The 72089-nt window shown below is 43.2% G+C and overlaps 1 protein-coding gene across 2 annotated transcripts; it reads left to right on the forward strand.

The window, feature by feature from the left end:
* The first annotated feature begins 5689 nt into the window (after positions 1 to 5689).
* Sqor (sulfide quinone oxidoreductase) lies at positions 5690 to 46886 on the forward strand. 2 transcript variants are annotated; one of them, XM_041679107.1, is made up of 10 exons: positions 5690 to 5833; positions 21557 to 21807; positions 24056 to 24226; positions 28608 to 28661; positions 31502 to 31696; positions 32736 to 32945; positions 38599 to 38782; positions 41823 to 41890; positions 42174 to 42352; positions 43452 to 46886. In XM_041679107.1, the coding sequence occupies exons 2-10, from the start codon at positions 21574 to 21576 to the stop codon at positions 43507 to 43509; spliced, it is 1353 nt and encodes a 450-aa protein (XP_041535041.1). In that variant the 5' UTR covers positions 5690 to 5833; positions 21557 to 21573; the 3' UTR covers positions 43510 to 46886. The 2 variants fall into 2 exon arrangements, with proteins under 2 accessions (XP_041535041.1, XP_041535042.1); XM_041679108.1 differs by lacking the exon at positions 43452 to 46886 and having other exon boundaries at positions 41823 to 41889; positions 42172 to 42303.
* Positions 46887 to 72089: the final 25203 nt, after the last annotated feature.

The following is a 72089-nucleotide window of genomic DNA, read 5'->3' on the forward strand; positions in this document are numbered from 1 at the left end:
AATCTGCCTGCTTCTGCCTCCCGAGTGCTGGGATTAAAGGCATGCACCACCACCACCCCGCCAAGAAGGCAAGAGTGAACAGAAGTTTCCGTGACCATCTATCTATCTATCTATCTATCTATCTATCTATCTATCTATCTACATATCTATCGTATTTAATTATATATATATATATATATATATATATATATATATATATATATTTACCGTGGTAATTTGAGTGTTCGTTCTATTGGGAAGGTCATTATGTTGCTCAGGCTACCCTCAAAATTTCTGTTTTTCCTCAGTTTCTCAAGTAATTTGCATCACAGTTATGTGTCATAGTGTGGGCTGTGTTCTCTTTACACATAGTTAAAGATTTTTCAATTTTAGAACTTTTCTATTTTTTATTTTATCATTTTTCTGTATTTCTGTTAAATTGCCTGTTTTTATTTTTTAACTGCTAATTTAGGGTTTAGTTTGTTATTTTTTTTTTAATTACTTGAGTTATGAAGGTGAGTTGTTGATTTTAGTCATTGGTGCTGAAAGGGAGAAGCCATTCAGGGAAGAGCCACACAAACAGAACAGTGTTGCAGAGTTCTTTGGGTATTTAGATATTGGAGCAGACACTAAGGCTAAGCAGGCCAGTGTCAACCATATCTCTCCAGGACCTTTGAATGCCAGTTTTGATGGACACAGGACTCTTGGTGGACTCATTGAATGTATTGGCTAACTGCCTTTGATTTCTACTTAATGGTGAGAAGCCTAGTAACCTTACTGTGGCCCCCTGTATAAGGTGAACCATTCCAGCCTTGCTGATGAGCTCAGGCGGCCAGGCCTGTGCTTGCAACATGAACTTTTACCTGTTGTGCTTAGAGCTTAGTCTCATAAGATGCCATTAGCTACACTGATGGATGTGTAACCCTCATAACGCAATCGCCTCAGAGGTCCCACCTCTTAATACTGCTATAATAGCAATAAAATTCCAGCATGAGCTTTGGAGGGGGCAAACATTCACATCACAGTAATAGCATAATGACACAGTAACAATAAAACCACGCAAACAGCCATCATCAACGGAATACCTTTTCTCTGCCAGAGACAGGGTCAGTCAGTTTTAAATATTAACTAGTTTTATTTTACAAGGATCATATGAGGCAGGAACTTAAAAATGACCTGTCTGCTAATACAGTTAATTGAGGTCAGTTAGTACATTGCCCATTGAGAAAGGTGATATGCCTGAGCCACACCCTCACTCAAAAATGTGGGTCCTCGGCAGAACCCTTTGCGGCTGAAGGGCTCGGGATCTTACTATATCACCTTGCCTGGGTAGATGGTAAATAACGTGTGAACAAAGACCCTGTACTACAAAGCCTTTAGCAGTCATTGTTCTTGAATTCCACTGTCCAGTACTCACCCCTTCCCCATTTGGGGCAGAACACCCATCGTGGTAGTTCTGGGACAAGCAGCAAAACCAAACATGTCCTCTTCCTGCTCGGGTAGCTGTGATGTTAGTGGTTTCTGTACAGTCTGTCAGGTGGACATTTCCTTTGAAGACTAGGCTTCTTGGCTTCTTTTATATTTGTGGCACTCACTTTTAAATCATTTGTGGTGATGTTGGGAGTATTCCAGCCTGTTTCCTGTTGAAATACGGAGCAGCGGACTGTGTCCCGCCACCCGGCTAGCTTTACCCGAAATAATTACACGGAAACTATATTCTTTTAAACACTGCCTGACCCATTAGTTTCAGTTTCTTATTGGCTAGCTTTTACATATGGATCTAACCCATTTCTATTAATCTGTGTAGCCCACGAGCTGGCTTACCAGGAATGATCTTAACCTGTGTCTGTCTGGAGTGGGAGAACCATGGCGACTCCCTGACTCAGCTTCTTTCTCCCAGCATTCCGTTCTGTTTACTCCACCTACCTAAGGGTTGGCCTATCAAATGGGTCTAGGCAGTTTCTTTATTAATAAGAAATCACTCCCACATCAGTTTCCCACAATGATCAATATGGCAAAATGTACCCAAGGGTGCAATAGTGGCACCTATATCTTAGGGTTAACCAATAGCTGTCAATAAGACTTAATGATTACTCAACTGGAAGGAATTTGTGATTGATGTTAGTATTCAGGCATCTGTACTGGCCGGTCCTTGGGGTTCTGATAGACTATGTCCTCAGCTGTAGCCACTCAGAGCACCTCCTGTGCAATCCACTATGTTTCTTTTCAAAAGGGCACCTTCCATCTCTCTTTCTCTTGCTTTCTCTCTGTCTTATGTCCCCTTTCCCTTAATAAAACCCCCTCCACGTGAATTCTATCGCATGGCATCTTTCTCTTGTACACCACTTTTTTTTTTTTTAAATTACAACAATTGGTTCTGTGGACCTAGCCAACTAACAATGACTGACTGGTGAGGTTATGAGCCCTAGAGGAAGACCTGTTACTGATACTTTCCTAAAACGGTAAAATTCCCAGCGCAATTTCAAATATTTATCCTTATATTCACAGATAAGTGTAGCTCTCACTGTTCACCAAAAGGTCTTTTTTAATTTTTTTTTCTTTCAGTAGATGGAGACCATCACAGAATGCCACCACTGGTTAAAAGGCCCCAAACAATTCATCAGGGGATCTGCATTCCCAATAGATACAACTGCAACACAACTCCATACATCTAAGGCTCAGGACACATTGTGACGGGCGGGGGGGGGGAGATTGTGAGTCTGAGGATCAGGATGTCTGCTGTGAGATAGTGTGCTCCACATGTGAAAGGGAGCTGCACCGAAGAAATTTCAACAATATGGTCACCTAAACAAGACTCACACAATGCCAACACCAGTGACATCCCAGTGTGGATGAAGGGAATCTCACAGGCTTTAGCCTAGATGAAGAGCTACAGGCAATGGTTGCTAAGAAAGGGGGAATCAGTATTTTCTGGGCCTGAGTGCCCTGGGATCCCAAGAGGTCAGTCCTAAACACAAATACACATGAGCAACCCTAAGTGAACTCAGCAGATGTGTGTGTATGTGTGTGTGTGTGTGTGTGTATCAATAATAAAGAAGAGAGGTCATGAATTTGAGGGCGACATATGATGAACTGGAGTGGGGAGAAGGTAGAGTGGAATGATGTAAATATGATGCCAATGTATGACAATCTGAAAAAGAAAATAAATTTTATTTTTTAAGGAGAAAAAAAAAGTAACACCGCCAACAAAAAGAAGCTGTTCCGGCTCTGTGATTTTTTTGAATTTCCCCAAGTCAGGTTTCTCTTCCCTGGCCACCATCACTGCAGCATTTGGGAAAAGTTTTCTAACAGCCTCACCTCAACCCAAGGTGTCCATAGCTGATTTCTTGCTTGCTACCAAGGGTGCTGTTTGGGATGGAACACTTTGTATTTGAGATACCTGTGTAGACACTTGACAACCAAGAGTGCTGTTTGGGATGGGGCCCTTTGTCTTGGTGAGGTACCTGTGTAGACACTTGTGCTTTCTGCCTGGAAAACAACTCCATCTTCCTTGGCACAGGTGAGGAAATTGACTGCCCTGGAACTCGACAGCTGTTTTCGTTATTTTACAGGCAGTTTGGTTGTGAGGAAAGCAGCAGTCTGAGAGAGGCTAAAACTCCCTTTTAAAGGCGACATGTAAAAAAGGAATCACACTCTCTGTGTTTCTGTTCACTTCCCTTCTGGTTAGGGCACTTCCTGGTGGTCGGGCAGGACAGACGGCGTGTGCTGCTAGGTCTAGAAATCCCCGCCCCCAGTTCCCAATCAGTCTCGTAGCAGCTGGAGATGCGTCCCTTTGGATGGGTAACTATCACAGCTGGGAAGATTTGCTGGGGCGGAATAAGCCACTTCTCTAGCTATACATTCACCCGAGAAAGCTGTCGCTTCAGGGATGAGGGCGGGGCTTGCTTAATGAGCTGCAAGCAGGTGCATTTAAAGCAGCACACCCGCAGAATCGCTCTGCCTCACCTTTATTCCAGTGTCTTCACTTTTGACTTCCTTTCTCCCATTCTTTATTGCTGCTCATTCTTGCTGCCTGCCCTTCCCTAGCACAGGTCTGCATGGTTTCCCAGGGCCTGTGTATCTCCTTTTCCCTGAATCTTCTTGAATAGGGATTTGTTCCTCTGAGCCCCTGCCCCTCCCCCACGTAGTTCCAGCCTCCTGCCCGCCCTCGCCCGCCACCGTTTGCCCTCTTACCATCCTTTAATATTTCTCTTAGTTTTCCATCTCCCTCACTGCACACTCTTTACTCTGGGAACTTCGTATGGGCAGGAGACAGCAGCCATGGTGCTTGCTTGACACTCAGCAGGTAAAGATTAGAATGACTTGGCTGGTGCGATAGCTCATCAGGTAAAGGCGCCTGGTTTCTAAGTCTCATGACCTGTGATCCACCAGGAAGGACAGACAACTTCAGAAAGTGTCAGGGCACACATGGACACACCCACACATAAAAAGTGAATAAAATGCAATAAAAATTACAACAGAATGGCAGCGGAGTAAATTCTCGGCCCTCACTCTTGATGTCTGATAGGCCAGGCCCAACTCCTGCTCTCCCTGATGGAAAGAAGGGTCTTGGGTGAGATAATAGAATGATACACAGCCACCCCAGCGTGTGGGGACGGTTTAGGTCATACCTATTAGCGCCATTCTCCAGCCACCAACACCCTGCATGCAGATAGCCCCTTGCTTCCTTCCCTCCAGGGCTTCTTCATGGGGAAGGAGAAAGAGGAGTAATGAAGAGTAAGGTGAATCAATTTGGAAATGTGTGCGTGTAGAGTTTTATTTTTGTCAAAACTTTGGGCTAAATGTTGGCATTTAGAAGGTGGGAAGCGGAGATGGCAGCCTCTTGTAGTGTGTGCAGTACCATATCACAGTGATCTGTCTGTGCCCAGGCATGAACAATTTTACTGATGCCTTGTCCCTTGCCTAAACTTTCAAGTATGAGAAACATTTTATTGGTAAAATAAATTCAGTTTTAGATAAGATTATGGCAAGGGTTAAGACATTTTGCATAGACCGTTTCCAGCAGTAGATCTGTCAGTAAAATACAGATTACATTTTGTTTCGTTTCCAGGTTCTTCACCTGGAAATGGTCTTTGCAGATAGCCACGGAGGAGGCAATGCTGCAGGGGCAAGCAAGTGTCATGGGGTGACCATTAAGCCCACAGTCTGCTTTTATAGCCATGTCACCAGATGTGAAGGTAGAATGTTTGAAATAAGAGGCGCAAAAACTATTAAAATGCACAAAACCAAACAAGTGCAAAAGAAACATAGTTACACTTTTTTTAAGCTGGAGGGATTTGCATTTTCTTTGAAGTTTTTAAAGCTGAAATGGTAGCAACTTTGGGGACCACAGTTGCTTTTAACACATGGGACCATGGGCTCTGGCTTGTAAACCTTAAAGCAGTTCACACAAGAAGGGGCGGAGCCGTGACCAGTCCGGCCACAAAAGTACAACTCCCCAGGTCTAGCAGGTTCCTGGGGAAGGCGACCGCACGGCCTTGAGTGGTGGCGGCTTTATCTGCACCACCGGTGGGAAAGCGTCTGGGCTGCACCGGAACAGTCGCGAGGCGCGGGGTGAAACTGTGGCCAGGGAGCAAGAGCCACCCATGCCTCAGGTGAACTTGCCTGCTCCCCTGAGCGCGCTCCGGGTTCTGGACTGGGCAACGCCCGGGGCGGCCTTTCCTGGGCGTGAGTGCTTGTTCTGGGGGTGGCTGTCCGGGTTCCCGGCCTCCGCCCCCGCCCCGCCCCCCGGCCACCCCTTTGTAGCCGGGCGGGGCCCCAGCGAGGCCCGAGCTCCAGAGCCACTGAAGTTTCTGCTGCGCCAGCGCTGGGGCCCACGGTGTCGCTCAGCCCGGTAAGATGCACCCCACAGAGCTCAGGCCCTGGACTCTGGGACGCTGTCACCCCTTCCGTGCCGCTTGCTGTCTCCGCTCAATCCCAGCGCTTGGGGGGCCGCCTCTCTTCCTTTCCAAGTCCTGACTTCCACCGCTTGAATCGCCCTGGTCTGGGACTCAGTTCGTGGACTCTAGAGCTTTCTGGGCAGTGGCAGAGCCTCAGCAATGTGGAGAGGATGGCCATGACACCCTCCCCAGCACAAAGCCCGGACCTATGATCTCAGTGCGTGGGAATTTCAGGAGTGTTAGTCCCACTTGTTGCCTGTCACTCAACCCTCAGTACCGAGAGCAGCTTGCCTGCACGGGTTGAAGAGGGCAGAGAGGCAGGGGACGTGCCCCAGCGCTGGGGGTCAGAGGAGGAGCACAGGTCAGGGTGATTGGCAACTTGTGTAAAGTGGGGAAAGACTCTTTGGTAGAACCTTTTCATCTTTCTTTTACTTACCCGAGTTCCATCACAGCTTCTAGGACTCAGACTCAAGCAGAGCCCGCGACTTTGTACAGGGTTTTGTAAACCTAGGGTTCTGACTCATTATTGTGTCAGGGTACCTTGGGCAGTTTTGAGTCTGGGAAAAAACGAAGGGCTCTTTCTCAGAAAATTTTCCTTTTTTTCTTCAAACTTTATTATTTAATTTCATGTCTATGGTTGTTTTGCTCGCATGTATGGGTGTGTGCCCAGTACCCATCAGACTCCTGGAACTGGAGTCTGGATGGTTGCGAGCAGTCATCCGGGTGCTGGGAACAGAGCCCCAATCATTTGGAAGTAAGTTCTCTCTGTAAGAGCTCATAACCACTGTCCCACCTCTCCAGCCCCGTTCAAAATACTTTAAAAGCACAAAATTAAAAGTAGACCATGATGAAAGAAAACAGCTGCTAAAGAATGAAAAGAACCATGTAATGTATGTTTTTTAAAAGGCAATAGCCACTTCAAGTTTGAAATTCTAGAGAATATAGAATTCAAGATAATCACACCTCCTCTAATGTAAGAAGATACTTTTTTAAAAGGTCACAAATACTGCTAATATTGCTGTAGCTGACTGTCTACACAATACTGGAAAAATGTTCAAGTTCAAGTAGATGGCAGTGAAGGTAGAGATTTTTCTTTCATTCAAATGAATGGGCCCCAATTTAGATACCCTGTTAATAGAGAGGCAACTTGGCTTCTGGGGCTTAACGCTTCCTTGAACCTACCATTATGCCCTCGAATCTGGGTTTCTTTGGGCCTCTGCTTCACATAAGGAGGAGAAAAAGAAAAGACCACTGCCCCAACAAAACAAGCCAGACACCTCCCCGTACCCGAGAAGCACCCCAACTGAACTTGATGCAGAGGGATGGCGTCTCACCATTCCAGACCTCCTCTGTTTCTCTTCCCGGTGTTGGCCATCGCCCCTGTGTCCCCTACTCTGGTACATCAAGGTTTGCTGGATGATTTGGAGAGGGTAGCTTGTTATGCTGGAGGCTTGGGAAATGACTGTTTAAAATGAACGGCTTCTTTTGAACCTGGCAGAGCAACTCCATAAACACACTAGGAGTTGGGAGAGCCAAATGCAAGTGAGGGCTCTTGGGTCTGTTGTGGGTTGGTGCCCTCTTGACAGGAAAGTGGGATTCCAGGAGTTTCTTTTGCCCATGTGTAGGCTTGTTAATCAGATGCGTTGTCATATAGGAAATGTCTTGTAAGGAATGAAGACAGAACCCATGGCAAAGCATTTCTAGATACACATCTCTTCCCTCTTTGGTTTTTTTTTTTTTTTCATCCTGCTCCTCACCCATCACACAACTCTTTGGAGATTTGGTAACTAGGAGAAAGAATGGTAATTTACTAAAATTACCAAGACTAAGCCTACTAATGCCAATTGAACCTCTGTTATAGACCCTGAGAACTTTTCATAGAAGTGTTGGTTCTGTAATTGGTCTGTGTGTCTGTGCGCATGCGTATGACACTCGAGGTGGATGAAGGGCACCCCATTCTTCAGCTGTCTAAGTTTGGGTGATTATCATGTGATTTCTCCCAGGCCCTCAAATCTAAGCTTGCATTAAATAATAGAGAAAGGTCTTTAAGTTCAAGAGAATTCACCTTCTCTTATATTCAAACAAACTTCTGAGCTCAAAGTGACCTACCTCTGGCCCTATAGCCTCCATTTTCATACTCATAAAATGGAGTCAATAATTCCCTCTTCAGCGATTGTTATGAGAAATACATCAAGTATACTTTACACTATCCCACACTTATCAGATCTTCCACGAATGATCCCCCCATGCATTTCTTATGCCTTGAACCCTTCGTTTAGCCATAGCTGCTTCTCAGAGAATCAGGGTGCTTACTGGTGCAGAAAACGGGATGTCTGGCTTCCACCCTGATTATATTGCAGGCCAAGTATTTAACCTAGACATTCTTTGCCACAGAAATTCAATCTGAGGCTTCAGTAGACAAATATCCACACCCACCTCTTTCTCTTCCTCATTGAGACGTGAATGCAGTTTAGGAAGTAAAGGGGCCTTTAACCCGTCTATCCCAGCTCTTTGTCCCAGTGTAAGGGAAGCATGAGCTCTATCTGGTGCCATCTGAAATGTGGACCTGGGTGTTCTGACTCAGGGTATGCCCGCAGAGAAAGCTTCCTAGTGCATGGGTAACTGTGCCATCAGGTCCAGCTTAGAGAGATGTGAGCTGTTGGGGAATCTGACAACCCGTGCCTGTGCGTATCTCATTGCGTCCTGACTACCAAAGGATCGATTTCAGCATCTAGGGTCAAACGACAGATATATAACTTGTAATTAAAGAGTCTTTTCTCATCAAGACTCTACAAACTCGATTCCAGGTAATGGTAAGTCAACGTCATTGGCCAGTCTGTTTACAGTGACACTCCACCCCTCTTCACTTTCTTGCGTGTACGTTTGAATTCCAGTGTACTTTGGCTTGATGAGTAATTTTATTGTGATCATTTTAATGATTCAGGAAGCCAGGTGTGGTGGCTTAAACACCTATAAAACCTCAACATTTGAGAGATGGAGGCAGAAGGATTAGGAGTCCAAGGTTATCCTTCTCTTGGAGGCTTTCCTGGACTACATGATAGTCTGCCTCCTCAACCATCCATCCATCCACCCATCCATCCATCCATCCATCCACCCATCCATCCATCCATCCACCCATACAAAGAAACAAATATCAGGTTCAGGAAGTCTGGTCCTCTGCTGACCCTTGCTGTGTGACCCAGTTAATTGACTGGAGACCTTCCTTTGCAGAGTGTCTGTGGCTCGGTCCACATGGGTGTGTACAGACCTTGGATAGGAAACCTGACTAGAGGCCTGCTGTGAAACATCCTGTAGAGGAGTAAGGAGTCATTTGTTTTTATTTGTCGTGCGTTAGACTGTGAGGACTCAAGCCCCCCTGGCAATTAGGAAATGTAAGCAAACAAAAAACAAGGCTTATTTATTTTTCGTATTCTCCAGTCAAAACTCTTAACTTTAAGTTAAAACAATGCAGTTCATTGATGCACAGTTTCCCTTTTTGAAGGCAAAATCTTTCCTTTATGTAAGTATTATCTTTGTGTTTTTGCTTTTTCCTTTGTGAAATAGTCAGCTTTATCATTATAATGCTTGTTGTGATTATAAAATATTACAAAAACATACAAAAATGTAACTAAGTACTTAAGCGTGGAGGGAATTTCTCAGCAGCAAAAGGAATAACCTTTTCATTATGAAATCTTCATCAAGAATTTTTCATTTCCCTTTTTATTTTAGAGATTATAATTACATTATTACCCCCTTCCTTTGCATCCCTCAAGCCCATCCATATATTCCCAAGACTCTATTGTTACGTGTGTGTGTGTGTGTGTGTGTGTGGTGTGTGTGTGTATGTGTATACTCAGTATGTACAATGTATGTATGTTTTCAGGGCTGACCATTTAGTGTTGGATACAAGTTGGGTAGGCAACTTGTATGATCTTCCCTGGGAAACACTGTTTCTTCCACCCATAGTGTTCCTTAGCTGCCTAAAGTCCTTTGTGTAGGGTTGAGGCTTTGTGGGCTTTCCCCCACCCACTTACGTCTATTGTTGTTGTCTTGTTCAGTTCATGTTTAGGCAGTCAGGTTGGTGAGACTTTAGAGGGGCAGTTTCTGACATTCCTAGGAGATGCAATCTCACAGCAAACTCCTTGATCCTCTGGATTTTACAGTCTTTCCACCCCCTCTTCTGATATGTTTTCTGAGCCTTATGTGCAGGAGTGTTTTGTAGATGTAGTCATTGGGACTGGGCTCCATAACTCTGCATTTTGATTGGTTGGGATTTTCTTTAGTGGTCTCCATCTGTTGCAAAGAAAAGATTCTTTGATGAGGGCTGCGGACTACACTTATCTGTGGGTATAAGGACACATGTTTAGATTATTAGGGAGTATGTTGGTTTAGTAAAGTAGTGGTTGTAGGTTCTCCTTGGAGCTCCATGACTTCACCACCCCAGGGTAGCTGGCTAAGTCTCCAGTACCAGGTACAGTATCCTTCTTCTTGTGTGGATCTTCAATGCATTTAGAGAGCTGATGATTATCACACACCAAGCTATGTGTGCTGCTACTGCACCCTTATGGACATGGTTTCATGTGGCTGGTTGTTGTTCTGGTTCATAGCTGGGTAGGACTGTTGCTAGCTCTTAAAAGACAGCTCTAACAGTGCTCGTTGGAGAGTGGCTGCAGGCCTTACAAAGTGGTGCGTGCAACTGTTTCTTTTTCTTGGACAAGTTAGTTCTGGCCCATAACGAGCTCTTGCTTCACAGCTAAATAGTTAAGCAAATGCCTGGATTGATTGGAGCCCCCATAAGGTCCTAGCATGCAGGGCTTAGTGGAGATTGCTTCATTTCCTTTATTTGTTAACAATACAGTAATCCAGTTCCTGTATATGCAGGCAGGGCCAGCCCAGCATTACTCAAGAGGAGGCGAGCCAAAAGCAGGGGCGAGGCCCATGTGATCCCTTCTGTCTCCAAGGAGCATAGTTTCCACCTCACATCATGCTTCAGACCTTTGCTTCTCTCTGAGTAATCCCATAGGGTTACTTTTGTCTTTTTTCATCACACCCAACCCAACAAGTAGGTCTAATGTCGTGGTTCAAATCCTTCCTCCTTTAACCCTCATAACTAGCTGTTTTCCTTCATCATGTCTCACGTTCAATTTAATTCTTTCCTGTTGCTGAGACTCAACCTTTGCTGGTGCCCAGAGTTCTGAAACAGGCACTCAATGGATCATTACATTCCTGGGCTTTGCTGTGAAAGTAGACAGACTCTCACCGCTTCTTGTCTGTGCCTAGCACAACGCCTGGCAGGGAGTAAACACCTGGGAATGCTGACGTTAACTAAAGTTCTCTAATTCATTCTCCCAGTTTCTCCGTCTAAATTCCATTCCATTAAGAACTTCCAAGGCTTTCACTGCCATTAGCAGGGCACAGAAGCTGAAATCCAAGCTACGCAGAGCAGGTAACTTTCATGACTCACTCAGGCTGGGTGGGGCAGTAAACTGGAACCCTTTGTAGGGTGGAGATGGCCCCACTGACCATGTAGCTCCAACTAAGTGTTTCCCTGTGTGAATGTGGGCTTCTTGTTGTCAGTAAGACCATAGGGTCATGTTTTAGGAGATATTTCTAAAAATTTTCACATTGGCAAGTAATTCAGAATTTAGGAAAACATAAGCTGAATGAACAGCCTAGTCTACAGGCATGGACTTTGGTTGCTGCTTTATCAATGCTGGCTGGTTGACAGTGGTTGGTTCTAGATTAAGCTTTTGTTTTAGTCAGGGTTCTCTAGAGTAGCAGAACTATTCTATCTATCTATCTATCTATCTATCTATCTATCTATCTATCTATAATGTATATGGAAAGGGGATTTATTAGAATCACTTACACTCTATGGTCCAGCTAGTCTAAAAATGAATAGAAAGTCTAAGAATCCAGAAGTTGTTCAGTCTATGAGGCTGGATGTCTCGGCTGGTCTTCAGTATCTGCTAGAGTCCCAAAGATGTAAACTCTAATGCCAGTGAAGGAATGGACTTGCCAGCAAGACATGAGCAAACAGGCAAAGAGCAAAAGCTTCCTTCTTCTATGTCCAGCAGAAGGTATGACCCAGATTCAAGGATGTCTTCTGGCTTCAAGGTCAGGATCAAAGGTATGGGTCTTCCTATCTCAAAGGTCCAGACTGGAAGTGGATCCACCCATTACAAACCAAGCAAAAAAAACTCCCACAGGTGTGTTCTCCATTTCTAGGCTGAAGTTCATTCCAGATGTTGATAACCAAGAACAGCCATCACGGCTTTCAATCCTAAATGTCAGGAACATAGACTCGTCCAGTTCCCCTCTCTTCACAGCTCCCATCTCCCTAGAGCTGCCCTCCTTTTCATCCACAGCTAGGTGGTTTCCATTCCAAGTGAGTCTCCTTTGTGAACCTCAACCTCAGCTGTGCAAAACTAGCTCAGCAGGCCCTTGACATAACCTCCCTGTTCTGCTTACAGGATTCCTTTCTTCTTGGTTTCCTCATTTACTCTCAGAGGCCCTTTCCATTTCTCATCTACTCATTTTGTTTTATCTGATTATTTATTTGAATTTCAGGCCCTTATCATGTACACTCATTAAATGCAGTAGACTAGCAACAGACTTACAGGACTGTAGCTAGGTTTATTGTTTCCTCTGATTAATTTATCCCCTTATTGTCTGATATAGAAATTTATTTCGTAAAAGTACTCACCAATGAACTTATTCCTTTTAGCAAATATTTCTGAGCTTGTTCATTGTAACAAGTGTGTTAGTTCCAGGGACTAAAAGCATCGGTATTCCACAGCAGGCCCAACAGAGCTGAAGTGGAACATAATATGTGTAAGCTTTCTGCTCTCTGCCCAAGACTGTGTCCTCCTGAAAAATGCGTGGTCCCTGTCTCACCTTCCTTCCGCTGGAGTCTTATTATCTACCCTATCCGTCTTGGGACTTGCTTGTGGGCAAGCTTCATTTCTTTTGACATTTTGATGCATCTCTTCTCTCCAGAGAGAGTGAACCTTCTTTGTGGTTTCAGACTCCAGCTTTATGGACCACTCTGTCACTCCTGAAATTATGGAGTATCTGGGCTCTTCTTGCCATTCCCTGGGGCGCTCTGGATGGTTAGGTAGACAGGCAGAAAATCTGTGCTTCCTACCAAGAGAGTATCATCAAGCTTTTCAGCTATGTCCTTAGGAATAGTTATCAGGAAATGCTTGTATCTTTACTTTCCAGTACATCTGCTCTAGACTAGAGGAAAGAGTAATGAGATTAGCTTCCCCCCAAAAATCTAGGATCATATACATCTTAGTCTTAACTGGAGTGCTATTTAACTTCTTTTGAAGGATAGCATCAGTATCTGTAATTGGAAATAATAGTACCCACCTCTTGTTGATTTGTTGTGGAGATGAGATGACATCTGTGTTAGTTTTCTGAAGCTGCTATAGCAAACCCCAGACTTTGCAGCTTAATGCTACATACCCGCTTGCCCCCTGCCCCCATTCTGTGGCACTGGCAGTGGAACCCCAGCATCTGTATGCTGGGCAGTTGTTGTACCAATCAGCTGAGGCTCAAACTCCAACAGCAGATTTTAGTATCTTACAATAGTCTACTTCACAGTTCCAGTACAGACCTCCATAGGCTAAAACCAAGTTTCTGGCAGGGCCTTGAACTTTCTGGAAATTCTGAAGGAGATTCTGTTTTCTTCTTCTTTTTTTTTTTTCTGGCTTCTTTAAGTTGTCCACATCCTTGGTTCATTATCTTCACCCTCTGTTTTCAAAGCTAGTGACCTTTTATCTTTATGGCCCATGATGATAGCTACCTCACTGCTGCGAAAGTCTCTCTGTTTTGAAAGGATTTAGAGGGTTAAAGTGTGCTCACCTGGCTAATTCAAGGTAGTCTCTTGGTGGAGATTTAGAAGCTTTTCCAAGGTGAACTGTGTTTTTCTCTGCTGCTTTCTGAGTCCTCACTAAATGGATTTTCAACACAGTGCATGACATTTCTATCACGCTTTCAACAGTGCAATGGCTATTCTTGGTTGTCAGTTTGACTATATCTGTAATGAACTATAATCCAGAACTGGAGGACACACTTGTGATCTGGATCTTGAGGCAAGAAGAAAACATGCCTTTGATTCAGACATTGAGGCTGGAGGGTACACCTTTAATCTGGGCCACGTGTTCTTCTGGGAGCTTATATAAGGACAAGGAAGGAGGAAGGGTTTGCTCTTCGCCTGCTTGCCCTCATCTTGCCAGCAAATCCATTCCCGTTGTGGGGTCCCAGCATATACAGAAGATGAGCTGAGACACCCGGCTTCCTGGGACTGAGCAGCTGCTAGAATCTGGGACTTTCCATTCACAACTAGCCATTGTTGCACTGAATCCTGTAAGTCATTCCAATAAGTTCCCATTTATTTTCTTTAATATCCTTTTAAAATCTCCCTCTAGCTGGACCCAACCAAAGTCAGAGAACAAGAGAGACTGATGGACAGGGCTTGGGATGGGAGGGTAAGAGGTGAATGCTTGGGAGGGGGTGTGGGTCTAAAGAAAAATGAACAAAAAGGTAAAAATGTTCTAGAATCATTGATATTTGATTTGACTCATGTTTATGGCATACTTTCAATACTTAGAAATTAAATTAAACTGTCTAACATTAACAAAAGAAAACCTTTCCCTAGGGATAGGTCCACCTTCTACCTGGCTTGTATTACCAGCAGCTGCCAAGCTCTTCTGTTCCCTCAGCATCTGAGGCTGATAAACTGGGAGTGGGGCCAGGAAACATCTTTTTTTCCATCAGCCCAGATCCTTCCTAGGTGCTCAGGGAGTCCTCTGGGAACATTCTTGAACAGCAGAGTGAGCGTGCCTGTGCATATTTCATCAATTCTATTTTTCATGAAGATCATCATAGACAATTAGCCAAGCAACACGTTACTTAGCGCATCTACTTGTATGCAGGGAATGGATCCTGTCAGTTAAAATATTGATTATATTTCCTGTTTCCCACTTTTGAAAATTCAGCCCCTGCATGATTGCAATGAGCTAAGGATAGGTCAGAGGCTGAATTTGCAGAGACCTCACGCCTTAACCAGCTTTAAGGAACACACCTGGCTGGCGTACCAAGGTCAAATGGGTCAAAGAGCTGTGAAGGTTTCCCTTGGTGGAGAAGACACGCCAGGTTAAGTTCCCTGGAGTAGATGGTGGAGTGTGACAGGGGAAAGCAGCACCAGGTGGCAGATCCTTCTAGATTAATTATTGCATTACAAAGTCAAACTGTAGCTATGTTATGGAGCTGCAAAAATTTGGCCCAATCACCCATGTAATTACAACATTTTTCAGTAGCATGTAATTAAATTGCTTTTTAAATGCCACCTGACAGCTCCACACACATCTAAGGAGGAGAAGCCTAACAAAATTCGGTTCAACATGTAAAGTCTTCCATCTGACTGAGCCGTTGGCACACACATCTTAATGGAGGTGTATTAGAATGCACCCAGAATTTGTTTTTATCGAGTGTGGCAAGCACCACAGATCATGAGGTGGCCGCCCTGAAGGAAGGCATTTTTGCCCGCAGTTCTCAGGAGACCAGAGGCACAGCAGGCCGTTCAGGAACCTGTGGGCAAGCAGCTTTGTCAGATGATAGACATGGGCGAGGAGGAACGTGAACAAAAGCCGGTGTCACGAGGCGAGGCAGGTAGAAAGGCTGAGCGGATCAGGACCGACAGCTGTGATCATGTCCCTGCACCCTGGCTGCAGAGGCTGCTTCTGAATGCCTTGTTTCTAGTGCCAATGTGATGATATGAGTACTGTTGTCTCATGGGATGTAAAAGCCAGGCAGACAAGGTGGCTTGGACTCTGTGTTCTTGATTAATGTCCTACAAGTTATGCTGGCAGGCCAGACCATCTCTGTCTCCAGAAGTTAGCTGGGCCTAGGACAGACAGCCTTTCTAGGAACTAGCCTGGTCTCAAAATGCCAAATGATCACAACCACAGAAAAAAATACTGTAGCTAATACAGTAGGACTCAGAATATCTTCAGGAAGGGGAAGCAGTCATCTCCCTTGTTTGTACCATGTCTTTCACGGTATGTGTTACCTGCAGTACTTCAGGAAAGATGGGGTTGGATGAGGGAGCCATCTGTGAGGCAATTCTGGGCATTTCCTTACAGGAAATACAAATACCGCTATTCAATAGACAGGTACTATTTTTTTTATAAGCATTTCTCTGTGTTTTCCTGTTTAATTCTGTCTTGAGTAAGTTATTTTTGTGGAGAGATGTCAATAGGTAATGGCAGCTTTAGGACTGATGTGATTATGGTCCAGGTCCTCCACACCTGGACATGACATCGAGCCTGGTTGCGTTGTGCAGTTAAGGACTGTGTGTCTCATGTGTCTTAGAACCTGGAACTCACGGGGATCTCAGCCACAAAGCGGTACAAGGTAGTTTAGTACAGGTTTGTGTGGGTAGTAAGAGCTGCCGGCTCTTGTTTTCATGTTCCATTTGGAAGTGTTCAGCCATGGTGGTCAGCTAAGGTTGGCCATGTGCTTTTTGAAGCTCCAGGAAGTGTGGGCCAGCCTGGGAAGGCTTGAGAAATTATCCCAAGCCACACAATGAATCATGTATTTTTTTTTCCTCAAAGGCTGAGAGAGCCAAGGGTTGACTCCAAGCTTGAAGAGTTGATGGATCTTACATCAAGAATTCTGTAGGTAATTCTTGCTGAGATGCTAGCTCTGTCTGAACTCAGCTAGGTGTTCTGGCTGCTCACAGCCCAGTGAGAAGCATGTCAAGTGACATGAGACTCAGGACCTTTGGACACAGGCAGTGGGTCCTGCTGATTTAGGAAGGGCCAACTGTGAGAAGGTTGACAGTAAGTGATGTAAGTAGAGATATCCAGGAAGCTGCTGACTCCTCAGCCAGCAGGGGTTTTTACTGTGTCCACGTGTCTATTTCCATCTTTTGAATGAGGCACTCAATTGATTTAGGACCAACTGGGGATTTTTTATCTAGCTTAAAAGCATGGTATCATTTAATTGTAAACGATATTGAATGTGCCACTTGCAAATGAAGGCACAGTTAGCCGTGTTTATTGATTTGTTAAAGTGTGCGTTTCACTTAATAAGAATGCAGAGGAAAAGTGGCTGCTTCATTCTGAAACCTGAGAGTTGAGACACTTATTAGATTAACAAGTGCATAGGTTCCAGACTGTTTTGTGGGGAGCCTGCAAAGTTGTGTTAGGTTTATGCTCCCTTCTTGCTTTGTTATCAAGGGCTTTCCATTTCTTCGCTGTTGACTTCAGGGATGAGTTTGGCCTTCCTTTCTCTTCTCTGTCTTCTGGTTAAAACTGTGTGGCTGTCACTCCTGTGACTTGTCTGATGTTCTAGTTCTTGCTTTAGATTTGGTTTAAGTCAATGTCAGACATGTATGTTGGCTTCTTAGTGTTTCCTGACCTGGTTTCTAACACCAAATATCTTTTTTGCTCATCAATACCATTTCATTCTTTGATACCAATAGAGTATTTAAAATATTCAATTAAATATTTATATTAACAGTAAGAGTTCCATGCTCAGCCACACGGACCGTCTTCACTTTGGACTCCCGCAACAAAAGATGGCCCGGGTGACTCACATGTTTGTCCAGTTGACACAAATTCAGAACTTCCTGTGATCACCCTGAAGGTTTGATAATTACCCAGAACTTCTCATGAAACTCAGGAAACCACTCACCTGGCATTTACTAGTTTATTATAAAGGATATAACACAAGAATTCCCGATTAGAAGGTATTGGGAACACAGCACTTCTATGCCTTCTCTGGATACAGCACTCTCCCAGAGCCTCTGAGTTTGTAACCCTGAGGAAGTTCTTAGAAGCTTATTCAGGATTTTTACCAGAACACACTCGCCAGCCCCACTGCTACTTCTTCCTTTTTTGTGGCTCAAAATCTCAACCCTGTAATTGTTATCATGTTTGACTTTTCTGGTAACAAGTCCCATGCTGAGTCTAGAGCTTTTACCCAGAATCACCCCAATAGCACAAAGGCAGAAATTATTAAGGTTACAGGAGCTTTGAGCTAAGTGTCACACATGCATGCATGCATTCACGCACACACACATACATGCATGCATGCATGTACACACATATTAGTGAACTATAGTTCTAAAGTGAGATCTTAAATATTATGCTTATGAATATTTCTGCTGGTTCAGGCTTTCTCTTCTTCACTCACAGAGCTGGGGGATGGCTCTGGATTCCCTGATCTGATGTTACATGGCTAGAATAAAAAGGATGTGAAGATTTCAAGTATGTTAGGGCATGAGCCATGCCCTTAGTAGATGTGTGGTTTTGGAACTGCGTGTTTGAAAGGAGACTATGGCTTTAACAGCTGGGGCACCCTGCTGTTCATTAATGAAGTTGAAACAGTGAGCTTGGAAGGCGTTTCCCTAGCTGTGCTGAGCCAGAAACAGACTCTGGGTAAACAGTGAAATTAAAGCAGAAATGGCTCTCTTGGCTGAGTGAGGGAAACGTTTGTGCAAGTTTCAAAAGAATTGAGGTCAGATAAGTCAGACTGGAGTGGCGCGAACCAGACACTTAGCTCTGCCTTCTTTTGGGTTGCCTGAAAAAAATGAAACAAATGAAATGAAACAAAACTCTTCCCACGGAGCTAGCTGCAGGGTGAGAACAACGGGAAACCTTTCCCCTCGCTGGGAATTCATGGACAGTAATCTTTTCTTCCCATTTAACATTATCATGCAGACACTGTTTTGTTGTTTCTGACTGTCAGTTTTCCATTCCTGTGACAAAAATCTGAGGTCATCTAATGGAGGAACAGTTCCCTTTGGTACTTGTTTCTAGGGATCTCTGTCCATTGTCACTTGGCCTCACTGCATTAGGCCCTTGCTGAGGCAGAGCACCAGTGTGTTGTGCAGGACTGTTCACCTCATGGTGGCTAGGAAGCAGAGAGACAGGGGTCTGTGTGGAGGACTTAGAGATCAGGGTTCCAAGGTCCTCTTTGGGGCCGTGCCTTCTGTTACCCAATTTCCTCCAACTCGGTTTCACTTCCTGGGCTACCACCACTTGCCAATAGTGCCAATAAGTTGAAGACCAAACTTTAACACCTGGGACTTGGGGGATAGTAAAGACCTAATGGGAATGTGCAACATGCATCCCAGAGGCCACACGTGTCCCAGGATACCTGTGAATGTGGCCCAACACATTTGTAGATGACAACCACACATCACAATGTCAAAAGGTTGGATACTCCTGAGCAGCCACGGTTGGTCAGTGTTGATATATGCTTGTCCTGAAGATCATAGATATAGAATAACGGAGAGATTTGAAGTAGAAGTCCTGGCGCTAGACCAGCCTGCCACCTTTGGGCTGTGTGACTGGAGAGATTCACAGATATGCTGCTGTCTGCCTCAATCTGGTCACCTAGAAGTTAGGGCGATAATGGTAGTTGATTTGCAAGTTCAATGCTGGCAGAAAAGATGTCACCAGTGTCGCTTATTATCATTGAAATGGATATTTTATTGCCAAATATGTATTTAGTAGAACATTTATAACATACAGAAAACCAGAAAAAAATCATAATCACCCAGTATTATAAAACCTGGAGAAAGAACTTATTCAATATAACCTTTTGGCTATTTTTTCCTTTTAAAATATATTTTCTCTTACTTTGTTGGGGTAACATATATATTTAATATGATATGATATAGTATGTTTATTTGTTTTCCAACCTTAAGCACTTGATATATTATTTGTACACATTAATATTTTAAAAGATCTCAGGACTCATTGTTGTAATTATGTAAACCCAACCTTTCCTCCATAGTTGTCATTTAGAACACTCTTTGTCTCCATATAAAACCGGAGAGATCAGAAATTAACTCAGTAGAAACAGTTGAGGGCCAGGACTGGCTCTGGACAGAGTGGAGTCTGCTGTTGTTTGTCCCAGGGTGTCATCAGTAGCCATCCACAGACTGTTCGAAGAGGGCTGGCTACGTTATGAAAAGTACGCTAGAGATGTCTTTGTAACACTTTTTTCTTCTTCCGTATTAGAAGCTACTTCCTTATGCTTGATCCCAAGAAACAGAAGGCAGGGTGGAGGGGTAGTTGCATTGCTTTTACCCTGGAGGCAATGGTGTGTGGGCCAGCTCTTCTTTCTGTGGGTCTCGAGTTTGGAAGTTTGAGGAATATTTGGCTTCACCAAAGGTCTGCAACTGAGTTAACACCAATTAAAACTGGCATCTGCTTCCACCCCATCCTTCTTTTCTCCAGGGTTTTCCTCCTTTCTTTCCATCTCTTGATTCAGTGTTCTATAGCCCCCCAACCTCTATGCCCCATTCAACCTCCCGTGTTTTCAGTCTGTGGATGTGGTACACTAGGTCATCTCCATTCAGATGTTGGTGGCTAGGAATATTACTCTTCAGGGAGTGTTTGGGTTTGAATAAAGGCTTCTTGGACCCTGGATTGAACTCACAGGGCTGAAACCAATAGGGACATTTGGGACACCGTGGTGACTCAAAGCCTAGACCTTTAACTCATACAAGTCATTGATGTCCTCCATGCGAGGCCAGTGCTTTGCATGGGGAGCATAAGGCCAGCTCTCTAGAAGCTTCACTGTTCTCTCTGCTGAGGAACTGACTGCCCAGGGTGGATGCTCATTTTCCTAACGGGAGGAGCGTCTCTGAGAGAATCTTAAGGAGGAGTTGTTTGTGAAGTTGATACAACAAAAGACCATTCAGCAGCAGGCTCAGATTCTTTACATAAATTACAGCTTTATGATCTTTATGATACCCGATAGGGCTCCTTTTATGGCTTGTATTAATCATCTGCTTGAAATTGCTCCAAATATTGAAGGGCTTTGTTTGTACAGCTAATGGGTTTGATTTGACTTTGTTTCCCTGGGTAAGCAGAGCCTGGGGACTGAAGCCCTGATTTCCATGATCAGAATGAACTCTGAGTGTCAGAAAGTCAGACTCTTATTTTACTGTTGCTCTTCAGGAAGGTCACACGTACCCTCGTGGCAAGGACCGTGACAGGTCTCTAGTTGCAGACCACTTTCGTGGGCTTAAAAGCCAAAGAAACATTTGAGTGTGCTGAGAGAATGGAAGAGAGCTGGAGAGAAACATACTGTGGCCTAGATGGACAAGGAGGCAGAGACAAATGATTAGTGAGATTCTAAAGGGGGAGCCAGACTGGAGAGATGGCTCAGGGCTTAAGCGCACTTTGGGCTTTTGTACAGGAGAGAGTTCATTTCCCATCGTCCGTCCGTATGAATAGCTTGTATCCACCCATAAAAGACTGACAAGATGGCTCAATAGGTAAAAGTGCTTGCTACTAAGACTGAGGACCGAGTCAATCCCCAGGACCCATGTGGCAGGAGGAGAGAATTGACCCCCACAAGTTGTTCTCTACCTCGCATGGGCACACATATGAGCACAAATAAAACATGAAAGGGCAGGGGTCCATCTCTCAAACAGTCCTAGATGGCCCTATCGGCAGAAAGGGAAGGGAATGCTGAGCCAATAGGTAGCCATCAACCCATAGTTTGCAAGAAGCCGGCTTCCCAGAAGGAAGGCAGACTTCAGCAAAGACAGGAGGTACCAGAACTGATCCGATGCCAGCCTCCCCTTCCTCAGGCCATAGAGTGATTTTTCCTTGGTGCTCATAGTCTTCTCTGCTTCCTTTTAGCCTGACCTAACCTGGTGATGGCCCCACTGGTTGCTGTTGTATCCAGTCCACGTGCCCGGCTCTTTGCCTGTTTCCTCAGGCTGGGCACTCAGCAGGCTGCACCCCTCCAACTGCATACAGGAGCCTGCTGCACAGCCAAGAACCACTATGAAGTGCTGGTGCTGGGCGGGGGCAGCGGGGGAATCACCATGGCCACTCGTATGAAGAGGAAAGTGGGAGCAGAGAATGTGGCCATTGTTGAACCCAGCGAGGTAAGTGTCCCTTGGCATGCATGACAGTGTGAATGTGTTAGTCTGTGTGGGTGCATGGTTTTTACATTTTATGGTTAATGCTTTTCCTGGGCATAAAAAACAAAAAACAAACAGACAAAAAAAAAAAAAAAACCCAACCCAAACCAGGAGGTGGTAGGGATCTGGGAGGAGTTTGGGGAGGGGAAAGAATATGTTCACAATATAGTGTATGAAAAATTCTTTTAAAATAATAACAAAATAGCACTGGGAGAGAGTGGAGGGTACTTGAGAATGAGGCAAGATGGCTAAGCCTTCTGGGTCCCTTCAGTTCCAGTCCATTAGGGCTGCCACAACAGATTACTACAGCATGCGTGGTTCAAACAGCAAACACGTGTGCCATCATGTTTTTTGAGGATACTAGTCCCAAACTATTGACTGGGTCACACTCGCTCTGAAGGTTGGATAGGAGAGAGCAAAGGTTTCGCTCTGCCTCCCCTCCTAGATTCTAACAATTAGGAGCAATCAGTGCCAACCCAGGTTTGCATCAACACTTGCATTCTTGGTACTGGTCTTGGTAGCCTCTGGGTGTTCTGTGCTGTGGGAATTTTCACCTTGGGGTAGGCCAAGGTTAAGAAAAGTATACCCTGTCCCCATAGGATAGTGGAGAGCAAGTCAAGCACTGTTCCCTGGAAATGGTTTAAGATTACAGAAGCTTCAGAAAAAGTAGTCAAGACTGTTGGTGGTTTGCCTGATGTTTCCCCAAGGAGAAGCTAGGTGTGAGCCAGCTGGGATCTGTACCTGTGCTAGAAGAAAGCCACGTGGGCCCAGTGCCTGTTTTGAGATAGGTGGGTAGGACAAGAAAGACATATTCCTGTTTTGTCAGGGAATGAGACTCCCCTAGGACATGCTACAGTCATTTCAACCCAGGAAGACCACCTCAAATGGCAGTGGTCTGAGAGCTGTATCAGATGGCTGTCTTTTCTGTCTTTTCTGGTGCTTACTGTATTGTGGCTGACCCACAGTGGGTCTCCCACGGGTGCTTTCTTTACAATGTGTTCTCTTCTGGGAACTGAGCGGTCATTTCTCCCACTAAAATTCTCACTGGGCTGACTCTGCTTAGCTTCGAAGATGAGACAGGATCAGGCACCTTGGGGGTGGACTGGCTGTAGGTTTGGGCAGTCATCTCTGTCCTGCCCTGTGAGAAAGCACTCGTGGGACCTTTCTTGACAGAGCCTGCCATACTCAGGCTCTGGATGCCTGCTGGGCCTGATTGCTGGCGCTGATGTTTGTAGACTGGGAAACCCTTGAGCTGCTGTTTTTCTTCCACTTTCTGCTCAAGATGGACTTGAAATTGATGAGCTCTCACAGCTGGAGAGCTCTGCCCTCCTCTTTCGGGATCACAACCACTATTGACCTTAGGGAGATTTCAAACTAGTCTTCTGTCTCCTTTACCACCCTCTGAGTTCCAGGCTGCTCTGGCCAGCCAGACTGGCCAAAATGCCGAATGCATTGTCACAATATGGAGAGTTTTTGGTTTCTTAATCCGCCCAAATGAATGAACTCATTAAATTAACCTGCCCTTTTCCCTGAGACTAGGACTCTCACGATTAATGAAGTTTAAGAATAGGTGACCGGAAGCAAGAGTACTTCAGAAGACCATGAGAACTTATTTATGTTTTGCTTTATGGATAAGAGTATGGTACCTATTGGATTTGTGTGTAGAACCCTAGAGAAAGGAAAAGACAAATGGACCAGAAGCATCTATAGTCCTTTGTGGGAACATAGTTTGAAGTTAGCGAGGTTTTGATGACCCCCCAGAAATGCCAGTGAGCTTTCTAGACTTGTTATAATCTCCACATTCTTTGAAGGAATCATGCATTGCTTCTGGACCTAATTTTTCTTTCCATCTGTACACATAAGTTATGTGCATAGATAGATAAATATGATCTATATATATTTTATATATGTAACACATACATAATAAACACCAAGTCAGTTTTTAGCAGTGAGAAATTGTGACTAACCCAGTGGTCATTAAAGACAACTTGTCATTTTTTTTGTTGGTCTTGGAAGTATTCTTGGTTGGTGATCTTTTAGAGTTAATATATGAGAAAACGCAACAGTAGGAATTAACCCTCTATGGACTTCTCTGTGTGATGCTCTAAGGGTCAGGAGGGACTAATTGGGAGTCTAGTTGAGATAATTCAAGCTAAGACTCTTTAGATGAGGCTCAAATGGAAACAAATCTCCTCAACACTTTGTTTCTCAGAGACATTTCTATCAGCCAATATGGACATTAGTGGGTGCTGGTGCCAAACAGTTGTCCTTGTCCGGCCGTTCCACAGCAAGTGTGATTCCATCTGGTGTGGAGTGGATTCAAGACAGAGTGGCCGAGCTGAACCCAGACAAGAACTGTATCCGCACAGACAATGGCAAGGAGGTAACTGTCATGGCTGTTGGGCTTTCTTGTCACCAAGGGGGGCATGATCATTCTCAAGCTGCAGCACTCTCATGGTAGAAGATGGCATAGGTACCCATGTGTGTATTTATATCTGTGTTAAAGATACAGAAATGACAGTGTGCAGTAACTGGAAGATAGACAGAAAGCTGAGTGGCTTTGAATTAATAAACTGAAAGAAGTATTTGTTGAACACCTACTATGTGATATGGCGGGCCTCATTGGTTAGTATAGAGTCTTATGACTGAAGTTTTGTTGAACAAATGCTATTTCTACACATTAAAATAGCAGGTGCATTTTTTCCCTTTCCTTTGAAGTAAGCTAATATTTCTGACTGACATCCGGTTTTCCACGGGAGTTGAGTATTGCAAAATACCCACACCAGCACAGTAGGGGCACAGTTAGGGGAGTCCTGTGACTAAGGTTTATCTCAGCCCTCAGGGGGAAGTGATTTTGCCAAAGATGAGGTTCAGAAGTGCTTAACACTATTTAGATATTACTTCCTACACTAGACCTACAGGTTTTTCAATAACCGTTTCCTTCATATTTGATGGAGCAGCTGGGAGTACAATGGTGAGACCACAGGTCCACTACCCAGTATCCAGCTGCAGTTTGGTGTTCTCTATCTGCTTCTGAGCCCAGAACAGCAGCTGCCAGTCACTTCTCCAGGAAACTTACTCTTGCCACAGGCCCCTGCCAGAGTTTCCTTAGCACAGAACCCATGATGCTTTATGGCAGTGGGCATGTTATACAGAAGACATGCCCTCCTCCACTTAACAGAATACCTCTAGAGGATAAAGGTTGCATCTTCTCCTTGTAGTCCTAGAACTAGTAAGGAATTCACCAATGCTTGTTGGATGAGTAGACATATAAGCAAACATTGTTGGTTGCTTGAGAAAAATAGACTCTTATCTAAGTAGACAGATAATAACATCCATCCTTATCTGTATTCTGTGCCATTCAGAGAGTCAACACCTTGCCATTCTGGTTCTGTAGGAAATTCAGCCACTGAAAGACATGAGAAGTGACAGGAAGCCTCAGGTCTCAGATGATGCCCTGAAGGGAAAACACAGGAACACTGTAATGGAAAGATATATTGCTCTACGCATACCTTGGTGGTTTTATCAAAGTGCAGTATTGATTATTTGTAAGGACTGTCCACAGACAAGCTTATGGGAGGGAGGTCATTAAGGAATAATAAAGCCTAACTAGAAAGAAAACAACAAGTAAGCCTTGGCCTTTAGAACGAGTTTCCAAGTGAGCTGACCCAAACCCCAAGGAGCTGTAAAGCTTGTAAACATGACTTTTGAGCAGTGGCAAAGAACAGCATAGACCTTGCCAGAAGGCCTAATATGGACAAGTATCCTCATTTCATACATGGGATTGGGGTGTAGACAGGGTGAGAGATCCTGACACTAAGAACCTAGTAAATCAGCAGCTAAACCCTTGCAAAACTCCAGGCCTACCTACTAAATAAATGTCACACAGTAATGAAGAAACAGAAGTGTGCCAACATGGGTTCAAAGATGACAAACCTGCCTTCAGCCAGTGACTAAGCCATTCTGGCTTGTGGTGAACATGCTGGCCATGTTTCCTTTCCCTTTTTAAAACAGCAGCAACACTTCTTGAGCGTGCACCTGGCAAAACACTGCTCTAAGTACTTTACAGTTTCCTACTCATTGAGTGCTCAGAGCAGCTCAGCGAGGTAGGCACTGTTCTCATTTCACAAATGGAGAAACCGAGACATGGCTTCCTTACAAGTATTGACAGCATATCTTCTCTGCCCTAGATGTCATTCTGGAGCCTGAACATCCAAGGATGAGCAGGACGGAGACTTTATCTCCTCCAGGAACTCTGTCTGCTGGGAACGATAAGGGTTTCATATAGCCATACAAGAAATTAGTGAGCCACAGCATGGCAAGAGGGAACCAATCAGGTTTGTCAGATCAAGAGAGGCTTGCCTAAAGTGAGCCTTTCTAAGTTAAGGGCCAGAAGGCATCAGTCAGGGTGAGAGGTGGGCACTACAGGCAAATGCCTTGGGGAAAGAAGGAAGCAGAGACATTGGAGGAAACAGAAGCCAGTATGGCTGGAGAAAGAGGGGTAAGAAGGAAAACACTTAAGTTCAGAGAAGAATTAAGGCTTGTGGTCTAGGAAACAGACTGCTGAGGTAGGAGTGTCAGGGACACAGTCTAGGTCATAGCAGTGACCACAAGTCCACTTCCATCTAGTGTCTATGGCAGGAGAAGGTAAACTAAGAATAGACTGATTTGGTAAATTGAATCAAGTTTGCTAAAGAACTCTGATTAATTTATGCAATCTAAAGAAAGCTTTCTGAGGACATGTACGGAATTAAAACTTGAACTTAAATGAGGCCATCTGTGGTGAAAATTGCTAACTGGTTGGTGACAAGAATCATAAATCCAAGACTCAGACATAGTGGGAGGATAAACTGAAGCCAACAAGATATATCCTGGGAGACCTTCTGTATGCTATCAGCGTATGCTGTACTCTGCTCAATAAAGTCCTAGAAGAACACCCTACCAGATTCACCAACTTCTTCAATAGCTCGAAACAAGACCCTATAATTTCCCCAAGTTTCTGAGCCTTAGAAGTCACAAATGGTGCATGGCCACAACACTTACTAAGACACTTGTTCTCAAGAGATGTAAGACACTGATAATCTTCAAGATAATGAACCCCACTATAGAGACTGGGGAATTCCTGGACCACCAAGGGGTCTACTGAATGAGGCTGGCTTGGTTGTACCAAGGAGACATGTGTGGTATCATGGAGAAGCCTCTTGACCTATGAGCAAAGATTTCTAAGTAAACAAGCCATGCACATATGTGCACAAATATTTACTTATATGTGCTTATATATATATGCTTTTTTTGTTAGGTAAAATTAAGACCAGCGTTTCTCTCTTCCAGGGCAGGGTAGGTCATGTAGGAAGGAAGGATGGAGAGCTGTGAATTGACCTTGAACTCAACTTGCATCAGCACTGGGCTAAGTGTCACTGGAAAAGGCACACACCACACCTAGCTGCAGAAGAGAACAGTCCTGCTGGTTCTAGGCCATTCTGTAGAGCTCCTCTCCTTTCTCCTGGGCACTTTACTCATGATAACATTAATAACTCAAATGATATTCCAAGTAGGCATCATCCCATACCACAGGCCTCTTGTCATTTCCTGTGTCCTTCAATAGTCAGCTTTCCTATGGAACCAAGAGTGTCAAGATGTTGACTTCCTGTGTGCCCAGAGCACACAGACATGGATTTTTTTTATTGTCTGTTAACTTTGATAAATTTAATTTTTTAAAAATGAAGCTAAAACTGTTCCTCCATATATTTATTCATCCAATAAGCATTGTTGATTCCTCACTAGGTCCTAGGACTACAGGCTTTATCCTCTAGGAGTGATCTGTGAAGTGGAGGAGGGCGTGGCTTCTGTATAACATACCCACTGCCATAAAGCTTCATGGGCTCTGGGCTAAGGAAGCTTTGGCACCTTTGGCAAGGGTAAGAGGCACAGTGAAGCTTGGGTACTCTGGAGCCAAGTCTCTTTTGTGACAAAATGGGTCCTCTTTGACAACTGCTAGACTCCCCAGATAGAGTGGAACACTCTCAAGTCTTGACGTCCATTCTCTTCAGCTGGGGTTTGCTCAGCTTGCTGCTGGCGGCATCTTCATTTAATCTGAGATCATGGGGATTCCCACCCATGTCTCTTTGCTGGGCTCCTGGTTCTTATTTAAGTATTTTCTGGTTTAAATATTTTTGATTGATGTTCTTATACTTTGTATCCCTTCTACAGTTTCTCATCCCAATGTGTCTTCCCCATGATCCTAAACATATATGTCCATTACCATATTTATGGATATCTTTGTCTTCAGCATGTACAATCACAATACTTATTTGAATCATTAAACATAAAAAATTATGCAACATCCTTTTCTGTAACTTTCGAAGGAAGTTTCCCAATTATGATATTGGTTTAGTTCATAGTATAGATCAGATTCATAAATTGTTCATTGATCTAAAAAGAATTGGCTGTCTTTTGAGATTATAAAGCTGTTCTTGCCCTTTACAATATGAGAAAGCACAAGCTTTGCACAAGGATTATGACCTCTTTGTCATTCTCCGGTGCATAAACTTATGGGTGCCCCAAGCTTTCAGAGGCCGGGCACAGGAGTTTTGGGTCAGTGAGATATGAGGCTACGGAAAAGGAAGAAGGATGGCTAACTGCAGTGTGTACTCCCCACCTGCCCACCACCATCCACCTGGAGATACTCACACTGACAAATGGAGGTATGGTGCTGATTTCTGAGCATTGGTCTAAAACGATATATTTTTTGATGTGTGTTGTAGATCTCCTACAAGTATCTTATCATCGCTCTTGGAATCCAGCTGGACTATGAGAAGGTACCTTCTTCAATTGTTGCTGTGTTACATTTTCTGATTTATGCTAAGACAAAACTAAAACACTGTATTCTTTCCTTGTATTCATTTGTAATAGGGGAATGATAGGGAAACGGTTCTAAGACACTAACCCCTGCACACCAAGCCTACCTTGTTTCCTAGAGACCTTTTCATGATGCCAAAAAGTCTTCTCTAAGATTTTGTCAGTGATAGCAATGTGCTTTTAGCTTTACAGTTTAATCACAGTTCAGTATGTCTGTGCCCTAATTGTGTTCCTTGAAGAAAGAAGCTTTTGCTGCATACCCAGGAAGCTGCCTTATTACACAGGGCTAGGCTGGCTTTATGGCTTTCCTTTGCAAATCGGATCGAGTTTGAATTCTTAAGCAGACTGCAATAGCAGAACACAGCAGTTAGTTCATCAGCCTCTGGAAGCATATTTAGGGGTTATTGTATAGAGACTTGAGCGTTGGGTGTATGAAATGACCAGCACCATATACATGCTACCTAGAAGCTTTTGAGATGTGTTTTCAGCAAGCAGGAGCACTGCATGTTCACTGACATTGTGAGATTTGAGTAGATATTCCTAAAATACACCAGAACAATCCATTCATTGTTATGATTCCCAGGAGCTTGTCGGGGGTTTTTGAGGCAGTGAGACAAACAGTCACGGTACATAAAGCCTGGTGGTGACACGGGCTGCAGACATGTGCTCCCACCTAGGTAGAGGTGGCCCAGGAAGGGTCTTTGGGGTGTGTTCAGGTGGGAAGAATCATTACATACCTGGGGAAAGGTAGTGGAACCCCATTGAGATATGCTATATGTAAGTTCTCTAGTGGCCTCCTTGCCTTCTGAGGAGGGTGGAAGAGGGCAGGAGTGAGCGTTCGTAAAGCCCTCTCGTAGCAAGTTAAGAAGCAGCAGTATTTAAAGGCGGCCATTGCCATGGAATTCCTACTCCTTATCAAGAGAGATGCTGGGGACTGAGAGTGAGCCTTTACGGCTTCCTCCTTTTCATAAATGGGGAAACTGAGGCTAAGGGAATGGAACTTAACTGTGACTGGCATACTACCAGGCAATCTATGACAGAAAATTCTAGAAGACATCTCAAGTGAATGTAAAGTAACAAAGAAGGCAACCATTTGCAGATATGAGATCCCCGTGGAGCACTAGGCAGGAATATGATGGTCTCTGGCAGGCTGGTTCTCCACTCCATCTGTTGGATGTATGGGGCTCTCATGCCCGACATGGACCATCTGTCTCCACTCTTTCTCATGCCAACTTACACTTCAGCATGGTGTCCTGCAGATTCGTTGGTCCATCATGTGACATACAGGCTCATCATCATCTCCCTAGCACAAGCCTATCTTTGTACTCCTGAAGGGCAATTCCATTTCTTCTCTTCCCTGATGCTCATGTGTTTCTCTCCGTTCCCATCTCTCTGTCCCAGCATTTCCTGAAAGCAAATCTGATTGATGAGGGAGCATAAGACACACCTCATCACACAGAACTTCCTGGAGGGAATTTGGTTGCCAAGTTATGGCACCCTTTCTCTTAACAGTGACTTTTAAATACAAGGTAATTTATCCAGAGTTACAATACTACCTAGTAGGAAAGGGGACAGAACCTGGATCTTTAGTATTTCAAAGGCCTTGTGTTTAACGCCTTGCTTTACTGCTTCGCCAAGAGTCTTAGCTGCACAACCCCGGAGGCAGTTTCAGTCTTATTGACATCAGATGAATGACTCTTGGTCCTGCCTATCTTCCCAGGAAGCTATGTGGTTCTCCTGAAGGCAGTTGTGGCTGGTGTCTTGTCCTCACTCTAAAGGTGGGAAAAGCTGTATCTCAACTGCAGCCTCATGCCCAGGGAGGCAGAGTTGGGTTTGCCAAGGCTGAGCCCATTCTTCAGCCTGACAGGTGACTTTAGAGGCCATGGCTGTGGTCGGAACCTCTCATTTACCCATCTGTTCCTTGTGTGAGTACAGGGGCTGATGCCACTGTAATGTCTGAAGGTTGTAGGCAAAGAACAGGGCTCCAAAGCACTGTGACAAATTTTTCTGTTTTTAGTATGTAAATTTGCTTTTATCTCTGGTAAATGGTAAGTTTATACGTATACCAAAAAGTGCTTTAAAGTAAGCTTCTTTATTTTTTGCTCATATACTTATTTCTTAATTTTGTTAATTAGCATGCATGAAAATGGATTTCATGAAGACATCTTCATGTGTCTTTTCTCATCCTCCCACATTAGTTAGTAGGCTCCTTTCTCCCTTAAATATTCCTTCCTTAGTTTTCATGGTCCATGTATCCATCACTTCCTTACCCTCCCCTCTCTTATGGTCTCTTCCTTTCCTCTATGGTTCCTTTTCTAATTCCTTCATGTACACACACACACTACACACATACACCGCACATACACACACACACCATATGCCACACACCACACACTACACACATATACCACACACACATACACACATACCACACAATGCACACATCTCTCTCTCACACACACATCACACACACAGACCACACACATAGACCAAATACACACACTATATACCACACACACAGCCCACACATGCTACTCACACAGACATACACACACACACACACACACCATACACACATACATGTAAACGAAAATCTAGAACATGCATATAAAAAATATGGTATTTGCTTTTCTGAGTTTGGTGTATTTTGCTCAATATAATGATCTTCAGTTATATGCATTTTCTATAAATGTCATGATTTAATTTGTCTTCATGGTGGAGTAAAATTTCATCTATTTATCTATCTCACACTTTTTAACCTATCTTTTTAAAAGACAAATTTCTGTGTGTTTGGTTGCAGATTAAAGGGCTCCCTGAAGGTTTTGCTTATCCCAAGATAGGGTCCAATTATTCAGTCAAGACGGTGGAGAAGACGTGGAAGGCCCTGCAGGACTTCAAGGAGGGCAATGCGGTTTTTACCTTCCCTAACACTCCAGTGAAGTGTGCGGGCGCCCCTCAGAAGATCATGTACCTGTCAGAAGCCTACTTCAGGAAGGTGTGTCTCCTCTTCAGGACGGAGACAAAGGGCAGGTGCCACCACCCAGCCCCTGCCACAAGTCCGCTGTTATCCCCGTCGTCTGACCTTTGTATTTCTAGAAGTTTTGTTCCGCGTGTGCACAGTGACATTGCTGGAAGTGGAAGAGACCACTCATCATGGACGTTTGCTCATAAAACTCTTCTCTTCAATTAGACGAGGTTTTTCTATAGACTTAAAAAATATTACGACAATCATACTGTACATACAGAGTATTCCATGTGACATGCTTTGAGACTGAGTCTAAAAGTTCACTGGCCAGCTATGTTAGAGATTGTCTAAATACTTTAGTATCTGTTGTTAGGAAACTAATTTTAAAATTATGTACACACACACACACACATACACACAGACTCTCAATTGCTTTTACTCAGTCTCAAGGTTATGAGTATTTTCTGACTTTTGATACATGTATTTGCAAATAGGCAAAATGCCAATTTTAAAGCTCAAGAAACATTCTCATGGAATTTCTGAGCTTTTGAAAAGAGGCTTTGTTTTTTGTTTTTTTGTAATGAGGGTCAGGGAGGTTTGCCAAAACACCTTCTGTGTGAGAGCGGTGGAGTATACTGGTATCACGTAGTGTGGTCTTTCTGCCGTCTGTGGCCTTTACTGAGACATGGGCTCACTGAGGCATGGTTTGACTGGAGCCGTGGTAGGACCCAAAGTGACTTGTGCTTCTGTAAAAGGGCAGACAGGGAGAAAGGGAAGGGGTGACTTGAGGATCTCTGTTCTTGGAGCCTGGCAGTGGCTCTGTAAACTACAGTCATCTTGTAAGTGGGGAGTTCAGAGACAGCTCCAGCAATGACTCCCAATGCTGAGGAAGTTCATTCTAGATAATAAGGGTTGGTACAAGCATTTGAAGTTCTACCAACTTAACTTCTGGTCAAAACTGGCAAGGTCTCTACTGAGGGCTTGAATTCTGGTCTGGATGAAAAGAAGAAATGAAAAACAAAATGGTGGCTGGCCTAAGCGTCTGACTTTTCTCTTCCGTTTTTCTTAGACTGGAAAGCGACCCAAGGCTAATATCATCTTCAACACTGCTCTTGGAGCAATCTTTGGGGTGAAGAAGTATGCAGCTGCCTTGCAGGAGATCATCCAGGAGAGGGACCTCACCGTAAATTATAAACACAACCTTATTGAAGTCCGAGCTGATAAACAGGAGGCTGTTTTTGAGAACCTGGACAAGCCTGGGGAGACACAAGTAATTCAGGTGAGTGGCAGGCCGGTTAAGCTGACTGCCTGGGCTGTACCTGCTGCTCTGAGCAGCTGCTGCGGGGGACACAAGTGGCACCTCCTCCCTGACTGCCTTCACAGCTTTCTGGGGAAGGCTGGTGTGCTAGGGCGAGAAGAGGAACTGAAAAGGCAAGAGGGGAGAGACTGTGTCAGTAGGGAGTGGGGAGGGCTTATCTGCAGGGCCAAGTGTTTTTATTTTTTTTTGTCTTATTTATTTATTTGGTTTTGTTTCCTGAGACAGCTTTGGAACATGCACTAAAATGCACTCTGTAGAGCAGGCTGGCCTCAAACTCAGAGATCTGCTGGCCTCTGCCTCCCGAGTGCTACCACCACCACCCGGCTACCTTTCCTGACACTCGAACTATGTCACTTGAGTTTTTATTGCAGTTTAGGGAGGGCTTCCTCAAATGCAAGACCCTGTGATGGTCTCAACCGTTGGTGTGTGAGAAACAGCCTTGTTTATGAATGGGAAGGAAGCTGTGCGTCTTTCAAGAAAGACAGAGGTGTTTTTCATCTGTGGAAAAAGATGTCTTTACACATCTTTCATCTGTACAAACACTCGGCCCTTAAATTCTTTCTCAAGGGACTTGGCAGAGCCACCAGCCTCCTTTGGACGATTCTAGCCTGTGTTGTGTGCTCTTGGCCTTGGGCATCTGTTTCCTCTCCCGCAGAGTGGGAATACTACTTCTGTAGAGGAATTATGAAGATTAGGACAAGATGCGCTGGTGCTGGAGAATGTTTGGTCACAGCATCCTGGCGGGAGCCACCAGCAGTGAGAAAGCGTGACACACGAACACTGTTCTCTGTACTTAATGACGAAGGAATCCATCAAAAAGAATTTTGAATGAACCAGCTATTAGTCTTCTAAATATCAAAAAGCTAAATTTGAGTCTTTTTTTTTTTTAGCTTAATCTCTTTTAAAAATACATGGCACCCACTTTTCTTTCTTAAACAGAATACATTAAATATCATTCAAAATGTTACTGATGGCTCAGGGGCACACTTTAAAAACCCTTTATTTGGAAATATCCTCAAACCTCGGAGGAGACGTAAAAACAAAAACGACAGAAATGAAATTGTGTTTGGCTTTAGCTAGAGTCACACGCAGGATCTTGCAGCAGTTGCTTTAGCTCGATTATTTAGTTTCCCCTCCATCTCTGTTTCTGTCAATTTCCCTAAATATAGGTTGTGTTCATCAAGCATTGTTATCCTTATTTATAGAATTTTTTCTGATAAACTTCCTAAGATAAGGGTACTTTTAAAAAACTGTGGTCACAGTAATTAATCAGCTTAGTCAATTTGGCACATCTATGATGTTTTATCTTCTACCTGTATCCAGTTTTGTTGATTGACCCAATGGCTTCTACAGACTTCATCCATCTCCAGTCTAGTTAGTTTGATGTCTCTTTAGTCTCCTTTCATCTGGGACATTTCCACAGCTTTCCTTTATTTCCTGTGTTGTAGAAAAATATAACCTCTGAACTTTCTCAGAAGCCTTTCTCATGTCCATAAGTTTTGCTTTGTGAGCATTGCACAGGTAATCGTGTGGTCCAGGGAATTGCATTTGCAAGCATACAGGCTCCTCATTGGAGGTGTGCTCTGGTCTCCTGTTCAGATACGGTCTAGTTTCTCCAATGAGTTATTGTTCTTTTCCTCCTATGCTAACAAGAAAGCCTTTAGAGAGACATTTTCAGGTCATGCGCACACTCCGCTCTCTGAAGTTTCACCTGACTTAGTAGTCACTGTTGATGCTCACCTACTTCACTTTCACTGTGGTGACTACAATATGAGTTGTTTTTTGTTTTGTTTTGCTTTTTTGGAGCGTTCTTCCCTTTTTTTTTAACACACTTTTATTGATATTTATTGAGCTCTACATTTTTCTCTGCTCACCCCCCGCTTCAATCCTCTCCCAAGGTCCCCATGCTCCCAATTTACTCAGGAGATCTTGTCTTTTTCTATTTTCTATTTCCCATTTAGATTATAACTATGTAAGTCTCTCTTAATGTCTACATTGTTGTCTAAGTTCTCTGGGATTGTGGTTTGTAGGAAAGCTTTCTTTGCTTTATGTTTAAAAACCACCTATGAGTGAGTACATGTGATAATTGTCTTTCGGGGTCTGGGTTACCTCATTCAAAATAATGTTTTCTAGCTCCATCCATTTTCCTGCAAAATTCAAGATGTCGTTATTTTTTTCTGTTGTGTAGTACTCCATTATGTAAATATACCACATTTTCCTTATCCATTCTTTGGTCGAGGGGCATTTAGGTTGTTTTCAGGTACTGTCTATGACAAACAAAGCTGCTATGAACATAGTTGAGCACATGTCCTTGTGGCATGATTGAGCATCCTTTGGATATATACCCAAGAGTGGTATTACTGGGTCTTGAGGGAGGTTGTTTTCTAATTTTCTGAGAAATCGCCACACTGACATCCAAAGGGGTTGTACCACCTTGCATTCCCACCAGCAATGCAGAAGTGTTCCCTTTTCCTACAACATCTCCTGCATAAGTTGTCATCAGTGTTTTTGAATCTCAGAGTTGTTTTGATTTGCATTTTTCTGAAGACTAAGGATGTTGAACATTTCCTTAAGTATCTTTCAGCCATTTTAGATTTCTTTGTTGAGATTTCTCTGTTTAGGTCTGTACTCCATTTTTTTTTATTGGATTATGTGATCTTTTGGTTCCAATTTCTTGAATTCTTTGCATATTTTGGAGATCAAACCTCTGTTTGTTGTGGGGTTAGTGAAGATCTTTTCCCATTCTGTAGGCTGTTGTTTTGTCTTGTTGATCATGTCCTTTGCTTTACAGAAGCTTTTCAGTTTCAGGTGGTCCCATTTATTAGTTGTTTCTCTCAGTGTCTGTGCTGCTGGGGTTATATTTAGGAAGTGGTTCCCTGTGCCAATGTGTTCAAGTGTACTTCCCACTTCTATGAGGTTCAGTGTGACTGGCTTTATGTTGAGGTCTTTTATCCATTTGGGCTTGAGTTTTGTGCTTGGTGATAGATATGGGTCTATTTTCATTCTTTACATGTTGATATCCAGTTATGCCAGGACCACTTGTTAAATATGCTTTCTTTTTTCCATTTGGTATACTTTTGTTTCTTTATCAAAGATTAGTGTTCGAAGAGGTGTGGATTGATATCCGGGTCTTCTAATTGGTTCCATTGGTCCTCCTGTCTGTTCTTATGCCAATACCAGGCTGTTTTCAATACTGTAGCTCTGTAGTAGAGTTTGAAGTCAGGGATTGTGATGCTTCCAAAAGTTCTTTTATTGTACAGGATTGTTTTGGTTATACTGGGTTGTTTGCTTTTCCATATGAAGTTGAGTACCATTCTTTTGAGGTCTTTGAGGAATTTTGCTGGGCATTGCATTGAATCTGTACAACATGAGTTTTTAGACCCCAGAATTTTATCCACATTTACTAGTAAGTGCTTGGCATTTTTATCAGCAAGTTTTCAATTACTTTCTGGCATGAATTCATAGATGCTCATTTTCTCCAATGCTTTAGTACTAATTAATGCTTTTACAATTATTTTCGTGGTCAAGTTGTCCCAGATTTGGTCCGAAGCCTCTTCAAACTGGCTTCTGTGTCCTGGTGACACGTTTCTTTCTTTTCCCAGCACTTCCGTGCTGTCTGCTGTGATACTTCATCCCTGCTCATCTGGTTCGGTCTCCTCCAGATTGGGGTCCCTCGCTGAACAGCTCTCACGCAATCCTGTGCCCAGAGCCCACTGGTGGCCGTATGGCTGCTAGCTGTCGTTTTACACTAGGATCTCCACTCTTCTTTGTGGTTGTTGTTGGTTTTGCTTTCCAGTTTTCCAGGCTGTCAGGAAGTTGTGAGTGGTAGAAGGTCCTTCCATCTTCAGACTTTTTAAACTTGTTGCTCCCGTTTTTTTTTTTTCCTTCTGAAAAGCAAGTGAGCCACAACTGTGACTTTTATGCAAGTGGAAGTGAATGAGCCATGAGTGTCTGTTCAGAGCAAACGTCTGTGCGAAAACTGTGAGTTGAGCAAAGGAACTTCATTGTGTGTGTGTGCGTGCGTACACACACACACACACACACACACACACACACACACACACACGTTTATGTGGTTTCCAGCTGTGGTCTGGGAGTTGAGGCTACAGGTAGAGACCTGGATGAATGAGCAGATGTTTCCTTTTACCAAGTTTGTAAAGTAGGGAGATATTTGTGTCACCTTTGAGCGATAAGATTTCAGCTCAGTTATTTCAGTTATGCTCCCTTAGGAATATCAAAAAGGCCACTGGAAGTTTCAAGTAACTGCTCTCAGCACCAGAATCATCTAGGAAGCGTTTCAGATGTGCTGATTCCTGGGTCCCCATGGCACAGATTTTGATTAATTGGCCTGGAGAGTGGATGGCTGAAGACTGGGTTTCAAACATTTCTCCCTGATTCTCATGTTCAACTAAGGCTGAGAACAGCATGTAAGAAATAGTGTGCCCTAAAGCCGAGTGGTCTTGGACACTTTATAAACAGTGTGCTAAGTGGTCCAGGTTTCTCCATGCTCATTGACAAACAGACCTGGTGTCAGGGACTCGTGCCCTCTAAAGGTCCCTCAAGGGTATAGTGGTAAAGAGTACCAACCATTTGCAACACTTTCCTGAGCTTAAGTAGTCATCTAACAGACAGACGGTTTGAATAAATATAATTTAGCTTTTCGATTTCTGGTTTCTCGGTGATTGCTGAGTCCAGTGAAGGGCACTGGACACCAGGGGCTGCTGACTGTCACAAGGTTGAAATGATCTTAATGTGTTGACATTTTTACCCTGATGAGACTTGAATATTGGAGTAAATGTGTCCCGAAGAAGACCTGACCATACATTGAAGTTGTGACATGTAATTGTAAAATAAAAGGAATAAGACATGACCTACAAAAAGTGGAAGAATATTCCATAAATACAAAGTTGATGAATGAATGAAAGCTTCAGCAAAGGCTCTTCAAGGGTAGCCTTCATTTATATGCCTGGGAAAAGAAAACCTATCCCTGTATTTGACACTACTTAATAAACCTAAAGGTAGACAAGATCCCTCTTCTCCAAGTTGTCAGGGACTTTTATCACTCAGTTTGTCCTCCTATGCTGGTGACTGGCACTTTTCTTTATGTTGATAGTTGAGGCCTATTTGGGAATGATGCTCACACAGTTCTTAACACGATATTTACAGGTTTCAGAGACTAAATATCTCCTTCCAGAATACAACAGAAGAATCAAACCAGACAGTACTAAGTCTGGGTCAGTACTAAGTTGAGGGTCAAAGAAAGATGGGCAATAATGCCACTTCTCAATTTTTATAAAAAATGGGAGTATCAGCAAATTATTTTAGAAAATTAGTGAATTCTATTTCAAAATACTGGCTTCCCCCATCTCTTCTGTTGAAGGGACATGGGCTCAGGAGAGGCAGATTGTATCACCCTTTGAGGACAGCTGTTTAGTTTCTCATCATCCTCCACAGTAGCACAGAAGGTCTTGGAGAACATATGGATCAGTATAATCCCTAATGCACAATGTTCCCTGCAGTCATTATGATGTACAAAATGAAGGGGACAGAGAAGAGCTTGTGGGCCATAGAGACATTGAATAGACGATAATTGGGATGTTTTTGTTTTGTATAGTATGAAATGCTTCACGTCACACCACCTATGAGCCCACCGGATGTCCTCAAGATGAGTCCTGTGGCAGATTCTGCTGGCTGGGTGGACGTGGACAAAGAGACTCTACAGCATAAGAAATACCCAAATGTGTTCGGCATTGGGGACTGCACCAACCTTCCCACCTCCAAGACGGCTGCTGCAGTAGGTAGGAAAACCAGCTCTGCTTCCCCTCTCAAACTGATGTCTCCCCAAGGTTTCCATCCAAGCAAGAACAGAAGTGTAGCCCAAGCTTTCCTCATGCAATAATTTTAACAATATTATATTCAGTAATAGAAAAAAACTGTTTTGTGGTTTAAAAATAACTTCTTCTCTAAGGCAGAATTGAGTCATCGATGTTGTGTGGAGAAGAAAGCAGCTTTTAAGGGCTTTGCCAAATTACCAAATGGTCCTCACCTGTCACAGAGTCGGTTTTCAGGGCAAGGATGACCTGAAAGGGGTGACCCTTTCCTGGCTCTCTAAGTTCTATTCCTTTTCTGAGTGCTATGCTTGCATCTCTGCTACTCTTGGTCCTTGATACCGGGCAGGTTGGCTATTTTTCTTCCAGCTAAACCACTGGAGAGCCAGGGATGCATTTGTTTCTCTAGGAAACGCATGCAAGTCAATGAAAGCTTGCAGACCAGAAAATTGTTCTGTATAGACAAGCACAGCAGAGCATGCCCTGATTGGTACACGATTAAGGCCTCAGCCTGGAAAACTAAATTTCTCTACCTAGATGTTCTGCACTAGCAGTGATGGGAAGAATTGACTTTTAGATTCTGTCCTCCACAGAGAGGAGCTGTTTTCTGTGGATGCCGTAAAACATGGACCTCCCTGACGGTGGAGCGATAGTGTTTTGTGTGAATTACACACCTGTGGAGCATGTTGTGTTACTTTCTTTTTCTAAACATTAAGAAAGACTTTCTAGCTGAGCAGTGGTGGCGCACGCCTTTAATCTCAACACTTGGGAGACAGAGGCTGGCGGATCTCTGTGAGTTTGAGGCCAGCCTGATCTACAGAGCAAGTTCTAAATAGCAAGCTACACAGAGAAACTCTGTCTTGAAAAACTAAGAAAAAAAAAAAAACCCAAAACAAAACAAAAAACCCAAAAAAGACTATGAGATCTATTGAATGTCTTTTTCATTATCAATGATATTTATCTTCTATCTCTTTAATTTCAAATATCTGAAAAAATACATATTTGACTTACTATTCTTTATACTTTTGTATGTTTTTTTTTAATGAGTCATTTGGAAGTAGTTGAGGCATCATGATATTTTGCCTTAAATATTTTAACCTGTTTCTCTTAGAAAGGACATATTCTTCCATAGGTATTGGACAGTTATTATGTCCAGGAAACATTGTCTAATAAAACCATCTCATATGCAATCCAACCATATTTTCTCAAAGCATCCATTGTAGCCTGTGAAATTACTTTGTCTAGTCTTAGATAAGGCTGGAGTTCATCACTTAGTTGCAGTAGCGGTGCTTGCTGTTTTTTTTTTTTTTTTTAATCACAAAAAGATCTTTTAAAAAATGTAGTTACATTTGTTTGTTTGTTTATTCATTTATTTATTATTTAGGGGAGTGCACTCATGGAGGTTTAGACAGCTTGGAGTTGGTTCTTCCTATCTAGCATGTGGGTTCTGGGGATTAAACCTAGCAACTCATGCTTGGTGACAAGCACCTTTTCTGCTCAGTCATTAGCATGTTTTTCTCTTGGTAACTATAGATAGTGCGTCAGACAATGCTTTTAATGTATATTCACATTACATGCATCTTTGGGGTGGGAATAACTGTCATGAAAGGCTCAGATTGCCTGGCTTTTAGCCTATGCCAGGGCTTCTGAGCGACATATTGAACCCCAGTTATCAAGTGAAGCCTGCCTTCCAGCCTCACCATCCCTCTAGCTGGTGTCTGAATTGCTCAGCTGTGTAAACAGCATCCCCATTGCTTTTATATCTGCTGTTTTACAAACCATGTTTTATTGTGTGATTGCTCCTGAGCTTACTGGAACGTCCTGCTTATACTTGGGTTGTTTCCGCTCCTCTGTTTTACAGAACTGCAGCGAATGCTCATCTTTGTCACTGCACATGAATACTTGCTTGTGTCTTTCGTGTCTCAGTTAGGGTTTATATCGCTCTGAAAAGACACCATGACCACAGCAACTCTGTAAAGGAAAATATTTTATTGGGGTTTGCTTACAGTTTCAGAGGTCTAGTCCAAAGTATCATCACACACACACACACACACACACACACACACACACACACACCTATAGACACTATCTATCTACCTATCATCTATCTCTCTGTCTATCTATCATATATCTATTTATCTACCTACCTATCTCTCATCTGTCTGTCTATCTTTCTATCTATCTATCTATCTATCTATCTATCTATCTATCTACCTACCTACCAACCAAACCAACCTACCTACCTACTTACTTACCTACCTACCTACCTAGGTTTCAGTCAGTCAATACTTAGAGAGGAAAGCCCGGTATTTGCCTTAGCAAGTATGCTTGAGGCTACCAATCTAGGCTGTTTATTAATAGGGCTATAAGGTGACATAGAATATGGCACCCAGACCAAACTGATAGCCACCAACCCCTAGGAGTAGGGGGAATACAATTTGGGTAGGGTTACTCTTATTATCCTGTTGGAGAGGAAGAGGTCCTTAATTTCAAACTAATAGTGACAGCTTTGTGGCCTTTGATGAACTGAGGGGTCCTTTCTGATGGTCAGAACTTCAAGTAAAGGAAGAACAATGCTCTATTCACCATCTTCACAAAGCAGGCCTTGCTAATGGGACCTACTCTACGGTGCCATTTCTCAAGAATTGTCAGTAGCCGTTAAAGGACTCCCAAGCCTCAACCACACTTGCAGAACCTGTGACTCTCGATCCCCTTGGGGGAGTCAAATGACCCCTTCACAGGGGCCACCTGATACCATAGGGAAATACAGATATTTACATTATGACTTGAAACAGTAGTGACATTACAGTTATGAAGTAGCAACAAAAATAATTTTATGGTTGAGGGCCACAGCACGAGGAACTGTATCAAAGGGTCACAGCATTAGGAAGGCTGAGAACCACTGCTCTAAAAGGTTGGGGTAGAATCGCCATTAACTTGTTAATATTAATGTTATATGCAAACAAGTTTTCATGGAAACCTGAGGCTCTTCCTTCCCATTCTCTTGTAGCTGCCCAGTCAGGAATCCTTGACAGAACAATTTCTCTGATTTTGAAGAATCAAAAACCCACAAAAAAGGTTTGTATGCCTGTAAGAATTACTGCTTCATTTATCCCTTTCCCTTCTGTGTGAAGCTAGTGTTCTTCCACAATTCTGGCACTTTCTTATCAGTTTATCCCATGTTTGGGCTTTAATTTTTGTCTTTAGTATTGTACTTCATTGCATAATTTGTATTTTCCATGGTACAAAAAAACTAGAACATATACACCAAAAGAAAAAAAATGCAGTTGCCCAGTAAGTAATAAAGTCTCCATGTATGACCATAATGGAAAGAACTTCTCACTCATTCTCATGATTTCAGTATGACGGCTACACCTCATGTCCACTGGTGACCGGCTACAACCGGGTGATTCTTGCCGAGTTTGACTACAGAGGCGAGCCTCTGGAAACCTTCCCCTTTGATCAGAGTAAAGAACGACTTTCTATGTACCTCATGAAGGCTGACCTGATGCCGTTCCTGTATTGGAATATGATGCTAAGGTAGGTGTTTCATCTGGTACCTGTGCAGAGGGATGTTTCCGGGGTCCTTCCAGCTTCTACGCAAAGCAGGCCTTGCTAATGGGACCTGCTCCACGATGTCATTTCTCAAGAATTGTCAGTAACTCTTAAGGAGAGGTTAGAGGAATGTTTGCGGTGTCTCCCGCGTGTAATGGGTGCCTGCCCTTCACTTCATCCACGGGCGGAACCAAATCTTCTGTCTTCCATTCTCAGTTCCCTTTTTGTTCCTAACTAAATTAGATAAATAAAAGTGCTAATGACAATAGTATAATGAAAATCATTCCCACACGCCAAGTACTTTCTAATCTACTCCCTTCCTTTGGTTTTTTATTACGTTTGAGAAAAATTAAAAGTAATTAAGAGAACAGAGACAGACTCCAGTTCTGATTTACTTTTGAATAATGTTTCTACCATTTACTAGCTGAGCAACTTGATTAGACTATGCTTGGTTTCTTATCTGAGAAATGAAAATAACATTAAGGAGATAATACACGCAGAGGCTGAGAATGGTAGGTGCTCAATGAGAAGACTACCACAAATTAATAACCCTTCCTCTTCGCTCAAAGTAAATACTCTTTGACTTCTCCAGACACACATGAGATTGGTAAGGCAGGATATCTACACCAGTGATCCTCAGTCCAGGATGATTTTGGAAACATTTCACAGTATTTGGAGACAGTTTTGGTTGTCATAACTAGAAGGATGCTGTTGTCAGCTAGTGAGAAGAGGTGTGCTGGGCCAACCCCTGTGATAAGGAGCCACCAGGTCTTAAGTGTCAGTGAGGTTGAGAGACTCTGCCCTGCTTTGAAGTCATGAGGTAAAGCAAGGAGACAGTAGAGTTTGGGGCAGCAGCTGCTTAATGGGGGTCTGCCAAGTGCAGTCAGCATGCTGGGCTCACACAGCAAGTGGTAAAGCTGGGACTCAAGGCAGATTGTTCCAGTCATGAGATTCTTTCCACCTCAGTAGACACGTCTTGCCTTATGTGCTGAAAGCATCCCTTGTAACCTCTCGTAAATACAGTGTTGGCTGAGGCCACCCTACCTCTTTCGTCTCCATAGTCTCTCTGTGTTGTTTCTTCCAGAGGCTACTGGGGAGGTCCAGCCTTTCTGCGGAAACTCTTCCATCTGGGCATGAGTTAAGGATGGCTCAGGGCTTGCTCTCCTTGGATGGCTTCTGGACCAGAATCGCAGTTACTGATCGACTATGAAGGACACGAAGGACTCAGAATCTCGCCCTGTAAGGAGTTTTTCTTACTGGATGTGGTGACCTCTCTCCACCTCTGAGTAGCTATCACGTGGATGGCCCAGAATGGGCTTGATTTTTTTGGAGATGGTCAAATGAAATAACAGACTTCTATTTTCTGAATAAAACTTCGTCATTGATTGACTTGTATGAGAAAATATCTTGCCTAGAAGGAATGGGAAGCTGCGGCACTTGGGAGAAGAAGCTGGTATTGGTGGGATGGCTTTCTCGTTGTCCACCTTGTACAGCTGGCATTACTTTACAGAGCCCGAGCCACTGAGCAGAACGATCCCATGACAGCCTTGCAAAGACTGTCACAGCCCTACACACTGCTGCTTAGAGCTCATGCTGCAGGAGCCAACGTGGAGATCTGAGAGTCCACATGCCTCCCCTTGGGTGCTCAACTGTTTGAGCTGAGTCTGTGCTTTTCCAGCTAGTGGCAGGCACTGTGCTTGCTAATCTCTGCTAATCCTTTGGATATAGGGTCCTATGCTGGGCAGTTTTGGCTCGGGAAGCCCTATCAGCTTGGCCGAACCTAAGGTTTTTCTTTCTTCTCTCTTTCATTGGGGGGTACCACCCACACCATAGTCTGAAGGTCAGTCTTACCCCTTCATTTTCCTTCTCCTTTAACCCTCAGGGCATTTCCTCTACTAAATTTCCTCTTAACCTAATTCTCTCATGGCACCCAGGTTTCCCAGAGAACTTACACATGCTTAGTGATGTTGAATTTGAAGACTGCCAGTGGGTGTGGCTTAGCTCAGCTGCAGTTTGCCCGATAAAGTGTGGTGAGTTTTACTGGAGACAGCTCCAGTTTCTTTGGAGCCCAGCAGTAGCTCCAAATGATTTGCTCCCAACCAATTGATTATAGAAGTTTCAGTCAGTCTAGAATTTTAAGGGCATGTGTATTTCATATTCATAAATGTGTTAGATTTTTGTAACACTTTAGAAATGAAACCCTTTTTATTTGTTACCAAGTCTCTCTGGGTGCCTGGAGTTCTCCTTATGACTCTAGAAACCCCATTCAGACATTTATTCATTCAACAAATATTCATTCAACACCTACTGACTGCTAAGGACTAGTTCAGCTTGGGGTATGCAGTGAGGAACCAGAGTGATAAGGAGTCTGCTCTCATTTTTGTAGCCTTGGTGACAGCATCTTTCCTGGGATGCCAGAGAGCTGGCTGAATTAGACATGGCTTGATTTGGGAGAACAGTTTCCTTTTGATTCTGGGGGAGAGTGTAACCCCAAGCTAGCAGGAAGCTAAGCTAAGCTGATGGAAGTGGAAGGCTTTCCCTGGAGTTGACCATGCCAGTCACTTTCCTGCTGAACACCCGTGCTGGTTCAGACATCAGTGGCCGTCCTTTCATTCTCCAGGATATCTCTGGTTGGACAGTAGCCTAGAACTACTTCCTCATTCTGCTCCCAGGATGGCCAAGCCTTGCTGCCCATGGTGCTCATATCGGGCTGGCCAATAGCCTTCATGTGGTGCGCAGAAAACAATCAGAGAAGACATTGTCCTTTAAGGTCTCTAGCTGAGAAGACCTGTGCTCTCCTGGAATCCCTGTGCCATATCTTGCACAGGATTTGGGTTGTGTGTTCACTCTGTAACGTTCTCATGACAGGCTCCAGGAAGACCTGGGAATAATTCAGAAGGGATTGACTCTCTGGATGTGGGAAGAAATGCTAGTAAGAATGGGGCATGATTCCTCATACGGGCTAAGCCTCTTGGTGGAGGAAATGTGAAATCTTTTGCAGACTTCACACAACCTTCTGGGTCTGCTTATGCTACTGCCTTCTGAACAAATCCTCCAAGCAGGGAACTGCTTCAGAGATCATGTATACAAGAGTAATTTGCTGCCACTGCTGCAGGAACCACGACCTACTTGGTCCACACGTTTGTCTCCAGCTTTAAGTTTTCCAAGCTGGAGGAGAACAGCTGTGCTCAATTCTAGACAAGCTTAGCATTTGAAACCTTTACACTTCATTTACAAGTCTGGGGCTGGTCAAAGGAGAGGGCATGTTTGGAACTGTCTTTAAATTAGGAGCAGGGGTCAGGAAGAGGAGAGCGAGGCTGGCCATGTGGTAGGGGTGCAGGTTTCTGGAAGAGCAGTCTTTGTGTGGGATGAAGTTACAGGTTCTGCTGGTAGACATAAGCCTTCTACACATTTCCTCAGAACCCAGAAATGACAGGCTTGGGACTACTGAGCTAGGGAATCTTTTTACCTCTTGTTACCTTTGCCTTCAGAGATTCTTCCTTATGATCCCTTTATCTGGAGTTACAGATGATTGTGAGCCATGGTATAGGTTCTGGAAATAGAATCTGGCTCCTCTCAGCCTTGGGAAAGTGGTACATGAAGTTGTTGACAGAGGTTTCTGTCCCACCAGGTCCCACAGTCATTAAGTTCCAAAGAAATACACAGAGGTCTACATTAATCATAAACTGAATGACCTGTTATCTCAGGCATCACATTAACTCTTATAGCTTATATTGGCCTATATTTCTTGTCTGTGTTAGCCATGTGACTTGGTACCATTTTTGGCGAGGCAGTTCACATCTTGCTTCCTCTGCGTCTGGGTGATGGCTGCAGATTGAAACTTCCCTCTTCCCAGAATTCACATTGCCCCGCCTCTATTTCATGCCCAGTCACCCTACCTATACTTCCTGCCTGGCTACTGACCAATCAGTGTTTATTTGAAATACAAGTGACAGGGTACAGACCATTGTCCCACAGTATGAAGGTATTGATGGAACTAGGTCATCGTTTAGAGATATAGGGAGGAGACTGGACTTAAGTTTCAGGCCAAGATTTGAGGTTTAGATTTCTTTCTTTTGTATAATTCATATGAAAGTTTCCCTCATATTTAGATTTTGTAGAAAATATAAAGCACAGAGACAAAAGGAATAAAAGTGATCAGTTTATCCAACATCAAGTAATGGCAGCAAACAGCAGGCAGGTGTCTCTTCTTAAGCTTAATATTACAAATTTGGTTCAGACTAAACAGGTTATATTCACGAGTATGTATGTGTAAACATGTACAGCTGTGCATGCAATAACAATTACTGAGAAAAGCGACCATGAATTTGAAGGAGAGTGGCTAGGGGTATATGGGAGGCTTTGGAAAGAGCAAAGGGAAGGGAGAAATGATGTGATTAAATTGTAATCTTAAAATAATTTTCAAAACAAATTATTGTTCTTTTTGAGGAAGGTGGCTTTTGTAATTCAATATGTAAAAGCAGTTCATGTTATTAAAAATGTATTGGAGAGCTCTGAACTGATTTAATTAATTTTTTCCCCCCTGTAGTTCTGGGAATTGAATCCAGGGCCTTGTGCATGTCAGGTAAACACTCTACCAATCTGAGCTGCATTCCCAACTCTCTGATCTGATTTTCTCCTTTATGCCCAGAGACCATAGGGCTTTAACTCAACATAGACTTATTTTGATTATCTCCGGGCAGGAAGATATAAGAGAAATTGTTTGGGTGAGATGAGGCTTTCTGATTAGGTTAATAAACATTAGTTCTGTCTGTTTACTTGACTGCCAAGTAGCTAAGGAAAGCGCCTGTCCACATGATGGAGCAATTTAAGGCCAGTGCTAGGCAGTAGATGGAAAGATCCCACGAGGCTGAGAAAAGAGGAGATGTAGACACAATTTTCTATTCCAATATTGATTACACTTATGTTTACTTCCATGTTTCTCTGTGTGTGGGTGCGAGTGCCACAGCACACATATGGGGGTCAGAGGACAGTTTGCAGACATCAGCTTTCTCTTTCTGCCACGTGGGTCCTGGAGCTCAAACTCAGGTGAGCAAGCTTGTCAGCAAGCGCCTTCACCCTCTGAGCCACCTCGGCGTATTCCTTCACCCTCTCTTCTGACATGTATGTGCATGCTGTGGCACACATGCACATGGGCTTGCTTTCATATGTACTGTCACTCACGCACACATGCTTGTTCCCGTATGTGGTCTTATTCATGCATGCTGTGGCACACATGCTTGTTCCCGTATGTGCTCTCATTCATGCATGCTGTGGCACACATGCACACATGTTGGCTCCCATGTGCACTTTCCCTCGAGCATACTGTGGCGCACATCTACATCTGCTTGCTCCCATATGTATGCTCACACATACGGTGGCAACATGCTTGTTCCATATGTACTCTCATTCGTGCATGCTTTGACACACAGGCACACATGTTTGCTCTCATGTGCACTTCTCTAGTGCTTACTGTGGTACACATTCACGTCTGCTTGCTCCCACATACATTCTCCCTTGTGCATGCTGTGGTGCACATGCACACATGCTTGCTTCCATGCGTACTCTCACGCATGCAATCTGTGCACACATGTTTGTTCCAACAGACACTTTCCCTTGTGCATACTGTGGCACACATGCCTGCTCCCAAATGTGTTTTCATTCATGCACACTGTGGCCCACATGCTTGCTCCCATCTGAGCTCTTATTCATACATGCTGTGGCACACATGCTTGCTCCCATGTGTGCTCTTATTCATGCATGCTGTGACACACATGCACACATGCTTGCTCCTATATGTGCCCTCGCTCTCTCTCACCCCTCTGCCCCAGGAGCCCATCAAATGTGATCTATATCAATTGTCTCTTCTTGTGTCTATTTTCTGGTTGAGTTTGACCACTGGTTGATGACAAAAGGAGATGGTGGGATGGGGGTGAGGGAGAGTAAGTTGTCCCTTTATTCCTCTGATTTCACCGTTGCAGGCTGTCTTGACTTCACAATGAGATAATAATTAAGACTATAAATTTATGAAGTTTTATAGAAGTTTTATAAAGACTTTTAAACTGTTGAATCTAATTATTTCAGGAGCATTATTTAGTTTGTTTTCCATATCACATTTCTAATCATTTTTATTATATTTTATAAGAAGTCATAGTCTAAGAAAGAAACGAATAGAAAATGTACAAACCAGGTCCTTCAGCTTCAGTTGTTGACAAAGCCCTGCTGTGGGTTCTGGTACCTGCTTCCTGGCTTCTGCTGGGCTGGATGTCAGAAACAGTACGTAACTCCAAACCCTGAGTAACAGAATTGTGCCTTTGCCTGGGCCTCACCTACATCTGACTCTGCCATGGTGCCTTGGCCCATCTTGAACTGATCCACAAGACTCCTTATTTGCTCTTTATTGGGACCTAACTGACACTAGGGAAACCCAAAGCAAGGCGGTGATGCTGAGAGAATGTAGGAGTGACAAGAGATGGTAAAAGCACAAGGGAGTGTTGGCTAGAGGGAAGTTGAGTGTGTGTGTGTGTGTGTGTGTGTGTGTGAGTGTGTGTGTGTGTGTGTGTGTGAGAGAGAGAGAGAGAGAGAGAGAGAGAGAGAGAGAAAGAGAGAGAGAGAGAGAGAGAGAGAGAGAGAGAGAGAGAGAGAGAGCAGTCATAGTCATAGCAAGGGCCAAGTAACTTCAAGATGAATAGGGCTTGAGCTAAGGTTGTGGCACCAGGAGTAGGTGTTCACAGATATTTGGGCTAGGTGTCATATCACTAGGACTGCAGAAACCACTGTGTAGATAGCTTCAGCACAAGAATTCAATACTGTGGTGGTTGTGAAATTATGACCTGTGGGCAAACACAGCCTACTATCCATTCTTTAAGTAAATAAAAGTATCTTAGAACATGGTCTTACTTATGCGATGACTCAGGTGTACTTCCTCTATGAGGACACAGCAGGGGAAGGATAAGAAAGCCCATGTGTGGTCTGAAAAGCCAGAGATATGTACAGTTTAGCTCTGGAGAAAAAGTTTGAGGGCTCTGGAAACTGTTGTTTTTCAGAAAGTTGTGGAGCTGCAGAAACTCTGGTCCCAGTGGTCCTGGCTATTTCAAGGCCTAGGAGATGACCTGGACCTTCCACTGTCTAGCCTGATGTGGATGCCCTAGCATTCTGAATGAAGCTGGGTATATTTGTGTAGCATTCCAGGTGATGAAGAGAAGGTTGGGGAGTAGGTGGGAAAGCTGTTTTTCTCCTGACTTCTCTCTCCTGTATGTTCTTTTCATCAGAGTTGGCTGTAGCTCAGATGATCTGTCATTTCCTTAAGCCATTGTGGATCTGTTCCTGGGGGAGGGTTCTGAGTTGGCTTTGAATGAGGTTGTAAGACCCGAGAATGGTCCTTGTCTCCAATGAGTGCTGGTGTTATGAGGATAGGAGGCTGTGATGGCCTGCCTGCTCAGTTAGCTGTGCTCATTCCTCCACACATTAGGCAGTTATGAACTGTATGGGTCCTGTCAGCTGCTGGAGCTTCTCAGATAACTCAGACGGAAGCCAGTGAGGTAATGCTATATGGAGGAGGACGAAAGGTCAGCACCCTCTTGGCTTTTTCCTGTTGTCCAACAGTGAGTGTTACCTGCCGGAAACTGGAGGGCCTGCTTCAGAAATCTGCTTGGCCATTTTTCTTCCTGATCTGCCTTCATGAACTCTTCCTAGAAATGCTTGATTGACTAGATACAAGGCGTGCCAAGCTGTATCTTACCTGCTTGATTGACGGACATTACTGTGAGTGTTGCACACAGGAACCTAGCCTTTAGTCACCGGGGACTCCAGCCCATCTCCCCAGTCCTCCCTCCCTGTAACTCTAGAGGACCCATCTCTCTAGATTTGCAGAATGCTTTTATTTCTTTACCTTCTTCTGTCAGGATGCTCCATCCCTTCTGTGCAGCAAGCTCCCATTTATTGATTAGGACTCCCTCCAAGAGCTAATCACAGGCAAGAAAGATGTCCTTGTCTCCATCCTCAGGGCATCATCTTCAAAGTACTGCTCATCATGATTCCTGTTCAGAGAGCTCAGGAAACACTCCTTACACAAAGGAGTGTGTATGTGAGGTGATGCAGAGGCTAGTGATTACCACCATACAGATGTGCAGGGCCGTCTTCGCTCACAGCAGCCTCATCCACCATACAGATGTGCAGGGCCGTCTTCGCTCACTGCAGCCTCATCCACCACACAGATGTGCAGGGTCTTCACTCACTGCAGCCTCATCCACCATATATATAAGTCATTGATGGCAACCTGACTAACACTGATGTCTAATTTTCTTCTATGAGATATGATGTTTGGGAAACAAGATGCCAAATCAGTAGGCTAGGGTTGTATGTAGGACAATAGAGAGAACAACATTAATTTGTTAATAGGACTGCTTTGGTTGAGTGCTGTTGGTGCTAGGAAGAAGGTAATGCTATTTCTTCTGAAGCAGTGCTTGCTTAGTCTTGATCCCATGATCGATGGTCAAGTGCTCTGAAGCACACAGCTGGTCAGGAGCTTTGCGTCCAATTTCTTATCATATCCTCAGGACTTCAGTAAGGGAGAGCCTGTGTTTTAGGGAGGATCCTGGGCTGAAAGAAAATAACTTGGCCAGGTCATGTAACTAGGAAGTGACAAGGGCAGGTCAGAGCCAAGTGAGCATTCTCCACTCTTCTCTGTGTGCCAAAGGCTCTGTCTTTCCTCTGGGATGACTTTGACAGGCGTAAAGTACACACAAGTACCTTCCTTGTTAGCTCGTTTATTTCAGAGGGCAGGCAGCAGTGAGAATGTGAGGCTAGAGGGAGACATTTCTAGAACTGGAAATTACGCCACTTCCAGTCTAACAGAGAACAAACCTTTAATTTCATTCAGTTTAAGAATCTTGCAGAAATCTGTGCTGTTTACTGTCATATTAAACAGAAGGAAGCTAAGGCTCAGGGGCCTTTGTAAGCTGTGGTTGTCAGTTCATGTGTGTGTGTGTACACACGTGTGTATATGTATGCACAAGCTCACATAGTTAACTAGAGCATCCCCCAGGCCTATTCTCAGTTCTCCTTGGGTTTGATAACATTTCGCCCTGAAGCCTCATTCAACATGTGTTTGCTGCCTGTGTGAATGTCCCCAGAACTGCCTGTCCAAGTTTATCCACTCTCCACAGAGCATCAGCTTTGGCCTCGTCTTGTGATTTTATCTGTGAGGAGCCGCTCTCAATGCTGATGAGCAATTCATCAAAAGTGATGGCTTTCAAGCTTTCTTTCCAAAAAAATATTAATTTTATTACATATAATATATTTTGATCATATTCTTTTCCCTTTCCAAACTCCTCCAAGATCCACCCTACCCATCTAACTTTATTCTCTCTTCTTATTCAAAACAAAACAAAACAAAACCAAATACCAAAATCAAAATCAAAAACCAAAAGACCAATAAGACAATAAAATACCAAACCAAAAAAAATTAGAATAAAAAGCTCGCAAAAACAAAACAATCCATGGAATCCATTTTGTGTTTTCTTAAGCCACATTGATTATCTCCACCATATTTTAGGCATTTGGAGGACAAAGCCTCCCTAATGCCCCCATTCCCCTCCAGTGGTAAAGCCTTCTCTGCCACTGTTGAGTGCGAAAGCTGGGTGACTCCATAGCATGGTTCTAAACTTGGTAGTACATCCAATCAAGCTTCTCAAAACCCAGCTTCCCAGACATTCACCAGGAGGGTCTGTCTAGCTTGACTCGATCAAACCTGTGTAATGTGAGCAGGCTGCTGCGGTCCACATGGCTTGGGTCTGCTGGTAGGGCCAGCACCTCCTTGCTCTTGAGTGTCTTTGAAAGATGCTGATGAGGAAACCCGTCCGCAGTGAGGAGAGCTGTGAGGAGAGCTATGAGCTGTACTTTTCCATGTCAGTTCTGTCCGCAGGAGGTAGGGCTTGGGGATCTGTGCTTCTAAAAGCTCTTACGGTGAGCTGGTGTTCTTCCAGGCTTGGAAGTCATCTGGGGTGGAAGGAGGATGCAACACAAAGCAGAAGGAGCCAGCAGTGAGTCTTAGAGCCATGACATCCCATCACAGCTGGGTGAGGCCCTTTGCTACTGACTTACTCATATACTATTTTCTCATCATAAACCCGAGGTCAAGATATCAAATGGGATAAGTGTACGAACTATTACTGAATTATGTTAATACATGTAAGGCATGTAAAATAGTGTATGAATTTCATGAGAGCATTGTAAAACATTAGATGTTTATGCAAATGATTTGTCGTTGTTAACAGCATTGCAAAGCAGAGGCAGAAGCGACGTGAGATCCAAGGACGTATTTGATGCTTTTGTATCCATTGGCCTTTCCAGACCTCTGGTGGAGACGTGACTCCCTTCCCTTCCTCCTCTTCCAGCATCTGAAAGTCACAGAAAACTGTAAACATGAAATAGCACAATGATCAACTAGACAGACTTTACTCGGATTCACCTATTAGAACGTTTCATTTAATGTTGTGTACAGTACGGCTCCAGAGACTTGGACCAGCCTGGGTTGGTGAGGGATGAAGAAAAGACAAACACAGATAAATCCAAGGACACAAAGCCTGGATTGGGTGGTTGTGGGCTCACCACTGGAGAAAACTAAGCATTCAGGAAGCGCAGAGTGTTCATTTTATAGCGCTGAACAGAGAGGCGGGGTTTTTGAACGCAGCTCAACAAGGAGCAGGGTTATTGAACACAGCTGAACTAGGAGCAGGGCTCATGGTACACAGCTGTATGGAGGAGGCTGGTTCAGCTGATCTCAGTAGGAGCAGTCTTCAGGCTGTAAACATCCAGGAAGGAGAAAGCCATTGCGGGCATTTTCTGCACACATTGTCAGTGTCCACACACTGAACAGGTCAGGCTAAGCATCCACTGGGGAGAATGGTACAGTGAACAGTGTTTGTATAGACTGCCAACAGCCACACATGAAACAGAAGGGACGGATTTGCCATTTCCCCCTGAGTTCTTGACGTGACTGTACCTATGTTGACAGCACACATTGACTTAGGACTTAACGCACTTAGGGATCCCTCCACTCCCTGTAAGTTGTCTTTCTTCCTATTTCTCTATAAACTTATAGTTATGTATGTTTATATACATTGTTTTGCATAATTAAACTTTAACACCAGGACTACTAAAATACTAATTAGGGATGTTCTTTTGTATGAACACAATGTGGTTATCAACCTCACAGATTAGCAACTTATTTGATCTATTGTCCATATTCTGATTTATAAGCTGATTAAGGATGTCCTTCATAGCCCTACTGTAGTTCATACTCCAGTTACACACTTACATGTCCAAGATCTATTGCTTCATCATTTCATCTTCAACATTTCCATAGCCTTTCTTTGATGGAGGAGGGTCATCTGTCTATGTGTTACTTTCATTGGTTAATAAAGAAACTGCCTTGGCTTTTGATAGGGCAGAATTTAGATCGGTGGAGTAGACCGAACAGAATGCTGGGAGAAAGAAGGCAATGAGGCAGATGCTATAGCTCTCCTCTCCAAGATGGACGTAGGTTAAGATCCTTTCTGGTACGCCACCATCTTGTGGTGCTACACTCATTATTAGAAATGGGTTAATCAAGATGTGAGAATTAGCAAGTAAGAGGCTAGAGCTAATGGGCCAAGCAGTGTTTAAAAGAATACAGTTTGTGTGTTGTTACTTCGGGTGTAAAGCTAGCCGGGTGGCAGGACACAGCCCGCGCTTCATCTACATTTCTCTGTCTTTTATAACATTGACTCTTTGACTGTTTGCATTTATTTATTGTTTGATTGTGCGTGTGTGTGTGTGTGTGTGTGTGTGTGTGTGTGTGTGTATGCACAAGTGGAGACCAGAAGAAAGACTTCCAGAGTTGATTCTTTCCTTCCACCGTCCTGGTCCCAGAGAATAGACTCGGGTCATCAAACTTGGTAGCAAGTGGCTTTACCTGCTGAGCATTCTGACTGGTCCCATAGTGGCATCTCTGAAGGATAAATAGTATTCCCCTCTTTTTAATTTGTTGTTATAAAAGCATTCATTTTTTTAAAGGCAGGGTGTCTCTACTTACCCTGAGCTGACTTCAAACTTGCAACCCTCATGCTTCATAACTTGGGGTGGTGTAATTACAGGCATGTATGACCATGTCTAGTGCATATGCCACCATGTCTGGCTGTCCTCCTAAGTTTTAATAGGTGTTTGGTGTTTCTGATAGGTTGTTACTGTGGCCTTGGTCACTACATACTGTAGTCTGGGGTTCACAGGACAGGTATGTCATTTCTGATCAGACATGATGATGAATCCATAGCTGTGTTTGCTCACTCCCTTGCCTGGCACCAGAGGGGAAGTCAGAGAACCCCAGTAGGAACAAAGCTACAACCATCAGGAAATCTTGAGTACTGTTTTGTAAGAACCATCTAATTGCATAAACAGGAACACAATGAGAAATTAAGTCCCTAACACCAATCTGATCATTGCTGTCCCTGGGTTAAAACCAGCTGTGCACTTTGGTTTGTGAGCAATAGCTTTCCCTGACTATAAAATAGATGGGGTTGGCTTCTGCATATGTCAGCCCAGAGTTGCTATCATTATATGCAGTTTAAAAGGAGAGAGCAAGGTTAGAGGGGCAGTGAATTTTGAGTAAGATCCCATAGTGATCATCAGAGCAGGAGTTAAGAGTCCAAGCCTGTCTGAATGCCTGTGGCGCTCCGCAGGGGAGAAATTCTTTACACAGAAAATCCAACTGTTAGTTTGAGTTCTGTAACTAGATCAGGGAAGCCCTGGATAGGATAAATACCAACTGTTCGGAGTTACTAAATCCTTTGTCTCTTTTTGATGCTCACTCTTGATAAACCACTGTGAAATGTCTTGGGTTCAGAGACTTGTTACTTCTAGAAAGAACTGTTTAAATCCACTTAATGGTCTACATTCCTGTTTGTGACCTTTCTGGTTGCCATAACTGTATTTGCTGACAGCAGCTCAAGAAGTTGTCCTTGGACAGCCGTACTGTATTGAAAGAGAGTCCCAGAAAAGGGGTAGCATGGGTGAAAAAACAGAGGTGGAAACTAGAAAAATGATCTCTCGAAGGTCACATAGCCTACGCTTTGGAATGAGGGTCTGGATGGTCTCATTCTGAACTGTGTATGTGTACAGAATGCGAGGATTTTTCTTTGATCACGAGAGAGGCTTCTGTGGTCCAGAGAACAGCAGGGTGTGTGGTTTGTATGTGTGTAAATACACTTTTGCTTCTCTGACTGCAAAGGTAAACCGTCACCTTAATTATTATTTATTTAGTGCTTCTCTGAGGTCTCGGGACTGTCATTTCATCATGATGACAACCATAACAATAATGTACAAATACCAGCAATAATAATGGTAATTGCCTGTTTTGTTGGAGTGCTATGGGGGCAAATGTGACAGATTATGGTTCCCGAAGTGCTTTGGAATTCAGAGAGAGCTATCATTACAGTGGCATGTGGCTGAGTATGTGCTGTGAGCACTGCTAACCAGACACTGGGACTTGGTCACCATGTAGGCTTCACCTCCGATGTTGAAAAGAGGAGCAGACCCAGCCTTAGCATTTTCTTCTTTTGCTTGGAAGAGACAACTAGCTGATGATGCAGACTGGCCATGTGCAAGGTAATTTCAAACATGGTCTTATGTAATTAAAATAAGACCTTGTTATTATACATAGTCATTATTATTATTACTCTTTTTAAATAAGATATTTTCAACATTTCAAAGTTTAGTTAGTGGTGCGCCCTCCAAGTTAGCTTCTGGGTCCTTTTGGCAGGTCTCCATTAATTTGTGGGTACCTCCATACCTTCAGACACAGGATATTCTAGACTGACACATTAATTTGTCTATCTCTTTAACCTTAGATTTGCATGTTATTCAGTGGTGTAACCCATCACTATCATCAGCACGTGACATAGAGTAATTGATTCACGTCCAGTCATCTTTCCCCTCAAAATTCATCCCATTCAATTAAGCTTTGAAGACTTTGGCATAGCCACCATTGCTATCTTTTGAACAGCTTTGGAGAAACAGGAATGAGCCCAGTCTTCTGGTCCAGCATCAGGGATCCCTTCATCCTTCTAGGTCATCTACTGGCACAACTCTCATTTTTTTTTTTTTTTAGGATGTACTGAGCATTTTGTTTCCTCCCATTCCCCCTTCTTTCCCTGCCTATTTCCTTCTTTTTTTTTTTTTTAATCAATGCCCCTGAACTGGGCATTGAGAAGAGCAGCGAGAATAATGTAGATCCTGCATTGTTTAGCTTTTTGAGGGGAGAGAGAAAGAGAACTTACAGATACACGTAGACCAGGTGATGATAACGGCTATGAGGAAGACGGAATCACACTAAGGGAACAGCACAGAACTGCGTGTGACAGTGACCGGATCTCTGACTGGTGCATGTGCGGCTCTGTACGTGCTGTTTTACCTAGTACACTGCGAGTAATCCCTTATTAGCTGTGTGATCATTCTCCATTGACGTTTAAGCTTGAACTTGAAGTCTGAGTTACCCGTCTTTAGGAAGTCTTCTTTGACTGAGTCAGATTCAGTGATCTTCCCCTTCTCCGAGCAAATAAAGCTAGGTAGAACTCATGAGTCTGTGCATGAGTTTGGTTGTAGTGAAGGGACAGGATAAAAAGCCTAGCAGTACATGTTCTGAAAAGCTGGAGTTCTCTCTTCGTGTTCCTTTCTTTCTTTTGATCTTCCCTCGTCCTCTGTACCTAGTATTAGACGCTCAATCAGATGACAAGACAGAGGGAGAGGGTGACCTCGAGGAACTGGAGAAAAGGTCAGTCCTTTTGCGAGCCCACCCACAGCTGTGACCACACCCAATTCCACTTTCTGTAAGGTTGAGGATTCTATGTGCTAGCGCTTGTTTGGTAACTTCAGCGAGGGCAGATGAGGGACTACTCATTACACATCGTATTTCAATATCAATTGCTCTTGACGATTCTGTCTGATTGATTGTACACCCCGGCGACTTCCTGAAATAGGTCTTGGAGGAAATATAAACATGTTTTTAGAAGCTCTTAACTGAAAACAAACACCCCAAACTATATAATCAATCAGGCATATAACCAATCAACGACGAAGCCTCTTTCTTGCCGTGTTCTCCTCCCCCACACATCCCCAAATAAACATAATAACCACTAACTAACTTAAAGTCTGCTCTCAGGGGCGGCCTTAGAACAGGGCGGTGATGAGTTGTGTCTAGAGAGCTGTAGGTGGCGCTGTGGGCTCGGTGCATGGTGTTCTGAGCATTTTTTAAGATTTCCATTGCAAGACATGGAGTCTGGCATCTTTTCAGTTAAATTTCATTCTATCTGCTCAGCTTCTGCGGAACAAGTCTGAGAAACAGATTAGCCGATTTCTGACCCTAAACGGAAGGTCAGCCGTTCTGTGCTCAAATATAGCATTTCACCGCAGCCTGGATCATGTCCTGGGCTGGGCTTTGGAATTCTGCCCATAGGCTGTGAAAATGACCCCAAGGTGTTTCTTAGCACCTTTCTTTGCCTGGGTGTCCTTTCTAGGTTTTGTACTTTAAAGCAGAAGCCACATTAGCGTCGTATTCCTGGCCTCTGTGCATGTGCATGCGTGATTGGGTTTCATTGGCTGCAAGGCTGCTTGATGTTTTAGATCACTTTCTGAACCCAGTATTACGGTTACAGAGGGCACCTGCTTGAACGAGGCTCTTATTACCCCCACCTGGTCCCCAAGTCTCTGGGACTCTTTGTTAGAAATTACGACCGCCATTCGGGAGGATGGGCCTCACCACGTTGCTGAAGCTCCGTGGCTGTAGCGCAGAGTCACTTAATAGCAGAAAATTGGGCGCCGACTGTACCATTTGTCAGCCACGCTGAGGGATTTCAGATTCCTTAATTAAACTTGCCTGTTTCAGATTTCATAAAACGAGTCTGTGTTTTATGTGCGTAGAATGTGAGCATGCAGAATGGAGGGAACTGAACCTTGGTGGCCTCCTAGACTGATACAATTCAAATTCCCTAAACACATTTGCTAAAGGCATGCCTGGCTTTCAGTGTCTCTTAGATTTTCGCGTATCGCAGGGAATGAGATGACACTTCCCATCACATTCCTATAATGAAGTTATTAGGGTTGATTTATTTTTGCGCTCCCCACATTCGCCGTTTTCGGATGAGTACGTTTGTTTGCTTACTGATGGCCAGTAGGTGGCTCTGTGGCATTTCTAGAGTTGACACGTGTTAGATTGGTGCCTCTTAATATATGAGAGTAATTTACTTTCCCTCTGGCCTGTGGGGAAATCTTGAGCTGTTCCATTCAGCCACATGGATGAGGAGAACGGCTGATGAGGGTTCTTTTTCTCCCTGAGTTGTTGGGAAAGTGTGTGTGTCACCTGCTGGAGTAGACAGATAATGACCTACTGTGGACATAACACCTTTGGGATGGACAGTGTGCATGCGGTGGTTACTGCTGGCCATAGATCCTACCCGGATGCCAACAGGAAGCATTGACTAAGCATGGCTCCTAACACCAGCTGTTGGATCTCCCACTCCAGTGGAGAGGGATGTGGACTTGCATAGCTGACTCAGTTTCTATTTATCTCCCTGGGGCTGGGGTCTGTCGCCCAAATGTGGTAAAGCAGGTGGGTACACCCCTGGATGCTGTGCCTCTCTCTACACAGTGCCTCCAAATGAATGCTGTTCGCTGTTTTTCCCATTAACTTCCTTTGTTCTGCCTTCCTGTCACTCACTGTAGGATCGGGGTGGGGGGAGCCTGTGTGTGCTCGATTACCTACTATTCTCAGTCTTCTCTTTTTATCTTTTGAGGCTGAGATGGCAAGTGGTTGCCCATGCCTGATTCTTCTCTCCTTCCGGGTACACATGGAGATGAAGGGTTTTAGATCCTCTTATAAGTTAGGCGGTTTGTTGTAGTCAGTAAAATTTCAACAGGATGTCAGGATGTTATGGACTGAATTGCATCCTCTGAGGTTGAAGTCTTAGCTCTTAATAGAACCATATTTGGAGATTAGTCCTTTGAAGAGGAGATTAAGGCTAAATGAGGTTGTAATGGTGGGGTTCTAGTCCAATATTCCTGATGCCATTATACGAAGAGGGAGAAACACTGAGGTATATACACACAGAGAAAGGACCAATGAGGACAGGAGTCAGGACGGCCATCTGCAAGCCAAAGAGAGAGGGAGGCCTCAGCAGAAACTGACTCTGCGAACACACTGATCTGGACTGTCCAGCTTCTAGAACCATGTGCATTCAGTCTCTACTGTTTGAGTCAACGAGCCTTCGGTACTTGCTGTGACAGCTCTAACAGACTGAGGCATAAGCTGAGAATTTAAAAGTGTCAGTTACTCATCCTTTCTTCTACCTTGTTGACCTTTGGTGACATGTTCTTGATGATGTTGCTAGAAGATGGAGAGGCCAAGCCCAAACAATTTGTCTTATACAAAGCCACGGATGGTTCTGATTGTGTGTTGCTGCAGTATGGTCTGACACTAATCAGGCAGACTAAACCAACCTGAACCCTTCTGAAGGCACAAGCCAGGTGTGGGATGAATCCTTTTATAAGCGATGGATGCCTCATGCCCAGATAAGGGAACTTGGTTCGTTCATAAGGTAACTGGGATCATGGAGATGAATAAAGTTGGCTAATTCATCACAATATTATACTGCTATATAGTGAAGCTTTCTGTTTGGTTTCAGACTGAGCCCTCCCAGTCTCAGAGAGCTGCTGAGATGGCTCAGGTGGGGAGGAAGGTGAACCGATCACTTTTCTCCCTTTAATAAGAGCAACTATTTTTATGTGTGAGGGGTTTTGTATGTAATTTAATTAGATGAATGATTGTGTTGCTAATATTTTTTTTAAACTCACACTTGTGATTTCACAGGTAAAATTATAGATTTTTTAAAAATTACTTATCTATATATGTGTATATGATTTTTTATGATTATATATACGAAACTTTTGGAGCTTGAACTTTAGTCTGATTCAGCCACATCTTCTTTATTGGTGTGTGTGTATGGTCATAATTCTCACTTCAAATCAGTTTCTTTATTTTCTAACTGGTCTGTGAAATATCTGTGAGAGCTGGAGAGATAGATGGCTTAGTGATTAAAAAAAAACAGTCAACTTGTTATGCTTGCTGAAGACCTAGGCTTGATTCTCAGCACAAACCTAGTGGTTCACAACCATCTGTAACTCCAGTTCCAAGACCCCTTATGACTTCATGGTCAGCAGACATACATGCGGTGCACATATGTACATGCAGGCAAAATCCTCATTGCCGAGAAAACAATCAGAGAAACATCTCCCTTTACAATAGCCACAAATATACAACATCTTGGGGTAACTCTAACCAAATAAGTGAAAGACCTGTATGACAAGAACTTTAACTTTATAAAGAAAGAAATTGAAGAAAATATCAGAAAATGAAAAGATCTCCCATGCTCTTGGAGAGGTAGGATCAACATAATAAAAACGGCATTCTTACCAAAAGCAATCTACAGATTCAATTCAACCCCCACCAAAATCCCAACACAATTCTACACAGATCTTGGACGAACAATACTCAACTTCATATGATAAAACAGAAAACCCAGAGTAGCCAAAACAATCCTGTACAATAAAGGAACTCCCAGAAGTATCACCATCCCTGACTTCAAACTCTACTATAGAGCTATAGTAATAAAACAAACTTAGTATTGGCATAAAAAAGACATGTGAACCAATGGAATCAAATTGAACACCCTGATATTAATCCACACGCATGTGAACATCTGATTTTTGACAAAGAAGTCAAAATGGTACAATGGAAAAAGGAAAGCATCTTTAACAAATGGTGCTGGCATAACTGGATGTCAATATGTAGAAGATTGCAAGGAGATTCATATCCATCATCATGCACAAAACTCAAGTCCAGATGGATTAATGACCTCAACATAAATCCAGTTATATTGAACCTGATATAAGAGAAAATGGGAAATAGTTTTAAATGTTTTGTCACAGGAAACCACTTCCTAAATATAATACCAGTAGCATAGACACTGAGAGCAACAATTAATAAATGAGACCTCCTGAAACTAAAAGTTTCTTTAAGGCAAAGGTCAGAGTAAGTAAGTCAAAACAACAGCCTACAGAATGGGAAAAGTTCTTTACCAACACCACATTGGACAGAGGGTTGATCTCCAAAATATATAAAGAACTCAAGAAAAAGACATCAAAATACAAAATAATCCAATTAAAAATGGGGTACAGAGCTAAACAGGAAATTCTCAGCAGAAGAATCTCAAATGTCCAAAAGATATTTAAGGAATTGCTCAACATCCTTAATCATCAGGAAAATGCAAATCAAAACACCTCTAAGATACCATCTTACATCTGTCAAAATGGCTAAGATAAAAAATACTGAGGACAGTTTATGTTGGAGAGAATGTGAGGCAAAGCAAGCACTACTTCACTGCTGGTGGGAGTGAAAACTTGTACAGTCTCTTTGGAAATCATTATGGTGGTTTCTCAGAAAGTTGGGAATCAATCTTCACCAAGATCCAGCGATACCCAAAGGATACTCAATCATACCACAAGGACACTTCCTCAACAATGTTCATAGCAGCATTATCCATAATAGCCAGAACCTAGAAACAGTCTAGATGCCCCTCAACTGAAGAATGGATAAAGAAAATATGGTAGATTTACACAATGGATTATACTCAGCTGTAAAAAACAATGACATCATGAAGTTTGCAGGCAAATGGATGGAACTAGAAAAAAAAAAAACCATCCTGAGTGGGGTAACCCAGACTCAGAAAGACAAGAATGGCATGTACTTACCCATAAATTGATATTAGATATAAAGCAAAGGATAATAAGACTACAGTCCACTGCTCTAGAGAAGTTAGGTAGCAAGGAAGACCATAAGAGAGACACATGGATCAACCTTGGAAGGAGAATTAGATGAGATTTCCTGGGTAAACTGGAGGCAAAGGGGAACAGCAGAGTGGAGGTGATGGAGATGAGAACCTGAGGGAACAGGGTGTTGAGGGGAGAGAGGGACGGAGTGGGAGAGCATGAAAGACAGATCTTGATAAAGAAAGCCACTATGGGGAGAGGGAGAAACCTGGTGCTCGGGAAATTCTGATCATTCTGATCAGAATCACAAGAATGATCTGAGTTAAGACTTCTAGCAATAGTGGAGAAGGTGCCTGAACTGATCTCCTGTAATCAGATTGGTAAATGCCCCAAATATTATCATAGAGCCTTAATTCAGTAACCGATGGAAGCAGATGCAGATATACACAGCCAAGCACCAGGCTGAGCTCTGGGAATCTTATTGAAGAGAGGGAGAGATAATAGGTGAGCAAGGGAGGTCAAGATCATGATAGAGAAAAAATATGGAGACAACGGAACCAAGCTCAAGGAAACTGATGAACTCTAGACTAATAGCTGTGGAGCCTCCATGGGATCTAACTAGGCCCTCCATATGCAGGAGACAGTGGTAAGCTTGGACTATCTGAGAGGTACCTGGCAGTAGGACCAGGATCTATCCCTGGTACATGAGCTAGCTTGTTGGAGCCCATTCCTTATGGTGGAATGCCATGCTCAGTCTCAATGCAATGGGGAGGGGCTTGGTCCTGCTCCAACTTAATATGCCAGACTTTGTTGATTCCCCATGGGAGCCCTTACCTGTTTGGAGAAGTGGATGGAGGGTGGACTGTGAGGGTGGGGGAAGCAAAGGGAGGCAGGAGGGAGGAGGGGTGGAGGGAGAACTGTGGTTGGAATGTAAAATGAAATAAAAATATAAATTCAAAAAGAAAATAATGACAGGACGCAATTTTTCAATAGTAAATCAGAAACCATGGATTGAAGTAGCACATATGTATTTTTCTTTCTTTTTAAATTAAATAATTTGTTTATTTACATCCTGGCCACATCCTCCCCCCTCTCCACTGTACCCCCTTAATCCACCCTCCACTGTTTTTGTTCAGCAGAGCAGCAGCAGAGCAGCACGTATGTATTTCCAATGCCTATCAGGAGTGTTTCAATTCCTGTCCTATGCAGACATTGCTAATCAATTACAGAACTCATTTCCACAAAGCATAGAGATCATCTATTTAATTCTCAGAGCTATAAGAACACCTTTATCATCATTATTTATAATCAGTAGCTATCTGAGATTCATTTATCCATAATTATGGACATCTTTTCGAGTTGTGGTGAATTTGGTAAACAAATTACTGGGTGCTAGAGAGCTGAGTGGCAGAGGTGCTGAATGGGTCCTTCTTCAAGATGGCTTCATCACACACATGTACCTTTGGGGCATTTTGTTTTTCTTCCTGTAAATGGTTTCTCATTCTCCAGGCCCTCTCCACATGCCTTGAGATCGCCTAGTGTGTTGATCTCAAGGTAGCAGTGCTTTTAAAATGATGACTGGCTCCTTACAGACAAGGAGTGGAAGTTCTCAGGAAACTTCAGGGCTGCGTCTGGAATGTGTACAGTCATTTTTGCTATATATTATTGATCAAGAAATAACAGGACTGGCCTAGATTTGAAAAGGTGGGGGGCACAGACTCTGTCTCTTGATGGTAGCATAGCAGTTCACTTTGCAGCAGAGCAGGTGGGATAGAAGATGCTATTGCCCCCAACTTTGGAAATATTCTCCATGCATTCTATCATCCTTGCTTCACTTATTAGATAGTTTTCATTCTTTCACACACTCTCTTACTTGATTTTAATTTCAGTTATTATGCTTGTCTTGTATGCCCCATGTGGTACTAAGCAGTGGACCAGCAGGCTGTCACTGGCTCCTTGAGTCATTCATCAGATAGATAATATCTTCTCCATTCCAAAGGTGAGGAAGATGAAGTAGCAAGAGGATGATTATCTTGCCTACGGTCAACAATAGCCACACGATGCAGTGCTTCAGAGGGATTTTTTGATGAGTAAGAACATATAAAATACCACAAAGTGGTACCAAATTAGCAGGTAAGGAAGTTGTGGTTGTGAGAAATACAGGATTTAGAGAGGTGAGAGGGTAGTGTGAGTGCTGCCTGCTGTCAGATCTAGCCTGGGGAACTTGCTTGGAATTGAGCTACCTGTCTGACTTTGAGATCTCTAGTAGTTGGTGCGTGTGGGGATATGAGCAGTGTGTGCAAGAAGTGGAACTGGGATCAGTACTTCTTCCTGATCCACATGGCAAACTCAGGCAAGTGTTCCTCTCCTTAACATTCTCATCCTTAAGCTGATTGCTGTTTTATTTAATTGGGATTACAAAAACAAAACAAAAAACATTTCAATGTTGACTGAAGCTTGAGGGGCATCCTCAAAACTAAAATAGGTTCCCCAAGGTGAATTTAAAAACATATCCATGGAATAACTAAAGACGTTGGAAAACAATGTCCTTTATTAAACTTAGGATCCTCCCCATACCCCTTCAACTCCACTCAGAGGATGCCAGACTGGAGGTAGAGAGCTTTAAAATCTCATTGGAAGGAGTGAGGACACCAGCCCATGATTGGTGGTTGGGCCACCATAGGGGATGTTTGGGAGAAATGGGAGATTTTCTGTCTTTATACTAGCCCTGATAGCAACTTCTAAATCAAATAGTAAAAAGTAAATATGTAGAAGAAGACAGGAAAAAAAACTTAAGCAAAATAAGAAAATCAACGAATGCTAAGGTCATATTAAAGGTAGAACATTGAGATGTGTTCAAAAGTTAAAAGACAAAGAACAGACTAGAAAAGAGAGTAGAGGCTCAGTTCAGAAAATGTAAAAGAATAGTGATAGATAAATAAAATTCAGGATGCAGGACTTAGAAAAAGAGTGGGGTTTCTAAAGGAAAGTGGGAAGCATGGAAAAGCTAAGACTAAAATCAGTTAGATACGCTGTCAGGAAGCTGTCAATAAAATTTAAGATAAAAATAATAATCAAGAATTAAAAGTCATGATAATTTAACAAACAAGACTTAATTAAGATCAAAGACAAAAACACGTAAACCAATGATGTACAAGGTTAAGTCCATCAAAGTGAAAGAGAGAACGGATCAAGAGGCCAAAGGACCAAACCACAGGGGAAAAATGCTAAAACACACAAGATGATTTGAAGCTGAAGTGCAAGATTAAGGCATTATGAATGCTCTTTTGAGTGTTAACACTTTGAAAAAGAGGATTACAAAAATACTTTAAAAGGAATATAAAAGAAGTTTGAATTCATAGAAACAGATAATAAAAGAAGAATAAAGGGAAGTTTGAAGCACAAACCAAAACAACAAAATTCCCAGTAGCAACAGAAACAAAAATTCTATGTAGATCCCCCTGAATGTTTCCCTGGCAAACAAATATTCAATAAAAAACTACCTACCTTCCTGGGTCCCTCCCTGGAGAATTCTGTTACAACAGCATGGATAACTACAACAGGATAAAGAAAAAAGGTGGTTTGGATTCTTGGCACCCAGCACTATTTTTTTTTTCTGTAAAGAAATTACAGGTACTTTGTAATCCAGCCTGTCTGGGTTTGACGTGGGCAGAAACAGTGGCAAGTCCCTGCTATGAAAATATCTCAGGCAAAAACCCCATGGGAAAGTAATCTGTCACCCAGAGAAAGAGGGGAAAGAGGCTGGGGGAGAGGGATAGGTCAGGGGTAGCGGTAAATGAAGGTAAAGGTATAGGAGGGCAGGAATTAAGGGTAGCTCTTTCCAGTGACTGATGCAAGGGATGAAGTCTTCTGAGAACCAGAGGGCACTAACAAGAATGAGCACAGTCAACGACACAGTCTTGTGTAGCACAACCAAGTAGCAAAGAATTCCTGAGGTAGCACTGCATGCTAGCCGGTCCGGCCGGCCTGTCTTTGCCTAAAGCTGCCAGACTACCACACTTAGTACTGACTCTGTAAAATGGATGTCAGGGGGTGCAAAGTCAAGGGTAGTCAGAATCCTGGGACCTTAGTGGAGCAGAGTTAAACAGGGATGGATCTACATGGTATATCCAGGGCCTACTCAACCAGAGACACTGACAGAGTGGGGAAGCAGGCAGAAGGTTTGCATGAAGTCAAGGTAAGGGTTGTTTCCCTGACACTCCCTTCCGATTATATAGAACTTCTTTTTTAGTCCTTATCTTGACCTTCTGGAGATTAAACAAGTTAGCACTCACAGAACATGGTGTTGTTTGGATAGAGGATGTTAAGAAGCATAGATGGTTCACATCTCTCAGGATGTTGGGAGCAGATACTAGAGAAGTAGATGGGAACAGCATTGGTCAGGCCCTGAAGAAGGTGGAGGAGAGTTCTGAATGCCTGTCTAACAGCGGCAATGGGGAAGGGAAGGCAATTCAGAGGTTTTGAGTGGAGGTGATAGGGCCACTTGCTCAGCCATGCTCATTGCTGTTTTATTCATAATAGCCAGAAATCAGAAACAACTTAGATGTCCCTCAGCCGAATAATGGGCAAAGAAAATGTGGTACATTTACACAATGCAGTATCACTTAGCTCTTGACAAAAAATGGCATCATATATGCAGGCAAATGGAAGGAAGTAGAAAAAAAATATCCTGAGTGAGATAACCCAGACTCAAAAAGATAAATAAGATTGGTATTTTATTCAGCCATCATCAGAAAGTCTCCTCCTGCAGTAGATGGGAACAAATACAGAGATCTACAGCCAGATATGCAGAAAGAGAGAGACAATACATACACACAACTCTAAATAATATGCCGCCATCAAATCTCTTCTATCAGAGCCCAGGGAACCTGAAAGATGAGGCAGAAGGAGTCAGAGAGACAGAGGGGACAGAGGACCCCAGGAGAACAAAGCCCTTTGAAACAACCATGCAAAATTCATGTGATCTCACAGAAACTGAAGCAGTATGTAAGGAGCCTGCACGGGTCTGTACCAGGTCCTCTGCCTATATACCATCATCTTTCAGCTTAGTACTTTATTGGAATCCTGAATGTGTGAACAGCTGGGTCTCTGATTCTTGTTTCTTCTCTTGGAGCCCTTTTATTTTTCTGCAGCCTTGTTTTGTCCAACTTAGATGTTTTTTTTGTTTTATCTATTATATTTTATTTTGTTATGTTTTGTTGTTATCTCCTAGAAGACTATTCTTTTCTAATGAGGGACAGAAAGGGAGTGGATCTGGGTGAGAGAGGAGGAAGGGAAGAACTGGGAGGAGTAGAGTGAGGGGAACAGTATTCGGATTTTATTGTACGAGAAAAGAACCTATATTTAATAAAAGGAGAAATAAGTGGGGGTGGTGAGCTCGATGGGATAAGTTAGAACATCTGGTTGTTTTCACGTGGGTCCTGGAATTGTAGGAAGAGACTTCAAAGTGAAGGAAAGTGGCTTTCAGTAAAAGTCAAAGCAGAAGGAAAGAGGAGGTTGGGGAAGGAGGTGGAGGGGCTCAAAGTTCTTTTAAGATGAATGTGGTGGGGGCTAGAGAGATGACTCAGTACTTAAGAGCATTGGCAGCTCTTCAGAGGTCTTGAGTTCAATTTCGAGCAACCACATGGTGGGCCTAATGCCCTCTTCTGGCCTGCAGATGTACATGCAGATAAAGCACCATATATCTAAAATAAGTAAATCTTAAAAATTATTTAAAAAGGTAAAAGTATGGTGTCCAAGAAAAGAGAAGAGAGGACTTATCCAGCCAGGGCAGGTGGAAGGCTAGAGGATGTCAGTTTATCTATCTCTAGGACAATATGTGGGACACAGAGTATGTTGGGAGACGGACAGATGTGTGGGCAGTATTGAGGAGGTTTGTTAACTTGCAGTTTGTGGGGAAACATGACTACAGCCATCTTGTTGGTAGCTGCCATCCTGCCTGTCTCGGATGCATTCCAAATCCCAGAAGTTAAGTTCATCAGAAGTGTCCACTGAGCAATTTGTACCAGTCATTGATGTTGGGACTTAACTAATATCAGCATGCCAACATGAACAGTTCTTTATAATTAGAACCCTCGGGTACATTCTGATGATCTGTGGGACATCTTAGCCCCACCCTCCTGCCTCTAGGTGTGGAGCGCCTCCTGTTCTGTTGCTTCTGAAACACTTCTGTGGTTAAGTCTCTAATTATCCTTGTGTTCATTGTTTTCTTTGACTCTGTGGCATCTTCTGCCTTCAGTAGTGGTTCTCATGTGCTAGATTTTCTGAAACATCATTGGACAGTTGAATGTAGCTTATCTTATTCCGTGATTTTGATATAGACATGAAGGATTCTACATATTTATTTGTAACCAAGGACAGGGCTGTATTGTTGTGCATTTTTTAAAGGGTGTAGGTGTGCTATCATGAGAGACTGGGAGGAAGGCTGTTCAATGCTCACTCTCCAGTTTTGATGATTTACAGATACTAATGGAACCAAAATTGAATGGTGAAAATTTAGGATGCAAGAGTAATTAGAAAGATTACAGATGTGAGTCTCAGAATGCCCCATAGTATTAGAGAAAGTTGAATTGTGAACGCCTCTGCCAAATGCACATTGTCCTGGCATATTAGACAATAGGTATAAAATGTTCCTATGTGTCTGAAAAACCATTCTGAGGTAATAGCTGCTGGCAACTCTTCTGCAGGTAATGACAACACCAATCCTCACAATCTGCTAAGTGGATGGCCTGTCAGTGGTGCTTAATGATGACGATTTGTTTCTGGGAGGAGGTGTTTGCTAGTCAGCAACCACACATCTTATGTGTGAGACTGCTGGGAGAGATGTGATTGCAAGGGCTTTCTCAGAGCGTGTCCTTCTCAGGAACAACTCAACATCCAGTGCATGATCCGGCATCCATTTCCGTGAGGGAGAGAGAATCAGGATCCTCACTTTGAATACCAATTAAATGGCTTAAAGTGACCCAGTAAATGCACTGATTCCAGACAATCTGGCTCTGGGAGGAAGAAAAAAAGCCTTTGATTACTAAGGAAACTTAAATGCCATGATAGAAGACTGGCTGGAGAGGGGGCCAGGGTTCTTTAGAGAATGACCTCTTTTGACTTTGGGCTCCTAGGGAGAAACTTCTCTCCTTAGGAAGGAGCTGGTGAGGGTCCTTCAGAGAAAAAAAAGGGGTGGCTTAGACTGACAGTTTAAGTAATAGAACAAGAGTCATGTAAGTAGTCCTTGTTTTAGGCAACACTTGGATACTTTGGACTTGCTTCTCTACTCCCTTTCCTTGTCCTTTCTTTCCCTGCCTTCCTCCTTTGTTTCCTTCATCTGAGACAGGCTGGTCTCAAACTTACCCTGTATCCTATAGGCTGGCATTAAACTTAAGATACTCCTGCCTCTACCTCCCAAGTGTCACAGTTATGTGCCCTATGCAGGACTTTGATCTGATTTTATTTTTCATTGCTGGAGACTGAACCCAGGATTTTGCCAGGCAAGTGTTTTGTCATAGAATTCTATCTTTTAGCTTTTCTTTCAACATAGGGTATTGATATGTTGCTCAGACTGGCCTCAAACTTGTGATCCTTTAGTCTCATCTCCTGAATATATAAGATCACAGGCATGTCTGTCAGTATGTATGTATGTATGTATGTATGTATATATGTATGCAGTGTATATATGTATCTATATCATAACTCTTATTAGGATGAATCAGATATAATTAAGGAATATTGAGAAGAGGCATCAACCCCACAGAAACAGAAGACTACCTCTTCTGGAATAGGCCTCTGAGTGCAACATCACCTAAGAAGGTTGCTACTATTTCTGGAGAGATAGCGGAAAGAGGGCGTTAAGGTCCAGTGCTGCTGGTGACATCCATTGTGGGTTTCCTCTAAGGTGACTCCTGGAATTTGTACCATTGTGTGGTCCTTTCATTCCAATGTGGGCTGCACCTAATGTCTTCCTTCAGATTAATAGACTATGGAAGAATGGTGAGGTTCCAGTTTTGAGACTGGGTGGCAGAATGATCATAGATTTCTTTCTTAATTGATTTATTTTGCTCTTTTATTCCAAGAAAAACTACTGTAGGAATTCCTACTGCCAGTAGCCTTTAAGTTATCTGCCCACTTGGGTGTGGCCTCTTATACTATATATGCCTATGTAAAGTGCATGTCCAGCCTCTTTTCTGGCTGCTGGATTTGGTTGCTCTTTCTCGTTCCAGCAGAGGATTGTGATCTGTGAGTCTACACTTAAATAAATAACCTTTTATTATTATATTCAGTTCTGAGCTATTATGGGACTTCTGTTTTAGCGTCCTTCTTCATCTGGCACCCCACGTGAATCTGAACTTCACAGCTACCAGGTGGATCGGCTTAAAGGCCTAAATGGTCCACAGCCCAGAAAGTCTCTCACCCTCACCAGTTTGACTTGCTTTTGTTTTTTGTAAAACCCCACCACAGTGGAGCTAACTGTGTGTGGCAGCTTGGAAATTTCCCAAGCACCAACACGCCCCTGCCCCCACTGCCATGTTCTATGCTACATGGTGACTTTCACAACTTCTGGTTTATACTTCCGGCTCCTGAGTTCTGGGTTTCTTGCTCTGTTACGGAATTGATTTAATTGCTTTTAATTTGTCAGGCAAAGCATATTTCTCAGTATTTAACCAGCACCAAGGTGGGGAAACCTAAGTAGCTCAGGACTGTTTGTGGTACCAGGTTGCACCTCTAGTCACGACTCTGCAACGACACCTGATGAACAATAAAGATTATTACACCTAAAACAATCTACCAGATTCATAACAGGTAATTAATAAATCAATAAACTTGAAAGTTTTATAATTGCAGACAACATTACCATTGAAACTTTTCTATATTCTGCAAGGCTTATGTGGTTATGGTGATATTTCCATTTATTGTATATTGGGACTCAGTTTTTTTCTTCATATTATATCCTTAAGAAAATGGTTTGATAACAGAGTCAAGAATGAGGCACTTTTAGAAATGATACAGTCTTTATAGATTAATAATGAACAGTTAGCTGACAGGACTAATACCATTGAAAATCAAACTTTACCTGAAAAATTGGTACTATTGAAAAAAGTAACATTAATTTGACAGACAAAATTCATGTCAAAGGATACTGAGAAATCTGAAAGAATTCATACTGTTGAATTTGACAATAAAATTTGTTAAAAAGTTATTATGGGTTAGGAGATAGAGTATATTTCCAGGATGACATTCTGCACACTATCCAAATAATGGCCAAGGATGAGGTGTCATCTTTAAAGGGAAAACTTCAGATCTTGGAATCACATCTACAGAATGAGGACCAAAGGCTAGGTGCCTCAATGAAATCACTAGAAATATATACAGGCCAGGAGATCCAGGTTTTACAAAAGACAGTAGTAAAAAGATTTGAAATGACTGAGGAAATTATTGGAGCTGATGAGCAAGGAAAGAAGGTACAAGGACAGGGTGCAACATCACCAGTAGCTGTCAGAGATGACTTACCCAAAGTTTTAGCTTCCTACCCTGCAATCTACTCTTATAAAGCATCAAGTTTTAAAGGCCCAAAAGGATGCAAAGAAAGTAAATGGATATCTATAGGAATGAATGATCTAAAAGAAAATTAAGCAAGCTGTCATAACTTAGGGATTGCATTCTGCATTTGTTAGTGGGATGGTAAAGGCATGGACTTCTAGTATTCAAGTGATGCCATATAACTGGCTTCAGTTAGTTTCAGCAGTCCTGGATGACTGGCCTCAACTGATGTTGAAATGTTGTTTCAGAGAAGGGGCTAAAATTTTAGAACAACAGGGAAAAGCAAAAGAACTTGAAAGTTTCCCAAATCAAATTC

The sequence above is a fragment of the Microtus oregoni genome, unplaced genomic scaffold, assembly GCF_018167655.1.
Source record: "Microtus oregoni isolate MIOR12 unplaced genomic scaffold, Mior012 000031F_ref0000149, whole genome shotgun sequence".
Classification (NCBI taxonomy): Eukaryota; Metazoa; Chordata; class Mammalia; order Rodentia; family Cricetidae; genus Microtus; species Microtus oregoni.

Coding starts and splice junctions, on each gene's coding strand:
- Sqor (XM_041679107.1), top strand. CDS start 21,574: ATGGCCCCACTGGTTGCTGTTGTATCCAGTCCACGTGCCCGGCTCTTT. Junction 31,697..32,735: donor CAGAAGCCTACTTCAGGAAG/GTGTGTCTCCTC, acceptor CGTTTTTCTTAG/ACTGGAAAGCGACCCAAGGC. Junction 41,891..42,173: donor ATCAAAAACCCACAAAAAAG/GTTTGTATGCCT, acceptor TCATGATTTCAG/TATGACGGCTACACCTCATG.